The sequence below is a fragment of the Sminthopsis crassicaudata genome, chromosome 2 (genome assembly GCF_048593235.1).
Source record: "Sminthopsis crassicaudata isolate SCR6 chromosome 2, ASM4859323v1, whole genome shotgun sequence".
NCBI lineage: Eukaryota > Metazoa > Chordata > Mammalia > Dasyuromorphia > Dasyuridae > Sminthopsis > Sminthopsis crassicaudata.
Window position 1 is genome coordinate 72,716,366 of NC_133618.1, and position 72,089 is coordinate 72,788,454.

Genomic DNA, 72,089 nt, shown 5'->3' on the forward strand with positions numbered 1-72,089 from the left:
AACTATTCTCAGGAGGTAGCTGAGGCCACACCCCCTGGTGCTGAGATCTGTGCCTGAGTCACCCCCAGGGTCCGGGGAAAATCTAATCTGAGTTTTAAAATATTTTGGCTTTCTCTTCTGAACTGCTAAATAATTAGCAGATCAGAGCTAACAGCCTGTGCCAGATTCCTTTACCTCAGTGGCTTCTCTGATCCCAGAGCCCTTCCCAGCGCAATGGGCGCAGTGTGCCCCTACCCCACCGTCTGTGCTGGTCTTTCTTATTCCTCCCCTGAGAACTGACCTTTCCTGGTGAAACTCCAGATTCTCTTCAGCTGGTAAGTCGTGCTTCCAGTCCTTGTGGTATCTATCAGTCCTGAGCTAATTTTGAGACTTAATTTATCTAATTGGTTGTGAGGGAGTGAGGATGTACACTGAGTCGTGTGTTTCTTCTCCGCCATCTTGGCTCCGCCCCCCTAATAATAACATTTAATTAGTGTGAAGGTTTCTAAATAATTTGTTGCAGTTTTTTCTTCATTTTTTGTTTGTGTGATTTTTTTTAAATTTTGCTTTCCTTCTGAAATGTTTCATTTAAAATAATTTGATTATTTTCTTTTGATACAATAAAAGTTTACTAAATCCTTTCAGAAGAAATTGTTTTGGGTCTTCTTCTCTTTGATTAAATGAATCATAACTCTATGGTTTGAAATTCAATTTGGATGCAACTATTTAATAACAATATATTGAATGGCTGACACTGCTGTACTTAACATCTTCTAAGCAAAGTGATTACATATACTTGGCAATAACTAAATCTCAATCATTTGGCATAGGTAAAATACAGCTAGTTTAATAGAATATCATATAATAAATTCCTCACTCTTTAAAATTTCCAGTCTTTGCCTTATTGTTAATATTTGATTAATTATTTCCTTTCACCTTTGATATTTCTTTCCTCTTTTCTACTCAGATGGACATCTTGTGATATTTTATACTCTTTGTAACTTTAGACTTAATTGCTTAGTTTTAGACAAATTTCTACTTTCCTTCTTTTATGTTGCTTTTAAATTGTGTTGTTTTATTTTGTTTTAATGTCATATTTATTTCTGAATCTATCCCACTATTTCCACTTACCCCAAACATCTATGCATACATACACAAATATAGAACTTTCTCATGGAACAAAAATAAATTAAATAATCCAATTGATTCAGTGACACATATAACAGTGTATTCAATGTTTCACTCTCATAGTTTCCACCTGCTCTAAATAAGGAAGAAATTAAATGTATCTCTAATCTCTACATTTCTTCTCTGGGTCCATAGTCCATCATTATTGTTATGTATTAGAGATGTCTCCATGACAAATATTCATATAGACTATGAGTTCCACCTATGTTAGAGCCTTCCAATCTTATATTGATCTGATCAGCCACAGTCAGTCACACTGTACCTTAACTTCAATATAGTGATTTAATTTTGGTTCTTTGAGAAAGAAGGGCAACAATCAAGCAACCAAATGACAGATACTTTCATATCACACAATATAGTATTTTTGGAGAACACTTCCCTAATATATTTATTGTATTATATTTATGATCATTTGTATTTTTATCTTTTCCTTCTACAAGATAGTAACTTTTGTAAAGATAGACTTTTATAATTTAGCTTCTATATATTCCAGTATCTATCATAGTGTTCTACACATAGGAAATACTTGATAAAGTTTGTTGAATTTATTAAAAACATTGTATTATTTATTATACTTCTTTGCATACACAAATTTGGAAAACATACTTATCCCTAGTGTCATCACTATTAATACCCCTAAAAGAATTAAAAGCCATAAATCCTGTACCACCAGCTCATAAATTATTTTGACTTCTAATCTATCAAAATGCTGATCAAGGGAAAATATTTCACCCCAGAGACTCAAATTTTCTGTTTTGCTTTACAAAAAAACAGTAGTTTTCTTTTTATATTTCCCTACATATTTCTTGAACTGTGGGAAGGCAGAGACAGAGTGTGCTATAATACCTTTCCAGCTGTATATTCCAGTGTCATCACCTTTGAGAATCCAGGATCACCTGTATGGTATAAGATATGATTCTGATAGACTAGAGCATTAGTGATGACTTTGGTTACATTTTGTTTTTAACATAAAAAGAAAACAATAATAAAGAAACATACAAATTTCTCATTTAACTATACAGATAAAGTATATAACGGGAATGTTTTCTTCCACCAACAAACCCACTCTTCACACTATTCTAATTTCACCATTACTACCAATCTCTACCCTAACTGGTAAATGGAGGGACAGGATGGAGAGTGTCCTTTTATGCAATGAATCTCTTAAGGAGTCAGCAGAATATGCCCTTGTTCATTCCCTTATAGTTATAAGCGTCTTGATAAAAATTATCTGTGCCAAGTTTGCTTGATTTGTACATTGTCTGCCAGGTAACAATGCACAATGGGATGATCACCTCCCACCTTCTAGATATCACATTTTTTCTTAATGTATCTAATGACAGAATTAATCTTTTTAGCTGCTAGATCACACTGCTAACCCAATATTATGCTCTCTAGATCAATGATACAACATTAAAATAATTTCCCTTATTTCTCTCCTTTTACTTACTGAGAGACACAGACTCCTCAGTGAATCACTAATTTGCATGGCAAATACTAGGGACATCTAGGTAACACACTAGATAAGAGTATTGAGCTTGCCATCAAAGAGATTCATCTTCCTCAGCTCAAATCTGGCTTCAGACAAATTACTAGCTGACAAGACCCTGGACAAGTCATTTAATCCTGTTTACCTCAGTTTCCTCATCTGTAACATGAGGTAGAGAAGGAAATGGAAAATTATTCCAGTATCTTTGCCACGAAAACCCAAATGGGGTCACAAAAATTTGGACATGACTGAAAAATAACTGAACAACATTACTAGAAGTTTAGGTTATTCTTGTATTTGTTTGTTTGTTTTTTTTTTTTTTTTTTTTTTTTTCCTATGAGTCTTAGATGTTTTAATATGATGGGAATAGTGTGAGGGTAAAGTAGAAATACAAATTGATGGATGAATTGATCAGAACCACTAAGTTCAGTTCCCTTCAGCAAGAAGGCCTTACAAAAAACAATAGTGAGTGAGGAAGGAGTGAGCATGGAAGGTAAACAATATATTTTTCAGTACTCCATTTCCACTGTCCATTTCAGAGAAATAGCTAAGCAGTGCCATGCAGAATTTCATCTCTAGCTGCATTTATGTGGTCTTCCGGAAATTTCTCCTCTTAAGCATTCTTGAACAGGCACATTCTTGACATATTCTTGAATAGTCACAATGTAACTATTTCTAACAAATGTGTTTCTCTGGTTCAGATCATTTGAAGATATCTCTTTCCTCCTAAAACTTATTGCAAAATAGATCTTAATACAATATAATACAAATATTTTACTTTTAATTTGCCACTAACTAGGTCATGCTCTGAGAACTAGCTCAAATTTTATGATTTTATAGTTCTACTAAGATCATGAAATTAATAACAACTAAATTAGATACTTTACATTTTTCCATACTCATTGTTATTACTTATCTAAATCGCTTATCTGATTTTTATACTGCCAATAACAGTCTGAAAGTAGAATCTAAAAGGATCTATGAAGATATAAATATAATGAGGCCCTCTAGTTGCTTTTTAAAAATACTTATTCCAAATATTTCCTGTAGGTATACACTTTTGAATGCTCAGATATAAACATCTGTTATGATTCTTACAAGGCACTAAAACAGTGTAATTTATAGAGACAATAATTATCTATTATAGCATGGTTCAGTATGATTGATCTGATCTTTTTTTTTTTTTAATTTTTTATTATATGTATATATTTTATAATATTATCCCTTGTATTCATTTTTCCAAATTATCCCTCCCTCCCTCTATTCCCTCCCCCCGATGACAGGCAATCCCATACATTTTACATGTGTTACAATATAGTCTAGGTACAATACATGTGTGTAAATACCATTTTCTTGTTGCACAATAAACTTTAGATTCCGAAGGTACATGCAACCTGGGCAGACAGATATTAGTGCTAACAATTTACATTCACTTCCCAGTGTTTCTTCTCTGGGTGTAGCTACCTCTGTCCATCATTGATCAACTGGAAGTGAGTTGGTTTTTCTTTATGTTGAAGATTTCCACTTCCATCAGAATACATCCTCATACAGTATTGTTGTTGAAGTGTACAGTGATCTTCTGGTTCTGCTCATTTCACTCAGCATCAGTTGATTTAAGTCTCTCCAGGCCTCTCTGTATTCCTCCTGCTGGTCATTTCTTACAGAGCAATAATATTCCATAACCTTCATATACCACAATTTACCCAACCATTCTCCAACTGATGGGCATCCATTCATCTTCCAGTTTCTAGCTACAACAAAAAGAGCTGCCACAAACATTTTGGCACATATATGTCTCTTTCCACTCTTTAGTATTTCTTTGGGATATAATCCCAGTAGTAGCGCTGCTGGGTCAAAGGGTATGCACAGTTTGATAACTTTTTGGGCATAATTCCAGATTGCTCTCCAGAATGGCTAGATTCTTTCGCAACTCCACCAGCAATGTATCAGTGTCCCAGTTTTCCCACAGCCCCTCCAACATTCATCATTATTTGTTCCTGTCATCTTAGCCAATCTGACAGGTGTGTAGTGGTATCTCAGAGTGGTCTTAATTTGCATTTCTCTGATCAGTAGTGATTTGGAACACTCTTTCATGTGAGTGGATATAGTTTCAATTTCTTCCTCTGAGAATTGTCTGTTCATATCCTTTGACCATTTATCAATTGGAGAATGGTTCGGTTTCTTATAAATTAGGGTCAGTTCTCTATATATTTTGGAAATGAGACCTTTGTCAGAACCTTTGTTTTTAAAAATATTTTCCCAATTTGTTACTTCCCTTCTAATCTTGTTTACGTTAGTATTATTTGTACAGAAACTTTTTTAGTTTGATGTAATCAAAATCTTCTATTTTGTGATCAATAATGATCTCTAGTTCTCCTCTGGTCATAAATTCCTTCCTCCTCCACAAGTCTGAGAGGTAGATTATCCTCTGTTCCTCTAATTTATTTATTATCTCTCTCTTTATGCCTAAATCATGGACCCATTTTGATCTTATCTTGGTATATGGTGTTAAGTGTGGATCCATATCTAATTTCTGCCATACTAATTTCCAGTTGTCCCAACAGTTTTTTCCGAATAATGAATTTTTATCCCTAATGTTGGTATCTTTGGGTTTGTGAAAGATTACATTGCTATATATGTATCCTTTTTTGTTCTTTGTATCTAATCTGTTCCACTGATCTACCGGTCTATTTCTTAGCCAATAACAAATGGTTTTGGTGACTGCTGCTATATAATATAGCTTTAGATCAGGTACACTTAGACCACCTTCCTCTGAGTTTTTTTTCATTAGTTCCCTTGCAATTCTCGACCTTTTATTCTTCCATATGAATTTTGTTGTTATTTTTTCTAGGTCATTGAAATAGTTTCTTGGGAGTCTGATTGGTATAGCACTAAATAAATAGATTAGTTTGGGGAGTATTGTCATCTTTATTATATTCGCTCGGCCTATCCAAGAGCACTGAATGTCTTTCCAATTATTTAAATCTGATTTTATTTTTGTGGCAAGTGTTTTGTAATTTTTCTCATATAATTCCTGACTTTTCTTTGGTAGATGGATTCCCAAATACTTTATACTCTCAACATTTGTTTGGAATGGAATTTCTCTTTGTATCTCTTGCTGTTGCATTTTGTTAGTGATATATAAAAATGCCGAGGATTTATGTGGATTTATTTTGTATCCTGCCACTTTGCTGAAATTTTGAATTATTTCTAGTAGCTTTTTAGCAGAGTCTTTGGGGTTCTCTAAGTATACCATCATGTCATATGCAAAAAGTGATAGTTTAATTTCCTCATTTCCTACTCTAATTCCTTGAATCTCTTTCTCGGCTCTTATTGCTGAGGCTAGCGTTTCTAGTACTATATTGAATAGTAATGGTGATAGTGGGCAACCTTGTTTCACTCCTGATCTTACTGGGAAAGGTTGCGGTTTATTTCTATTGCATATTATGCTTACTGAAGGTCTTAAATATATGCTCCTGATTATTCTAAGGAATAGTCCATTTACTCCTATACTCTCAAGAGTTTTTAGTAGGAATGGATGTTGGATTTTGTCAAATGCTTTTTCTGCATCTATTGAGATGATCATATGTTTTTATTAATTTGATTATTAATATGGTCAATTATATTAATAGTTTTCCTAATATTAAACCAGCCCTGCATTCCTGGAATAAATCCTACTTGATCATAATGTATTATCCTGGAGATGATTTTCTGAAGTCTTTTTGCTAATATCTTATTTAAGATTTTAGCATCAATATTCATTAAGGAGATTGGTCTATAATTTTCTTTCTCAGTTTTTGATCTACCTGGTTTAGGTATCAGTACCATGTCTGTGTCATAAAAGGAGTTTGGTAGGACTCCTTCATCCCCTATTTTTTCAAATAATTTATATAACATTGGGGCTAATTGGTCTTTAAATGTTTGGTAGAATTCACATGTGAATCCATCTGGCCCTGGGGATTTTTTCCTGGGGAGTTGATTAATAGCTTGTTCTATTTCTTTTTCTGAAATGGGACTATTTAAGCAATTTATCTCCTCCTCTGTTAATCTAGGGAGACTATATTTTTGGAGAAAGTCATCCATTTCACTTAAGTTATCAAATTTATTGGCATAAAGTTGGGCAAAGTAACTCCTTATTATTTCTCTAATTTCCTCTTCATTGGTGGAAAGATCCCCCTTTTCATTTGTAAGACTATCAATTTGATTTTCCTCTTTCTTTTTTTTGATCAAATTTACCAAAGGTTTATCTATTTTATTGGCTTTTTCATAAAACCAACTCTTGGTTTTATTTATTAATTCAATAGTTTTTTTTACTTTCAATATTATTGATTTCTCCTTTTAATTTTTGTATTTCAAGTTTAATTTTTGGTTGGGGGTTTATAATTTGGTCTTTTTCTAGCCTTTTAAGTTGTAAGCCCAATTCGTTAATCTTCTCTTTCTCTATTTTCTTCAAATAAGCCTCTAAAGATATAAAATTTCCCCTTATTACTGCTTTAGCTGCATCCCACCAATTTTTGTATGATGTCTCATCATTGTCATTATCTTGGGTGAAATTGTTAATTGTTTCTATAATTTGCTCTTTCACCCAGTCATTCTTTAAGATGAGATTATTCAGTTTCCAATTACTTTTTGGTCTATTTACCCCTAACTTTTTACTGAATGTAGCTTTTATTGCATTGTGATTTGAGAAGAAGGCATTTATTATTTCTTCCTTCCTACATTTAATTTTGAGATCTTTATGTCCTATTATATGGTCTATTTTTGTATAGGATCCATGAACTGCTGAGAAGAAAGTATATTCCTTTTTTGCCAATCAGTTTTCTCCAAAGGTCTATCATACCTAGTTTTTCTAATGTTCTATTTACTTTTTTAATTTCTTTCTTGTTTGTTTTGTGGTTTGATTTGTCTAAATCTAAGAGTGCAAGGTTGAGATCTCCCACTATTATAGTTTTACTGTCTATTTCTTCTTGCAGTTCTCAACTTTTCCTTTAGAAAGTTAGATGCTATACCACTTGGTGCATATATGTTTAGTATTGATATGGCTTCATTATTTATGCTACCTTTCAGCAGGATATAGTTTCCTTCCTTATCTTTTTTAACGAGATCTACTTCTGCTTTTGCTTGATCTGAGATAAGGATAGCTACCCCTGCTTTTTTGGCTTTACCTGAAGCATAATAGGCTCTGCTCCAACCTTTTACCTTTACTCTGTATGTATCTCCCTGCTTTAAGTGTGTTTCCTGTAGACAACATATTGTAGGGTTCTGCTTTTTGATCCAATCTGCTATCCGTCTCCGTTTGATGGGATCGTTCATCCTATTTATATTTACAGTTAAAATTACTAATTCTGTATTTCCTGCCATCGTATTATCCCCAGATTATACTTTTTTCCCTTGACCCCCCTGATCCCCCTCCCTGATATTTAATTTACAGACCCCCCTTGTGACGTGCAACCCTCCCTCTTTTTTTTTTTTTTTTTTTTTTAGGATCCCTCTCCCCTCCCTCCAAGTCCCTTCACTTATTCTCCTTTTCCTTTTCCCTTTTCCTCTCCCCCCTTTTAATGAGGTGAGAGAAAATTCTCAGAAAAACAAATATGTTAATTATTTACTCTTTGAGCCTCTCCTGATGAGAGTAAGATTCACACAATGATTCTCCCCCTCACTAATTTCCCTCAGATATGGTGTATTTTCTATGCCTCTTCCTGGGATGTAGTTTCCCTCTTTTTATCATTCCTTCCCCTTTTTCTGAACCGACCTCATTCCCTTTACTACACCCCCCTTTTTTTCTTTTATATCAGTAAAATCAAATTATCCTTGAGTATTTTTTATATACCCACAACAGAGTTACAGTTCTCAAGGGTTCTGTGTACCTTTTTCTGTTTCTCTTCAGTCTTGTGGATGTAGATCAAATTTTTTGTTTAAGTCTGGTTTTTTTCTTAGAAACATATAGAATTCCTCTGTTTCATTGAATGACCATCTTCTTCCATGGAAAAACATGCTAAACTTAGCTGGGTAGTTCATTCTTGGTTGCAGTCCTTGATCTTTTGCCTTACGGAATGTCAGGTTCCAGGCCCTTCTATCTTTTAATGTGGAGGCAGCCAGATCTTGGGTGACCCTTATTGTGGCACCTTGGTATTTAAATTGTTTTTTTCTAGCTGCTTACAGGATTTTCTCCTTTGTGTGGTAATTCTGCAGCTTAGCCACAATATTCCGTGGTGTTCTTTTTTTAGGGTCTATTTCAGAAGGAGTTCGATGAATTCTTTCCACATCTACTTTCCCCTCTGTTTCTATTATCTCTGGACAGTTCTCTTTGATAATTTCCTGTAAAATAGAATCTAGGCTCTTTTTTTGGTCATAGTTTTCTGGAAATTCAATGATCCGCAGATTATCTCTCCTAGATCTATTTTCCAGGTCTATATATTTTCCCAGTAAGTATTTGACGTTGTTCTCCAGCTTCTCATTTTTTTTTGTTTTGTTTGACTGATTCTTGGGTTCTCTGTGAATCATTCATTTCTATTTGTTCCATCCTGACTTTTAAGGAGTTATTTTCTTCTTTCACAGTTTTTAGTTCTTTTTGTAAATGCCCAATTTCGTTTTTAAATGAATTATTTTGCTCTACTGAATTTTTTTTCCTTTTCCCTAATTTTTTTTTTGAGAATTATTTTCTTTTTCCAATTCAGAAATTCTATTTTCTTGAGACTTTTTTATCTTTTCCAATTCAGAAATCCTACTTTCCTGTGTTTTTTTAACCTTTTCTAATTCATAAATTTTGTTTCCCTGCATCTCCTGTGAATTCTTTATTTTTTCCAACTCCAATTTCAGGACGTTGTTATTCTCTATCATAGCTTCCCTTTCCTTTCCCCATTTTTCTTCAATCTCCCTTAATTTTTTAAGAGCTTCTTCTAGGAGAGAGTTATGTGATGGGGGGCAGGAATCGTTCCCCTTTAGGCTGTTATCTGCTGTCTCTCTGCTGTTAACTTCCTCGGGGTTGGATACCCGCTCTTTCTCTGTATAGAAGGAATCTATGGTTTTTCTGGCTTTTTTGCTCATACTTAAAAAATCTTTTGGGGTCTGTCCCTGGGGTAGGAAATTATTTATTTACTTCTTTACCAGCTTCCTCCCAGACCGGATGGATGCAGCGGCTCCTGAGCCTGAGCTAAGAGAGAGCTCTGGGAGAGAGTTCCCCACCCCCTCCCTGGAAGTGCCTCAGAGGTGATTAGCACTGCTGTGCTCGAGGGCGTAGAATAGTAAAGACAGCAGGAAGCCCAGCCTATGTGTCCGGGTGGGGCGTGGATGTCTGCAGCAGGTGACATGAAAAGCCCCTGTGCTCAAACTGGAAGTGTCTGCCAGAAACTGTGGTCCCTAGTTCAAAGGTTCCGCTTCTCTGGGACTTCCTGGAGCTGAGTTCCACTCCCTCCAGCTAAACTAGGCAGTGTGTGTTGCCTTGGGCCGTATCCACCCACTTGTCAGTCTCTTAACTATTCTCAGGAGGTAGCTGAGGCCACACCCCCTGGTGCCAAGAGTTCTGCTGAGTCACCTCCAGGATCGGGGAAAATCTAATCTGAGTTTTAAAATATTTTGGCTTTCTCTTCTGAACTGCTAAATAATTAGCAGAGAAGAGCTAACAGCCTGTTCCAGATTCCTTTATCTCCGTGGCTTCTCTGATCCCAGAGCCCTTCCCAGCGCAATGGGCGCAGTATGCGAGCACCCAGCTGTCTGTGCTGGCCTCTCTTCCTCCCCTGGAAACTGACCTTTCCTGTTGAAATTCCAGATTCTCTTCAGCTGGTAAGTCGTGCTTCCAGTCCTTATGGTATCTATCAGTCCTGAGCTAATTTTGAGACTTAATTTATCTAATTGGTTGTGAGGGAGTGAGGACGTTCACAGAGTCGTGTGTTTCTTCTCCGCCATCTTGGCTCCGCCCTCTGATTGATCTGATCTTACAAGGAGATGTTATGGGCCAGAACTTGAAACAAGGTACTAAGTGGAATTGAGGATACAATGGTTAAATCTAATTTAGCATTGATTTAATCCTACAAACAAATAATGGTTTCCTAGTGATGTAATGATTGGAGTATACTCAGTATACAGCATATAAGCAAGAAGCTCCCACAAGCCCACTAACCCACAAGCCCACTCTCAGAGGTAGAGTCAGATTCATTCCAACTTCCACCTTTGTGCTGGCTAGAGACATTGGGAGGAGGAGAGGCTGAAGCTGGCAGAGACAAAGGATTATCGGTAAGAGCTCTCACAACCAAGAAGAGAGATAGGCCTCTAAGAAAGCTAACTGGGCCAAAGGGGACTCTGAGAGATAGAGAAGCCAGGATTCAGTTGGGCAGAACTGAGGAAGACAGAGAAGTGGTGGCAGGCTGTCCTGTGGAGAACACTGAAATCAAGATCCAGAAGGCCTCCAGAAAAGCTAGCCGACCCCCAAGTGAAGGAATGAAACATCAAAGAAAAAATTGATGCATACAAATATACTAGCATATGGTAAGCAAATATTCATACATATGCTGCAAAGAATAATAATGAATAAAATTTTAATATGCTTTGGCCTGATCAGAAAAAAAAAAAAAAAAAGTTAAAGTGTTTGTGAAATGAAAAATAGATAGTAGCACCAGTATTTACCAAGTATTGAAAGCTTCAGTGGAAGAATTATGAAAAGACAGGAAAAGTAATTACACAAGATGAGAATTAACAGAACTAGTTGTCCTAAAGGAAAGTGAACTCACACATCAAATCTGGCCTCAGACACTTAACACTTACTAGCTGTGGGACCCTGAACAAGTCACTGAACTCCAAGTAGCTCAGCAAAAAAGAAAAAGAAAAAAAATATCCTTGTATGTGTTTTGAAAATAAAAAGCTTTTAAAAAGGGAAACAATGACCTTGTAGCCCCATCTCAAGAATATGCTCTAGAATTTGTCTCATAAAACCATATGCTTCTGTTGAATGAAATAACACTTAAATGTGGGAAAGAGGAAAAAAAAAACAAAGAAAACAAACAAACGAAGAAAAACAACTGGTCCCTTCAACTACATTATCTAATATGTACAACTAAACCTTTGAGAGTTGTAAATATTCCCAATAGATAATTTTTGCTACCATAGCTAGCTTTCTTCACAACATTATCTGACAGTCAGTTCATTCGCAGACTCTTATTTTCTATTATTTGCCCATATAAATAAATAAGTGGGCAAAGAAAATTCACAAATTAATTACATCCAGACAAAGAGCTTGTCTTTTTCCAATATTTAACTTCATTTTTATAGTCTATACAAATTGGTTAATCAAAAGTCTGACACCATTTAATGTTTAAAATAAGCCATTCAGCATTTTACAACTTTAATTTCTTTAATCACTTTGAGAGTGTCAATTTATCAGGAATCTGATATTAATCCCCTAGCTACATAAGCATATACAGAGATGTTATGTTTATTAACAAACCAATGAAACATATTATGTGATATATTGGAAATTGGATTCAGGGAACCCAGATTCAAGTCCTGCCCCTACTACTTACTACTTAGGTGACCCTTGGCAAATAGCTAAATATTTTTGTACACTAGTTTCCCTCTTTCCAGAAAGAAAGAAGAAGGAAGGAAGGAAGGAAGGAAGGAAGGAAGGAAGGAAGGAAGGAAGGAAGGAAGGAAGGAAGGAAGGAAGGAAGGGAGGGAGGGAGGGAGGAAGGAAGGAAGGAAGGAAGGAAGGGAGGGAGGGAGGGAGGGAGGGAGGGAGGGAGGGAGGGAGGGAGGGAGGGAGGGAGGGAGGAAGGAAGGAAGGAAGGAAGGAAGGAAGGAAGGAAGGAAGGAAGGAAGGAAGGAAGGAATAGGATTGATCAGGTACAGTATTTATTCTATTGACTTAATCTTAGGTCATTAGTGAAGCAGGAGAACTTAATAAAACATCAAACATCAAAATTTCATTATATATAATTTTACTGGCCAATCACTGGTTCTTAATTTAATTCACTTATTTTTTTAAAAACAAATTTTATTTCCTTAATTGCTTTTCTAGATGGGTCATCTCTATGCTATTCTTTTTAAAACTCTAGGAAGAACTACTTTCATAAAAGGAGGTTATGCTAATGGATGAATTGTATAGGGGCATGTTCTTTTCATTGCATATTTCTACCTGTTTTAATTACTCAATTAACAAAGAGAATCTCTGTCTTCATTGTGCCATTCTACAACAAACTGCTGATGAAAAAAGCCTGTGTGAGATGCATTGCTATGAATAGTCTGTATCAGTTAGCACATATATTTGTTTGTGATTTCAAGCAGGGTATACTTCACATTTAAGCATATTCAGATGAGCCTTCTTAGTTTTAAATGGTATGAGTGAAACATAAGCTTTATATTCATCAAATTGAGTCAATCTTCATGCTGGGCTTGAGTCATTTGGGAGAAAAGCTAAAGCTTATATTAGAAAATATTTTTGTACAGAAGGAATTATTAATCAGAAAAATGCCCTCAAATTACTAAGTAAGAATATCCTTCCTTAAAAAATATGTGTGAAGGATTTCTCTATTAATTATGCCCATTGAGATTTCCACAGTAACAACAAAAAAGGCCATGCATGCATGTACTACATAATTATCTTGTCCCCAAATATTAGAAATCACTGGTATTATCTTCCTTATGTTCTTGAAGTCAGTCAAGAGAACTGTTTGGGAAAAAAAAAATATAACTTTAGCTGTAAAATGCAGTTATTCCACTAAAATAAGTCCAAAAATATTAATTAGTCCACCTGAGTTTAATATCAGAAAGATTTTTTTGTTGTTGTTGCTGTTGCTGTTTTCTTTCTTTCTTTGTTTTATTAAACAATGCTTCCAAATTGATATTATTACATTAAAGTCCATGTAAAAGTTATATATAAAAGTTATATTAAAATATAAAAGTTATATAAAAATGTAAAATTAAATAAAAGAAGAAAGGAAAGAAGCAAGGAAGAAAGGAAGTTTTATGTCCAGGTTACCTTTCTGGTGGGTCCCTACATGGGCCTTGGTTTTTAAGTGAAGAAGTGATGAAGGCAGAAGAGCCACCACAAGGCTGATAAAAGATGGAGTCCAGAGTCTTTTCTTGAGTCTGTGTCTGAGACTCCCAGTTCCCAATCCTCTCAGACTTTAAATTCCTCAGTATGATTATGTCACTATAACAACTGAGCATATGCCAACTAGAGTTATTACATCATTACATCACATTAAGTATATGTTTAACTAGACAACCAATAACCCCTCAATCACACTGAGTAGTTACATAACTATAAGAACCCTTCTGTCCTTGATTCATTTACAGAGTTCTTGCTCTCTACATCTTAAACTTTCTTTGTTTTACAACACAGTTGGTCACACGTTACTTGACTTTTCAGAAAGGGAGGTGAGAACAGCAAAGGAAAATGGGGAGCCAAAACAGATATTGTTAGCAGGTTTCCTCGTGGCTGAAGGTTCTTACTTGAAACAGATATACATAAATCCATAAGCATGGGAAGTATTACACAAGCACATAGTAATATAACATAGACAAGTAGTGACATAGCAACATGAATTAACTTGAGGAATTATTCATGTCCATAAGTCCCAGAAGGAGGGTATATAAATAACAATCACAGACACACACAGACACACAGACACACACACACACACACATACACACACACACACACACACCTCCTTCAGAGCCAAAAGAGAGCCACAAACCAGTTTATTGTCCATTACTTCATTTGTCAGGGATTTCTCCTGCAAGTTCTAATGTCCTCCAATAGACTCATCATGTATCAGGGAATCCAGTGATTCCTGCAGATTTTGAAGTCCTACATCAGTCTGATCAATATATATATATATATATATATATATATATATATATATATATATATATATATATATATATATATATATATATATATATATATGTTCATGAGTCAATTGCCATACATATATATGTTCATGAGTCAATTGCCATACACATAGGGTTAACTGCCATGCTCTTTCAGTGGTGGGCACAATCAGCAATGGAACCACCAAATGTTTCTTGGGTCTTCTCCTTTGTTTAAAGGATCTTCTTTGTCTCTCTCCAATGGACAAGCTGAATACCGCTCGTTGACATCCATCTGATTCCTTCTCCATCTGTAGAGATACAAGCAACCCTCTCCCCCAAGCAGTTAACCTATCTGGTCCCTTCCATTTACTACTTTCTGGATCTCTCTACATCATCTGGCAATTATATAAGGATGGTGGAGCTGCTCACACTGGACACTGCCCTTCAGGTGGGTTATAAAACCTGTCTACCAGAGCAAGTGCATTTATATCAAAAATAAAAAAAATTAATGGTATAAAGAGCTAAATTTAGAAGTACCCCAGGGTTACCTTTTTGGAGTACACTGAGTAGTTACTACTCCTTTTTGGAGGAGTGTCTTGATGTCTCTGTTTCTCCTCTCTATTATTGCCTGTCCTTGAGGATTAAAAGGTAAAAAATCTGCAATGTGTGTAATTTTATACTGTGCACAAAAAGATGCCAAATGTTTAGAAGTATATGCAGTTCCATTATCTATTTTTATTGCTTATGGCACACCCATAATTGCAAAAGCTTGTATAAGGAATTTGGTGACCATTACAGCTGTCTCTTTTGCTGCTGGTATTGAAAAAATAAATGCTTAAAAGGGTTATACTACAAAATGGATAAAACACAGACAACTAAATATTTATAATGGGTCACATCCATTTTCCAAATTTCCTTGGATATCGAATCATGAGGGTTCTTCCCTGGAGGGAGCATAGGAGCAGGGAAAGGAAGGTACAAATACAGCACAAATGTTATGTTTGGATGCATCTGTAAAGATAGATGATCCTATAAGAGAAATCTTAGAAATATTTTCTTCAATAATCCACTGTCAATTATGTAATAGCCAGCTTATCTTTAATGAAGACCCATGTGTAAATCTGGAGAATATACTTCATATCCTAAATATTGAAAAAGACCGTTTTTATATTTTTTTTTTCTGGAGCTATATGCAATTTGTAGTTTCTTAGTGTTTCTATGGTCTTTTGTAGACATGCTCCTAACATTTCCTCCTCAGATGCACACTCCAAGATATCATCCATGTTATGTAACAACATGACTTTTAGAAATGGTTTTCTAACTGGAGTAGGAGCAACAGTCAGATACATTTGACACATAGTAGGGCTATTTTTCTTTCCTTGTAGCAAAACTGTCCATAGTTATCTTTTATAAGGCTCAGTTGAATTAATGCTGGATACTTAAAATGCAAAATTTTTCATATTCTCCTTATCCAAAGGGATAGAATAGAAACGATTCTTAATGTCTGTAACCCAAAGAGGCCATTCTATAGCAATTGAGTAAGTGAAGGAAGTCCAGCCTAAAGAGTTCCCAAAGTTTCTATCTATTCGTTTATTTGTCTTAAATCAGTCAACATCCTCCATTTTCCAGATTTCTTTTTTTTATAGCAAATACAGGGGAATTCCAAAGCCTTAGAGAAGTTTGTAAGTGTCCTTGATCATGTTACTCCTGTATTATATCTAATAAGACCTGAATTTTATCACTTTGTAAAGGCTACTGTTCTACATACACCTATATATAAGTTTTTCATTGATTGGAAACAGGTGAGAGTGTTGGCAGGCCTTCAACAGTAGTCTTGCCGAAAAAGCTGAAGTACTCAATTGTAATCATAACTGTTGTAAAGTGTCTCTTCCCCATAAAATTATTGGTATTTTTTTCAAATACAAAAGGAGTAAAAACCCCTGTTTCACCTTCAAATATACTTTTCAAAGGGCTAGAACCAGTTGCTATTCATCCTCCTATGCCAAACATATAGGTGTCTGCCTCAATCTTTGGCCAGTGGGACCTCTAATGACTGTATGATCTGTACCTGTGTCTACCAACTCTTACAATGGTATGCTATTTACATAGATAGTGAGCAAAGGATGGTTAGCTGTAACAGCTGGAATCCATAATATTCCTAGATTCTGTTTCTGGGAGTCAAAATCTAGATACATTTCACCAAATTGCCTATTATGAATCAGTAAACCTGATGCTACTACTTCTCTTGGGTGACAAGTCACATATTGTCTACCTGTATTAGTGACTAGGATATTAGCTACACATTTCCCAGTTTCTGAAATCAATGTATGGATAGACAATGTTTTTTTAAGTGCTCTCAGGAGGTGAAATGGTCAAGCCTACTGCACCTGGAGGCAAATGATCTATAGGCTGGGAAGGAACTGATTTCACCTCTCCAGCTGCATACAACTCTATTATCCCCAAATGTAATTTCTTTCTCTTTAGATTGCTTCTCAGCTGATTGATCATTATAGAGTCCTGAACTTCTAAAGACTCTCTGAGTGTAACATCAGATCCCATCACACTCAAAGTGTTTTTTGCCTGGGGTCCTGGAGCCAAAGCTGCTTCCTGTTTCCCTGAGTCAATCTACATTTTGATGCCCAATGGAAACCTTTATTCGTTTTTAGACATGGGGTTTTGGGTTTTACTCTCCCATCCTGTTTTTTCACTCTATCTTTATGCCAGCATTGAGCTTTCAATGTCCTGCTTTACTACATTGAAACCATTGACATGTTTCTCTGGAAGTCCCTTGCCAATCCTGGGTACTAAAAAGGCAATTTTTTTTTTCATATCCTCCTGTCCTCCCATGTACAGATCTTGAAAAGTCTGCATCTCTATAATATTCTGGTTAAAAAAGGCATTTGTGTCCCCTGTGGTACAGCATCTTATGATCTCCCTAAAGGAGCATCCTTGTGTAGCCCTAGTATAATTCTTCTAAAAACCTCATTAGCATTTTCCTTAACAAGTTGTCTTATAATAATTTCTGTTGCTACATTTTCACCAATAGTTTGTATGACACCTGTCTACAGATGTCCCACAAAATCAGCAAAGAGTTCATTTGGATCTTAGGCTATTTTTGGGAAGGCTTCCCCTTTATCTTGTCTTTCTGGGAGAGTGCCCCATGCTTTGATAGCAGCAGAAACAATTTGCTTATATGCTTTTAAAGAGTAATTAATGTGGGCTAAAGGGTCTGCATAAGGACATAAACTTGCTAGTTGATCAAAAGTGACTTATATTAACTCTAGGTTGCCTATTTCATTGGCCTTGTATTCTATAGAGCTCATAATACTCAGAAAGCCACAGGATCTAAACATGTCTTTGCTATAGATTTCCAATCATTAGGGATTAAATTTTCAAAATTTTGAAATTTTAATAGCCAAATTTTCTAATAAAATCTTAAAATAAAATGATGTAAACCCACAAAGAGTACAAGCCTTTTTCAGATCTTTGATAATTTCCAGTTTAACAAGAGTGTATCTTCTTTTTTGACCTGAAGAGTCAAACTCTTAAATCACAGAGTATGCTTCTATTCTCAAATCAGATGTATCCTGTCCTTTCTCTTTAGCTTTAACTAGTGCCTTTTGTTATCATGTCATAGGGATGGAGAAAGCTGCTTCATTGGTGGTGCTGATGATGTCAATGTCTTTCCCACTCCTCCTCCTTCTTCTACCCATGAAGGTGAAATATAAGGGAGGATGGTCAAGAGATGAAGACTGTCTTAAGGGCACCTGTTTGGGTGTAACTGAGCTATGAAAGTGAGAAGTACCACACCCCTTAAATTCATCAGCATTGTACTTAACTCATTTCTTGTCCAACTATTCATGCCTTTCAGCTGCTTTGTCAGTATCACACTTCCTTGTCTGGCTGTACTCCTTAAAACTTTTCCTTTTTTTTTAAAACGTGTGGAATTCTTTAAGGCCAATTGTATTATAGTGTACATAAGGAAAGTTTCCTCAGGAATTGACCCAGAGCTTCATAATATTTAATTAGTTCCTCTCCTACTATTTCCCACATCTCTGGATCTAATTTTTCTTCATTAGATAGACGAGGAGATGTGCACTCTAATCTATTTAAGAACCTAGTCATCTGCCTCTGAGTTACCAGCAAACCTTGCTTCTCTATTAGCCTAACTATGCATGCTGCATACTTTCCTTGAGGTTGGGGAGGCTCTTTTCTTAGCATTTGCCCCATTTCAACTGAAAAATGAACATTTAGCCCTTACCAAAGTTTCCTGCTTGTCTATTTTTGTACTTACCCTATTTCCGGGTCCCTGGGACTTCTCCTCTGAGCTTATGATTACAAGAGTCAGACTGCTAATGTGTAGCTCCTTATGACCAGATCCTCAAAATGTAGTGTGCTTCTTTAAGTGTCCCATGTTTATAGAGCCAAAATGGAAAGTCAGAGCCAGCTTTCTGGAAGATCTTAGGACAGAGAAGTGATGAAGGGAGGGGAGCCACAAAGCTGGTCAAAGATGGAATCCAGAGTCTGGAGTAGAGTCGGAAGTTTTCTCTTGTGTCTGTGTCTGAGACTGCCAGTTCCCAGTCCTCTCAGCCCTTAATTACCTCAATATGATTACATCACTATAACAACTGACCATATGCCAACTAGAGTAAACATCACATTAAGTAGATGTTTAGCTAGAGAAGCATTATCCCATCAATCACACTGAATAAGTGTTTAAGTTTAAGCACCCTTCTTGTCCTTGATCCAAGCATACCTTTTCACAGTTCAGGCCCTCTACAAGGAAAGAAAAGGAGAAAGGAAAAGGAATTCGGGAAGAAAAAAAAAAGTGAGAGAGAAACAAAACCTATTTTTAAGATTATGCTAAAATATGCAATTATCAAATTTATACATTAACGTGTTTTTATTGCAACAAATGACAACATTTTAGAATGTTAGTTGTAAAGGAACATAGAGCCTATGTGATCCAAGTTGTAGCTGATTAATTCTGTCCTCTATATCATCTTTATTCATTTGAAGATCTCAATGTGGGATATATTACCTTTAGTAAGGAGGCAATTATTTTTTAAAATGTTACTTTTTTTGGGCCCAATCTATTTTTTAACAGTACAGGAAAAAAAATGTTTTCTGAGAAAGGAGAGACTGTCATTGCCAATTTTTGGTAGATGTCTAAATTACATCAGATTCCCAGATTAGGAAGGTGTAGATGGGGAACTAATACATCCAAGTTAGAGGAGGGATAATGCTAGGACATGAATAAACTTAATGATGTATATGATAGTGACTACTCTTGTCTCTCAAGACTATGAATCACTTCTCATAGACTTAACTAAATGACACTGGAAAGAATCAAGGTTTCTGCTATTAAACAATTTCGATTATTGTGAACATTTTAGTGCATTGGGAAAAGTATAAAAGATGGTAATGATGATATTTTAAGATGTAAATAAGGTATGAACTTCAAAGAAAATATAACATCCCCCCATTTTTCATTAGATCTTCCAAAGCTTCACATAAGTAATATTCTTGGAAGTGTAAGTAGGCTGGAAATATGAGATTTTTCAGAAGGTCAAGTGGTAAGCTTAAATTTACATTGAATGTAATTTTTTCTTGCATAATATTTAAGTGTACTTTCATAGTACCTCATTAGTCATTTCACTTTTTAACCCATCTTTGCTCACTGGTGGACCAGGTTCCCGAAGAAAAGCTGACTACTTTTACTTTTGGCTTAGAAAGTAGTAAAAGGAACTCCATTCCTCCCCAATAAGAAGCTTTTCAAGATGGCTAAAAAAATCACAATATTTGAAGGAGAAATTTAAGAAAAAATTCACAGGGAGAGGTTTTTGTTTATGCATGTATGTATTATGTGTATATATATGTATATACACACATACAAACATAAACATCAGGTTAACATAGGGAAACAGACAGTGAAGTTAGAAGATAATGGGATGAGTTTGATGAGGGTTGATCCAGATTTGTCACAGGCTATGCATTAATTCACGAGAACAATTTAAATTCCTACTGAATAACTATATGTAAATAGGTGCCTTCTGACAGTTTAATTGCTCAATACTGCTTCTGTATTACAAATGCAGAAAACTGTTCAAATCTCTTTGAAACAGAGGGGAAAGTATAAATATAATCTGGTCACTTTCTGGAAGAAATCTGGAATGAAAAGTTCGAGGAATTTTATAGTTCAAATCCAGAGATTCTATGTTAAAGGGGAAAATTACTGTAAACATAAAAATCAGTTATTAATTATTAAGATTATCAAGTAAATGTAGCCAAATCATATTTAACTAAGCAGCTTCTTCCATTAAACGACACAAAGCTTAAAACTGGATATTCTGGAAGATAAAAGATAGAGGCTTAAAAAAGAGATAGATTTACAGACAAGAATAACTCACTCAGCAAAACTGAGTATAATACTACAGAGGGGAAAATATTATTTAATGACAAAGAGGACTTCCAAGCATTCCTGATAAAAAGACCAAAGTTGTTTAGAAACTTTGAAGTTCTAACCCAGTAGTTGGAAGACACAAAATTAAAAATGAATAAAGTGACTAAACAAGAATAAACTTATACTTAATATTTACTCTGAAAATAATCCTCATCAGGACTCACAGAAGGAGACTAATTAGACATCAGGTGGCGGGGTTAGTTATATCTGCATCTTAAGATAAGAAGGGAATGAGAAAAAGAGAATAACTAGGGTGAGGAGAGGGAAAGGAAAGTCAGAAAAAAATATTTCACATAATCATGTCAGTAAAAAGAGGGAGAGGGATTTGTTCAAGAAGTACTTGAACCTTACTTTCATCGGAACTGATCAAAGGAGGTCAGAATACATGCAAGGAAAACCATATACATATGAACTTGCAATTGCAAACACAGGCAACACTGAGTATATTTTTAATTGAAAATGAAATTAGAGGTAATGGGAAAAGACAGAAGGGGTAATTAAAGGAAAGGTAGATAGAGGGAGACATTCACACTGAATAAAATAAACTAATCAATTATCAAATTGTAACACAGAGCTTTTAAAAAAGAGGAATATTATGTAGATAGGTATGGTCACAAATATTTTAAGTTGCTCCATCACATAGGAGGCATAATACTTCTTCCCATTTATACCATCTTAGTCTTTGATAAAGGTAAGAGTATTACATTCATAATATAGTTCAATTCTCATAGATCAAAGTCTCACTTTCCAAAGTTCCTTGAGCTTCATACCAGGCTTTTCTGGGGCTTCTGTGCCTGGCTAACTACTATACCTGCACCTCTTGCAATCCTTACTCCAAATGTGTTGTGGCTTGCACTCTCCATATTCTAATGACTATTTGGGGCACCTAAAATTGAGAACAAATAATGCAGGACAGAAACAAACATACTTTGGAGCACTTTTTTAGGAACCTGGTTCAAAAATGGAGACTATGGGAAGGCAAATCCTTCCTCTCTCCAGTGTTCAGCTTATTATTCTCTGAGGTCACAGCACACAAGAGTTGCCAAAAAACATCTCAGAGTGTGTTTCCATAGAGAGAACTGATTCAGGTATCACATACATATTTTTGTTTGTTTTTGAATTTTAGGCAGGACATGACACTTCTCATTTAAATATATTTAGATGAGCCTTCTATTGGTAGGAATGAAAACGTAAACTTTATATTCATTATAATCAAGTCAAATTTTATTCTGGATTTGAGTCATCTGATAGAAAAAATTAAAAACTTATAGTAGAAAACATGATGGAAAGCAAGTGAACAACATTATTGTCAATTTGATATATGTATAGTTTAAATGGGGAAACTATTCTCAACCGTGTAATAGGAGGCAAAAAAGAAAAAAAAAAAAAAAAGGGAATCTGATACATTGCCCATAAACTGAGGAATGCAAACATATTAATTAACAAAATATTAATGTATTAATGTGATGAAATCTTACTGAGCTATAAGAAATAATGGAGCAAATAGTTTCAAAAGAATGTGGAAGACTCATATGAATTAAGTAATGGTAAAATTAACTGAACTGAAACAGAAATACACACATACAAGCACACACACACACACACACACACACACACACACACACACTGATTCCAATATGGTAAAGATATTCATCTTTGAAAACAATTAGAAACTCTACATAATGACCAGCCATGATTCTGATGTGGTTCTAGTTGTAGAGAATTGAGGGGTAGGAATGATCTTTTCTGGTCGGTGCACAGACCCAATGTAAAAGAATTCACAAACCTGACAAGTCTGAATGGCAAAAGGGATTTTTATTGGCATTGAGAAGCCAGCTTTGCTAGGAAAACAGACTCCTTAGGGCCAAGAAGTCCTGTTAGAGATATAAAGGTTATCGCTGAGAAGAGGGTATCTTCACAGCAGGCAACAGTCCTGGCAAGCAGCTGTGCCAAGAAGATAGGTTAGTTGGCAAGGCATAATGCTGCTTCAGACTTCTGTAGAAATTTGGAGTTCATAATTATCCTTTATAGGGGTCTGATGCTAGAGCTTCCATTCAAAATTGAATGAGAATTCCTCTATGTTAGCAATGCCACCAGGCCTGGATTTCCAGTTAAAAAGAGAATACTTATCTTGGAGTTTCAAGCCACCTAATAGGAATATCAAGCCCAGCTCTCCAACTGAATGAGACCACTTAAGTTCAAGCTACCAGGAGTGGTTCTGGGCTAATCTTCAACTCAATAGAGGATGCAGCTAGTGCCCAACAAGTTTTCCAACAGAATTAAACCACTTAACTTCCCTGAAGGTGGGTCTCTGTCAGAGGAGAGTTTCAGAGTTCACCCCCATTTCTTCCCTCCAAAAGTCAAGGGCAATAGTTTCAGGCTTCACCCTATCAATTCCATAGAATTCTAAGGATGAAACATGAGCATGCTACTTACTTGCTGAGATGAAGGACTCAGAATGCAAAATGTCAGAGGTACATTTATTTAGGACTTGGCTTACTCAGAAATGTAGTCTGTTTAATTACTCATGCTTGTAAAAGGAGTTTTGTCTTTTCTTTCCTTTCCAGTGTACATGTTGAGGCTGGGGAAGCTTTGGGGAGGGTATGGAAAGGAGAGAAGGAAAATTTTTGCTGGTAGAAAAAAAATAAAACTGAGCTTTAAAAAAATTATAACATATTTAGAGATTGTTTGTGTCAATATGGTAAATCCTGGTTTCCAGAAGATAGAGATTTCAAGAGATTCTCATTAGGTATAGATAGTTGTTTCTCTCCAAAAATTGGTGATGCCTTTGAAGAATCCATATCTGATGGAAATTTGAATCTGTTCAGTTCAAAGTCTTACAATGTGTTTGTCCTCAATGACTCTCCAATCAGCCAGATAAGAGTGTATTAAGCTGAGTGGATTAAGTGCCCAGAATTCATGGATATCCAGAATTGCATAATCCTGTGCAAACTGATTTTCTTTTCTGAGCTTCTTTCTTTATCTAATAGAATAGGCATTTCCAGGAGGGTTGCTGTGGGGAAAAATTTTTGTCAGTGTTAAATTATTATAGATATATTAATTAAAATGGAATAGTAGAGGAAACACAGATATAATAATACTAATACTACTACTACTAATAATAATAATAATAGCATTTTACTTATAAGTTGTCAGAATAGGTACATATAACAGTTGTTCTCACTAATCCTCAATTTACTAGAATTTATGTAATGCTTTAAGATTTTTAAAGCATTTTACATATTCTATTTCATTTAATCTGTACAACTCTTCCATGTAGGTAATATTATCAACCCTATTTTCTTGATGAAAACATTTCAGATGAAAAAAAGGTTAAATGTTTTGCCCAGAATTGTACAGTTCTTAAATGCTTTGAACTGATTTGAAGCCACATTCATCTCACTTTAACTACAACACTATCACATATTTTATCTAGCTGTTCCATCTAAAATTTCAAGTTCTAGTTCAAGTTCTAGTTATGAATATTAACCCTTAACAGGTTATACTGCCTTTTCCTGTTGGACTTTGGTTAAGTTGTTTGCATTATGTAGCATTAAATGATAGCTCAATTAAGCTTTCAGTGTGTATAGCTCTAGAAAAACTCTAAGTGCATAGAATTATCCTACCAACTTTTATTATACAAATTCCTTTGAACCCCAATTTCTTATTATCACAAGTAGAATCTAGAAATAGCCCACAAGACTGATAACTATCCTATAGATGCCACTTTGAAACAGGGCAAGAAATTGTTTTAGAGATCCCTTCTTACTCACTCCTTTCTGTGGATCCTTAATCTTCTGATTTCTGTTTTATTTTTGCTCCATTTTACCCCATTATTACTATCAATGGATACCTGAATACTTGATCTCTTATTTGAGATTTTGTTTAAAAAACTTGTATGTATTCATCTGCTTGGTAGTATGCTATCTCATCCAATACCTACTATTTCAGTCTTCTGACTTCTTGGTCCCCATTCATACATTTATTGAGGTAACTATCCATTCCAAATTATAGTTTCTACAATTTTTATTATTTTACTGATTTATATAGATTGTTACTGGTCTAGGAGATTTGCTAGGCATGACCAGTTGATTGAGAAGTGAATTAAGTATCTTAAGTACCATGGGGAATTGGGCAGAAAAAAACTTGCTTACATAACTTGCTTATGAGAAGGGGTATGGTGCTTTTCATTTTCAATTCTACCTACATCTGAGCATGTGTCCTTAGGGTATTCCCCATCTCCCTGACCCTCCTCCCTCAACTCCACATTCATGGACAGAAGGAGGAGGAGTGGGAGTGGCAATGACAATATTGGCATTGCACATTCAGCAGTTTTGCCCATCCCCTATGTCCTCATTACAATGAGAGGGGGGTGGGATCAGCTCTAGGGCCCCAAGCAAAAAACAGTTGGGACTTGATGGCAACTGCTATTACACTCAGAAAGTCTTTAAGTAAGCTGATGGGGAAGGGGATTGCAATTAGGGAGAATAGAGCTATATGCCACTGTGATTACTATGATATCCCCTGGAAAGATGAAATCTGTCCCTGTCCTGCCTATAGACCCTTTGTCTCCACTTACAGTCAGCTTGACCATTTCACCCCTTGACATTGCCCATCCATACACTGATTTGGGAAACTGGGCAATGTGTATATAATATCCCAGTTACTAATACAGGTAGAAGATGTGTGACTTATCATGTAACATAATAGTACCATCAAGCCTCTTGATACACACTCCTGAAATGTAATTTGGTAATATTTGTCTAGATTTTGACTCTCAACAACAGAATCTAGGAATATTCTGGACTGCAGATGTTATAGCTGACCATCCTATGCTAACTATCTTATGTAAATGGCATACTATTGAAAGGGTTGGTAGACATGGATGCAGTCATTAGAGGTGCCAGCTGGCCCAGTCACTAGCCAAAAATTACGTCAAATACCTATATGTCTGGCATAGGAGGATTAATAGTATCTGAAATTAGTGCTGCCCTTCTGAGATGGAAATTTGAAGACAAAACTGAAGTTTTTATTCCTTTTGTAGTTAAAAAAATCTCCAGCAATTTGTGGGGAAAAGACATCTTACCATAGTTAGGATTACAACTGAGTACCTTGGCTTTTTAGGCAGGGCTGCTGTGGAAGGCCTGCCTGCACTCTCACCTGTTCCAATTCAATGGAAAACTGATACATTAATGTGAGTAGAACAGTGGTTTTTCAACAGTGAAAAAAAATCAGGCCTTATTAGATATAGTACAAGGGCAAACTGACCAAGAACACTTATAACCTTCTCTAGGTCCTTGGAATTCCCCTGTATTTGCTATTAAAAAGAAATTTGGAAAATGGAGGATGATGACTGATTTGAGAAAAGTGAATGCACAGATGGAAACTATGAGAACTCTTGAGACTGGGCTTCCATCTCCAAGTAGAAAAATTTAGAAAGAATTATTATTTTTATTATATGGCTTAGCTTATTTATGAGCAATTGAAATTCCTAATTGATATTGATGATATTAATATTGATACTGATGGTATTGATAATCTTTAAAAAAAGTAACGTAATAATTTGGCATTTACTTCTCTAACTCATTTTCGAGAAACTGAGGCAAATAGGCTTAAAGTGACTTGCCCAGGTCACATAGCTAATGAGTTTCTGATGCTAGATTCATTAAGAGAAGTCTTTTATATTCCAAGCTTAGTACTCTATTCACCATACCACCTATCTTTATCGAAACCACTGATAAAAACACTACATAGAGAAGAACAAAGGACTTCATAAGTCCTGGGATATATAAGGAATATAAAGAGAATGAAAATCATATGAATGCTGGAATTTTTGTTCTGATGGCATGGATTTATTTTAGTAGAAATACAACTCACTAGAATTCCCAAGACAACTTGGTTAACACAATTCTTGAATATAATATTTCTTCAAATACTTAAATTTACTTCCTGACAGTTTTGTCTTCAAAAAATGGTAGGCTTTTTAGAAAAAAAAAAAAATTGGAGGCTTTCAAGTATATGTGAGCCTACTAATACTTTGGATCGTCAACCAGTCCCCTTAACTGCTTTGATTTACCCACTATTCTTCTATAATAAGAAGAATGACAAGGAAAATCTTCAAATTATTTGCTCCTCGTTCCTGATTAAAATTAGGTATCAGACTTTCAAATATGCTTACACATTAATCCCTCCATGGACACTGTTCTTTAAGTTGACTCACTTGTTTGCCATGCATATTTCTCTATCATTCCATTTGTTGCATTTATATTAGCTGTTTTACATGTCAGTACTATTCTCTTTTCTTATCTCTAATCCCTAACTTCCCTGATTTCCTCCAAAATAGTTCAAATTTCATTTTATCTAAGGATACAATTCCTAATCTCCTTCCCTGTTCTGACACCTGTCCTTTAGTATGTTTCCTCTAGAATTATCTTCCATTTACATTAACTGCATCTAGTCTTCATATCATGGTTGTCATGGTGTGTCCCCTACTTTAATGTGAGCCTCTTGAAAGCAGATCCCTTTATTTTTAATCCTCTTCTTATTTCTAATGTTCTATATAGTGACTGAAACATTGTAAGCACATAAAAATGTCTCAATAGACCAACAAAGACATTGGTAATAGAGAATATCAATTTTAACAAAAATCAGATAAACATTGAAATTACCATAATGCTGAAATGGTGGCTTTGTCTCAAGGTTACTATATTCTAAGTGTACTATTCATCTAAGTGTAGGTTTGAACTCATTTTTTTGAATATGGGACAGAAACAACATTTAGAAATTAAATAGACCTGGTTGTTAAGGTTAGAGAAATGAGATGAAGTAGGGAAAAGGACAGAATCATTAAAAATACTCATTACAATGTATACAAAAGTATAAAACCAAATAAATGCAAGATTTTTGGTGGTCTTCTTTTTCAAGAATGAATATGATTTTTTGTAGAAATAGAGCTGGCTCATTTTTTCCAAGGTGCAGTTCTGCTATTAAAATTTCTGAAAATACCAATTCATCAGTGAGGGATATGATTCCTTTTCTAATAAAATATTAATGTTCATTCTTTGTAATTCAAAGGATTGTCTTTAAGCAACTTTTTTCCTGCCATTAATTAAAATAATGAGCAATGTAATATTAAATGTATAATTCTCAAACAAGTACTCAAGTGTTTGCCTAGAAGTCCCTTTCTACCTAAAAACATCTGGAAAATAATTTGTTAAATTAAAAAGCTCATGCTTTAATATACTACAGGGTAATTCCAGAATCTAGGTAGGCAAAGAGCCAAACTAGCAATACTACTGTTCCTGGCACCATGCCATCCCTTTCATCATTTTTCCTGATGTACCATAAGATGCTTCTCCCCTTTGCTATTTTCACTATTTTACTTATCAAATAAGGAAATAGCAACCAACCTGTTTCACATCTGGCTAGGTTTTCTACATAAGATAGGCTATGTCTCTGGAGGGTATATCTGCCATAAACATTTTAATTATGCACTTGTCCTAACATACTTTAGAAGGCAGAGTAGTTAGTAAAAAAAAAAAAAAAAAAAATGTTGTTTGACTACTGCTGTAGTAATAAATGTAAATTACTCACCCTCACTGCATTTTACATTCTTTGGTAGATTCATTTTAATGTTACTGAATTGCATGTCACCTCCCCTGTGTCTGTTTGGTTTTGCATACCAGCTTACCAGCTTCCTTTGTTTTTTTCAACTTTTGCCTATTTTCTTTTGGAAGTTGAGCAATATATTATGAGCATGGGAATTTTAAAATGAATAATCAAAACCTGCTTGAAGTTGATTCACCAAGTTGTCCTCACTTTTGATAATTAGTCTAGGGAAAATATAATGTGAAATACTCTGTACCTTGAGACTGTTGCGAAATGGTAGTGGTGGTTATATGTATCTGTGCATAACATGGTGACAAAGATTTTTTTAAAAATTGACAAAACTTCCTAAAAATAAATCACTGTATTAGGGGATGGGAATTCAAAACCAGAAATGTTCCTAAGTAGCATATTATTCTTGGGGTAAGAATGGAGAGTAAAAAAGTGTTGTTTTAAATGACTGTATTTGAATTCAAGTCTCCTGATCCCAGTTTTGGTTCGAGACCCACTGAATCATCTATCTAATTGTGTTGAAATTTCAAAGGGATATATTTGGACTTTATGTATTAAAATAAATATAAAGCTATTTCCCAATGGTTATCATCAACAAATGATGGGATAAGGAGGGAGAGAGAGAGAGAGAGAGAGAGAGAGAGAGAGAGAGAGAGAGAGAGAGAGAGAGAGAGAGAGAGGAAAAGAAAGAAGAAGAAATCAAGAGAGGGAGAGATCAAGAGACAGAGAGGCAGAGACAGTTATAGTTAGAGCCAGGAAAAGAGATAGAGATAAACACAGAGAGACAGATACCGATAGAAAAAACAGCAACTAAATTATACATTGAAGAAAGCTGACTCCATAAATTCATTTTTGCATTTGTGAAAACTTACTATGACATGTATTTCAGGAAAACGCCCATAACCTTTTATGTTTAAATGAAAGGCAAGAAATAAGATATGCTGTATAGTAATTAGTCCATGTTTCCTTTTTTTCTACCCAGTACCCCTATTCTGGAATACTACTTTTTAAAGCATTGTGAAAACAGAGACATTTAAAACACTTTGATTAATTACGACAATAACAGTGTCAACAAATTTCCAGTCATCTCCAGATATTTTTCTCCTGGTTGTAGGGGTGACTTCATATTGATATAAATTGTGCATATGGAGCCCATATTCTGATAGATCCCATATAACTGGAAAATATTCATTAATAAGCCTGATAGCTACCTGTGTCTCAGTTATCCGATATGTAGGTTAGATAATCTTGAGAAAGATTTCCAGCCAAACTCCCACCATTACCCTAAATATCTTATTATATATTTAGATACAAAATAAATTAGTAAGAATAGCATAATATGTAATAATGCATGATGTGAACCAAAGTTGAAACATGCTTTCTTCTCTTTTTCTGTAGAGAAAATCACTATCACTTGTTATAGGGGTTTGATGTTAAAAGCATAGCATAGCATAATGGCTAGGTAAAAATCAATATCTTGTAAATTTTTCCCTAGCATTTGCCAGTGGAATGTTGCTGGACTGACCATCTGCTTAAGATCCATCAATAAAGGTTTTCAATGAGGAACTGTTGACAAAAATGTCTTGGGTTTAGATCAAAAGTTTGGTCTATCTATAAATAGGAAATTGTGAATAATGACAGTTACTGGAAAAAAAACAAACAAACATTCTTTGAAAAATTAATGAATGACCTATAAGCACATATTTTAAATGAATTGCCTCTCTCCTTTTCTCTATCCTCCTCTTTCTGCTCAATTTGGCCAATAAGTCCAGGGCTCAGTCTATAGAAATACATGAATTTCCCCACTGCCAGTAGAGAGAAGACCAAGAAATGAATAGATCTTGAGGAAAATCTATTGGTAGGCAATATGCTAGAAATGAATGCTAAGCAAAAATTACTGACCACTTCAGCCTACACCTCTAAAAAACTACATCTAAAAAAAACTGTTGGCATGATTTCTTTATTATCAGGACACATAGACATAGAATAATCTATGAACTTAGAATAACTGTGTGAGAAAATTGCATCTTAGGAGTATTAACTTCTTATTTCCCCATCAAAAGTAGCTTTTCAGTCTTGATTAAAAAACAAAAATCTACAGCAAAATTAAACATTACTTTTCAGAGTAGCATATTCAATTTGAGAAGTCTCAGGAAGGTGTGTGAGTGTGTGTGTGTGTGTGTGTGTGTGTGTGTGTGTGTGTGTGTGTTTACATCCTTCCTTGGGAGTGACATGCTAGGTCTCATTAATGCTTAGTTAGTTAGTACTTTTAATACTAATACTTTAATACTTAGTTAGTACTTTTAACTTAGAATACTTTTATGACAGTCATATGTTTCAAGCAATTGCCACATTAATTATTATCTAACATCCCCTATTTTGAAGATGCTAACTGAAGATATGAAATAGAGTGTAGTGTTTGCAATTAAGAATAGTAAATTCTAATCTGCCTTCTCATAATCTCTAGCTGTGTGACTTTAGTGGCAATATTTGGTTGCTTCTATTTTCTCAACTATAAAGTGGGAATAATCAATAGTATCTATTTCTTAGGGTTGTTGTAAAGATCAAATAAGATAATTTTAAGTATTTATACATACTAAACTTCATAATTATGCTAGCCATTATGATTACATTTTATGTTTACTATTTATGGCCCCTTATCTCTCTCTTTTTTAGATATATACTACTATTTCTCTATATTTCGTATAGGCAATTTATCCTTATTTGTCATTGATTATTTATTTACCCTTTAATACTTGTTTCATATGCTTTTATGCCCGAACTTCAAAGTTCTTCTGCAACTATTATTATTTTTAAAACTTATTTTTAATACACATTGTTTTATGAATCATGTTGGGAGAGAAAAATCAGAGCAAAAGGGAAAAACCATGGAAGACTTTGAAAAAAAAAAAAACAGAAAAAAGACAGAAAAAAGCATGTGTTGATTTATATTTAGTCTCCACAGTTGTTTTTCTACATATATATGGCATTTGTTTCCTAAGTCTATTGGGAGTGCTTCGTATCACTGAACAATTGAGAACAACAAAGTCTTCATAGTTGATCATTGGCACATTCTTGCTGTTATTGTGCACAATGCATTAATGATTCTTTTTGTTTCACTCAACTTCAGTTCTTGTAAATCTTTTTAGGCCTTTTTAAAATCATCTAGTTCACCATTTTTATAGAACAATATTCTACTATCTCCATATACCACAATTTTTTCAGTCATTCCTCAATGTATTGTCATTTACTCATTTTCCAATTCTTTGCTGCTACAAAAAGAGCTGCTATAGATATCATTACACATTTTTTCCTTCTTTATGATTTCCTTGGGATACAGACCCAGTACAGTTTGATAGAAATTTGGGCATGGTTCCTATTTGCTCTCCAGAATGGTTGGACCATTTCACAACTCCATAACAATGTATTAGTGTCCCAGTTTTCCTACATCCCCTCCAACATTTACTGTTATCTTTTTGGTCATTTTAGTCAATCTGAGAGATTTGATGTGGTAACTCAAAATTGTTTTAACTTGCATTTCTCTAAGCTATAGTGATTTAAAGCATTTTTTCATAACTATAGATGGCTTTGATTTCATCATTTGAAAATTATGTGTTCTTATCCTTTGATTTATAATATATTTATTTATAATATAGCCGTATAATATTTCCTCCAGTGGAATAAACTATTGCAAAAACAATAATATTAATATTATGTATAAATTATTATAACATCATCATCATCATCATCATCATCATCATCATCATCATCATCATCATCATCGTCATCATTATATCTTCTAATTTCTTGGCCCAGATTTCTATCCAATCCCAAGCAACCTCTACTGAGCTGCTAAAATTATTTTTCAAAAGGTTAGATCTTAATTTTGAGATATTTCAATGATTGTCTGCCTGACTAAATTTGACTCAACTTTAAATATATGAAAGCTTGTCACTTGGAAAAAAACACCAAAAAAAAAAAAAAAAAACTTTGGGTTGTTTTACACTTCCCTAGAGGATAAAACTAGTAAAAACCAGTAAAAAAAAGAAAAAGAAAAAGAAAACATGTATATATCACTTTAAGTTGTTTTTTTTTTTCAAAATATTAGGCAGATATTATCTCACAGATATTCACACAACTGAGGAGGGGTTTCCTATTGATATCTTCAGTTCACAGAAAAGAAAACTGAAGTAGCCACATATTAAGTTAGTTGCCCAAAGTCATACAGCTAGTAAATTCCAAATACTGGTTTTAGTTTTATACCTTCCTGACATGACATCATTGTACAGTGTTTAATAAATTGTGTTATTTAGCTATATCAAAGTTTCAGAGAGGTAGATTGAGGCTTGAATTATTGAAAAAAAATGCTTATTATCAGAGCTATCCAAAAGCAGAATATGAATCTTTAGATTTCTTTTCCCTCAAATGATGTTCTTAAGAAAAGTGTAGATGAAAACTTTTGGTGTTATTGCAAAGTACTTTTGTTCAGGTATAGGATGAACTAGCTGGCTTTTGGTGGAATTTGTTGATTCTGTGATGATTGCATCTTTTTTGCAGAGGATGAAGAGATAAAGACATTTTATGAAAAACACTGATATTGTCAAAACAATCAGAATTTATAATATTATTTGATGACTTCAATTTTCAAGTCATTATAGGGGATTATAAAAAAACAGATTTGAACACATTTTAAAAGATCAATAAAAGCATGTCATTAAAAGAGTGTAAACTTGTCAAAAGATATATATATATGTATATCTAAATATATATATAACAATTGAATTGCTAAAAAAACTCAGGAATAAGCTGTGAGGCATAGAAAACTGAAAATTTTCACAATTAAAAATTAAGAAAGAATTATAGTTTATGTCTTTTATGCCATTTTTGTTAAGTGTATGAAACACAAAAATTACTGAGCAAGCATATTTGTTCACTTACTATATTTAAGCAATAGTATCTTTAATTTATGCATTTTTTGTTCTCATGAATGTCACAGAGACAAGACTTTAGCTATATGGATCAACACTTGTTGATGAATTACAAATGCCTTTGGTGTAGCTTGGCTAAGAGGATGTAGGGTGGGGGGCAGAGCCAAGATGGCGGAGAAGATACAAGCGATTTTGTGAGCTCCCTTCTTCCCTCAGTACCAATTAGTTAAATCAGCCTCAAAAATAACGCTGGACTGATAGAAACCACAAGGACTGGAAGCAAGACTTACCAGCTAAAGAGAATCTGGAGTTTCAACAGAAAAGGTTGGTTCCCAGGGGAGGGAAAAAAAAAAAAAAAAAAAGACGCCAGCACAGACGGTTGGGTGGCGGCACACTGCACCGATCGCTCTGGGGAGGGCTCTGAGATCAGAGAAGCCACTAAGATAGAAGAATCTGGCACAGGCTGTTAGTTCTTCTCTGCTTATAAAACATCAGATCAGAAGAGAAATCAAGCCACTTTAAAATATAAAGCCAGATACTAGAACCACCCCAATCTGGAAGTGACTCAACAGATCTCAGCACTGTGGGTATGCCTAACTTAGGCTGTCCAGGGCTTCACCTGGGCGTAGTTAAGAGATTGAAAAGTAGGGACACAGCCCAAGGCAATATCTAATTAACATAGTCCCAGCCTTGGCTGGAGGCTGTGGAACTCAGCACCAGAAGTCCCAGAGAAGTGGAACCTTTGAAATAGGTAGCGCGGTTTCTGGGCAGACACTTCCAGTTTGAGTGAAGGGGCTTTTCACATTAGCTGCTGACATCCATGCCCCACGGGATGCATTGGCTGGGCTTTGTGTCACCTTTACTGTTCAGTCTTACACCTTGGGGAAGGTGCTAGGACATACAGCACCCTCACAGCACAGCCATGATAATCAACTCTGAGGCACTTCCAGGGAGGGGGTGGGAACTCTCTCTCAGAGCTCTCTCTTACTCAGGCACAGGGGCCGCTGCATCCATCCGGTCTGGGAGGAAGCTGGTAAAGAAAAAAAATAAATAATTTCCTACACCAGGGACAGACCCCAAAAGATTTTTTAAGTTTGAGCAAGAAGCCCAAAAAACCATAGATTCCTTCTACACAGAGAAAGATCAGGTATCCAACCCAGAAGGAAGTTAACAGCAGAGAGTCAGCAGATAACAACCTAAAGGGGAGCGATTCCTGCTACCCCATCACATAACTCTCTCCCAGAAGAGACTATTAAAAAATTGAGAGAGTTTGAAGAAAAATGGGGAAAGGAAAGAGAAGCTATGATAGAGAATAACAATGTTCTGAAATTGGAGTTGGAAAAAATAAAGAATTCACAGGAGATGCAGGGAAACAAAATTTGTGAATTAGAAAAAGTTAAAAAATCACAGGAAAGTACGATTTCTGAATTGGAAAAGATAGAAAAGTCTCAAGAAAACAGGATTTCTGAATTGGAAAAAGAAAAAATTCTCTAAAAAAATTAGGGAAATGGAAAAAAATTCAATAGAGTAAAATAATTAATTTAAAAATGAAATTGGGCATTTTCAAAAAGAACTAAAAACTGTGAATGAAGAAAATAATTCCTTAAAATACAGGATGGTACAAATAGAAATGAATGATTCATTGAGAACCCAAGAATCAGTCAAACAAAAAAAAATGAAAAGCTGGAGAATAACATCAAATATTTACTGGTAAAATCTATAGACCTGGAAAATAGATCTAGGAGAGATAATCTGCAGATCATTGGAATTCCCAAAAACTATGACCAAAAAAAGAGCCTCGATTCTATTTTATAGGAAATTATCAAAGAGAACTGTCCAGAGACAATAGAAATAGAAGGGAAAGTAGATGTCAAAGAATTCATCGAATTCCTTCTGAAATAGACCCTAAAAAAAGAACACCACAGAATATTGTGACTAAGCTGCAGAATTACCACACAAAGGAGAAAATCTTGCAAGCAGGTAGAAAAAAAAAAAAAAACAATTTAAATACCAAGGTGCCACAATAAGGGTCACTCAAGATCTTGCTGCCTCCACATTAAAAGATTGAAGGTCCTGGAACCTGATATTCCAAAAGGCAAAAGATCAAGGATTGCAACCAAGAATAAACTCCCCAGCTAAGATTAGCATTTTTTTCCCATGGAAGAAGATAGTCATCCAATGAAATAGATGAATTCCATATGTCTCTAAGAAAAAAACCAGACTTAAACAAAAAATTTGATCTACATCCACAAGACTGAAGAGAAACAGAAAAAGGTACACAGAACCCTTGAGAACTGTATCTCTGTTGTGGATATATAGAAAGTATGCATGGGTAATTTGATTTTAATGATATAAATAAAAAGGGGGTGTAGTAAAGGGAAGGGGGTAGTAACAGAAAAAGGGGAAGGAGTGATAAAAAGAGGGAAACTACATCCCAGGAAGAGGCATAGAAAATATACCGTATCTGAGGGAATTTTAGAGAGGGGAAGAAACATTGTGTGAATCTTATTCTCATCAGGAGAGGCTCAAAGAGTAAATAATTGACATATTTGTTTTTCAGAGAAATCTCTCTCACCTCATTAAAAGGGGGGAGAGGAAAAGGGAAAAGGAAAAGGAGAATAAGGGAAGGGACTTGGAGGGAGGGGGGAAGGATACTAAAAAAAGGGAGGGCTGCACATCACACGTGGGGTCTATAAATTAAATATCGGGGAAGGGGTTCAGGGGGGTCAAGGGAAAATGCATAATCTGGGGATAATATGATGGCAGGAAATACAGAATTAGTAATTTTCACTGTAAATATGAATGGGATGAACGCTCCCATTAAACGGAGATGGATAGCAGATTGGATCACAAGTCAGAACCCTACAATATTTTGTTTACAGGAAACACACTTAAAGCAGGGAGATACATAGAGATTAAAGGTAAAAGGTTGGAGCAGAATCTATTATGCTTCAGGTAAAGCCAAAAAAGCAGGGGTAGCTATCCTTATCTCAGATCAAGCAAAAGCAGAAGCTGATCTAATTAAAAGAGATAAGGTAGAAAACTACATCCTGCTAAAAGGTAGCATAAATAATGAAGCCATATCAATACTAAACATATGTGCACCAAGTGGTATAGCATCTAACTTTCTAAAGGAAAAGTTAAGAGAAATGCAAGAAGAAATAGACAGTAAAACTATGATAGTGGGAGATCTCAACCTTGCACTCTCAGATTTAGACAAATCAAACCACAAAACAAATAAGAAAGAAATTTAAAAAGTAAATAGAACATTAGAAAAACTAGGTATGATAGACCTTTGAAGAAAACTTAATGGTGATAGAAAGGAATATACTTTCTTCTCAGCAGCATATTAGGAAATAAAGATCTCAAAATTAAATGTAGGAAGGCAGAAATAATAAATGTCTTCTTCTCAGATCACAATGCAATAAAAGCTACATTCAGTAAGAAGTTAGGGGTAAATAGACCAAAAAGTAACTGGAAACTGAATAATCTCATTTTAAAGAATGACTGGGTGAAACAGCAAATTATAGAAACAATTAATAATTTCACCCAAGATAATGACAATGATGGGGCATCATACCAAAATCTTTGGGATGCAGCTATAGCAGTAATAAGGGGAAATTTTATATCTTTAGAGGCTTATTTGAAGAAAATAGAGAAAGAGAAAATTAATGAATTGGTCCTGCAACTTAAAAAGCTAGAAAAAGACCAAATTAAAACCCGCCAACTAAAAATTAAACTTGAAATACAAAAATTAAAAGGAGAAATCAATAATATTGAAAGTAAAAAAAACTATTGAATTAATAAATAAAACCAAGAGTTGGTTTTATGAAAAAGCCAATAAAATAGATAAATCTTTGATAAATCTGATCAGAAAAAAGAAAGAGGAAAATCAAATTGTTAGTCTTACAAATGAAAAGGGGGATCTTTCCACCAATGAAAAGGAAATTAGAGAAATAATAAGGAGTTACTTTGCCCAACTTTATGCCAATAAATTTGATAACTTAAGTGAAATGGATGACTTCCTCCAAAAATATAGGCTTCCTAGCTTAACAGAGGAGGAGATAAATTACTTAAATAGCCTCATTTCAGATAAAGAAATAGAACAAACTAGTAATAAACTCCCCAGGAAAAAATCCCCAGCACCAGATCGATTTACATGTGAATTCTACCAAACATTTAAAGAACAATTAGCCCCAATGGTATATAAACTATTTGAAAAAATAAGGGATGAAGGAGTCCTACCAAACTCCTTTTATGACACAGACATGGTACTGATACCTAAACCAGGTCGATTGAAAACTGAGAAAGAACATTATAGACCAATTTCCTTAATGAATATTGATGCTAAAATTTTAAATAAGATATTAGCAAAAAGACTTCAGAAAATCATCCCCAGGAGAATACACTTTGATCAAGTAGGATTTCTTCCAGGAATGAAGGGCTGGTTTAATATTAGGAAAACTATTAGTATAATTGACCATATTAATAATTAAATTAATAAAAACCATATGATCATCTCAATAGATGCAGAAAAAGCATTTGACAAAATCCAACATCCATTCCTACTAAAAACTCTTGAGAGTATAGGAATAAATGGACTATTCCTTAGAATAATCAGGAGCATATATTTACCACTATCAGTAAGCATAATATGCAATAGAAATAAACTGCAACCTTTCCAAGTAAGATCAGGAGTGAATCAAGTTTGCCCACTATCACCATTACTATTGAATATAGTACTAGAAACGCTAGCCTCGGCAATAAGAGCTGAGAAAGAGATTCAAGGAATTAGAGTAGGAAATGAGGAAATCAAACTATCACTCTTTGCAGATGACATGATGGTATACTTAGAGAACCCCAAAGACTCTGCTAAAAAGCTATTAGAAATAATTCAGAATTTTAGCAAAGTGGCAGGATACAAAATAAATCCACATAAATCCTCAGCATTTTTATATATCACCAACAAAATGCAACAGCAAGAGATACAAAGAGAAATTCCATTCCAAACAAATGTTGAGAGTATAAAGTATTTGGGAATCCACCTACCAAAGAATAGTCTGAAATTATATGAGAAAAATTACAAAACACTTGCCACAAAAATAAAGTAAGATTTAAGTAATTGAAAAGACATTCAGTGCTCTTGGACAGGACAAGCAACTATAATAAAGATGACAATACTCCTAAACTAATCTATTTATTTAGTGCTATACCAATCAGACTCCCAAGAAACTATTTCAATGACCTAGAAAAAATAAGAACAAAATTCATATGGAAGAATAAAAGGTTGAGAATTGCAAGGGAACTAATGAAAAAAAAGTCAGAGGAAAGTGTACCTGATCTAAAGCTATATTATATAGCAGCAGTCACCAAAACCTTTTGGTATTGGCTAAGAAATAGACCGGTAGATCAGTGGAACAGATTAGATACAAAGGACAAAAAAGGGTACATATATAGCAATGTAATCTTTCACAAACCCAAAGATACCAGCATTAGGGATAAAAATTCATTATTTGGAAAAAAACTGTTGGGAAAACTGGAAATTACTATGGCAGAAATTAGATATGGACCCAGACTTAACACCATATACCAAGATAAAATCAAAATGGGTCCATGATTTAGGCATAAAGAATGAGATAATAAATAAATTAGAGAAACAGAAAATAGTCTACCTCTCAGACCTGTGGAGGAGGAAGTAATTTATGACCAGAGAAGAACTAGAGATCATTATTGATCACAAAATAGAAGATTTGATTACATCAAACTAAAAAGTTTCTGTACAAACAATACTAATGCAAACAAGATTAGAATGGAAGTGACAAATTGGGAAAATATTTTTAAAAGTAAAGGTTCTGCCAAAGATCTCATTTCCAAAATATATAGAGAACTACCCTAATTTATAAGAAATCAAACCATTCTCCAATTGATAAATGGTCAAAGGATATGAACAGACAATTCTCAGATGATGAAATTGAAACTATATCCACTCACATGAAAGAGTGTTCCAAATCACTACTGATCAGAGAAATGCAAATTAAGACCACTCTGAGATACCACTACACACCTGTCAGATTGGCTAAGATGACAGGAACAAAAATGATGAATGTTGGAGGGGATGTGGGAAAACTTGGACACTGATACGTTGTGGTTGGAGTTGTGAAAAAACCCAGCCATTCTGGAGAGCAATTTGGAACTATGCCCAAAAAGTTATCAAACTGTGCATACCCTTTGACCCAGCATTGCTGTTATTTTCCTTATGTACCAAAGAAATACTAAAGAGCAGAAAGGGACCTTTATGTGCCAAAATGTTTGTGGCAGCTCTTTTTGTAGTAGCTAGAAACTGGAAGATGAATGGATGTCCATCAATTGGAAAATGGTTGGGTAAATTGTGGTATATGAAGGTTATGGAATATTATTGCTCTGTAAGAAATGACCAGCAGGAGGAATATAGAGAGGCTTGGAGAGATTTACATCAACTGATGCTGAGTGAAATGAATAGAACCAGAAGATCTCTGTACACTTCTATGTTGTATGAAGATGTATTCTGATTGAAGTGGATATCTTCCAGTTGATCATTGATGGACAGAAATAACTACACCCAGAGAAGGAACACTGGGAAGTGAATGTAAATTGTTAGCACTACTGTCTACCCATGTTACTTATACCTTCGGAATCTAATACTTAATTTGCAACAAGAAAATGGTATTTACACACATTTATTGTATCTGGGTTATATTGTAACATATGTAAAATGTATGGGATTGCCTGTCATCAAGGGGAGGGAGTAGAGGGAGGTGGGGATAATTTGAAAAAATGAATACAAGGGATAATATTATGAAAAAAATTACTCATGCATATATACTGTGGAAATAAAAATTCTAAAAAAAATAAAATAAAAAATAAAAAAAGAGTATGTAGGGTAATTTTCATCACCAAAAACATTTTATATTTGAAATATCTTGAAATTTGATATTGATCAAGCAAGATTCTAGAAGACCAATAATAGTGCTATGTGATATCTGTCTCCTGATAGAAATAGATTGGATTTAACATGCAAGAAAACACATATATTTGTATAAGATCAATGTGAATTTACTTGTTTTCACTCGAGATGTTGTTTATAGGAATTTTCTTTTTTCTTTTCATTTGGAAGATAGAGGGAAGTAGTAAAGAGGAGAAAAGAAGTGCTGGTTTATTGAAAAAATAAAGGAAGGTAACTTTTTTGTTTTGTTTTAAAGAAAATCAATACCTGAATGCTACTCATAGCCCTTATATCCATTATTCTTTACCCGTAAGCATAAAACACTCAGGATGATTTTAACAGATTTTCCACTTATCTAATTGATTCTCCCCAAACAAAGTATTTAGAAACTTCTTATTTTAGACCACTATCCTTATTTTTGCTAATCTCCCTTGCAAGCACCAACTTAAATATTTTCATTAATGAGAATAGTATTTATAAGTAAATTACAGAAACATACAAATAAAATTAATATTATAAACTAAAAGATCATAACATTCAGCAACGAACACTCTGTTCCCCAGAGGCCATCACATTAATAAATATGAATCTATGAAAATGGCGACGATGTTACTTACAAGACCTGGTTCACTGCGTTGCCATGGGGAGAGAGATTTGCTATATAAATGCAAATTAATTTTATTATCATAGGCAGATTTAATGAAATAGGTCAAATAAATAACAAAGGATAAGGCCAGAGTCAAAGTCAACAACAGTTCTTAGATCATTAACAAGTAGCTATGATATAAAGATACCATCCCAAGTCAAGAAAACGGGGCCTAGATTTTACATTCCATAGTACAAAATGGGCCTCAGAACTTCTCACTTCCATGGTATTTACACACTTAACTAGGAATCTCAAGAAGTGCGAGTAATTATGCATTTTGTGGCCTATACAATCTTTAAATAGAATTCTACTTTAATCTCTCCCTTTTCTGTTCTCCTATGAAATTATCCTTAATTCTTGATGTAAAATTTAATTCTTTAGATTATAAAGATACTTATTGTTCAAAAATGTTTTGTTCAATTTTAATTTATCATATACTCTGGGAAATTGTTATGTAGCTCGTTCAGGGACTTGGATGTTTACTTTCAGAACTAGATGTGTTGGCTTTCTACTTCCCTTTGGAGAAATCTAAATTATGGAAACAAGTTTAGAAAACACTATTTGTGGTTCAGAAGGAATTTAGTTCCAATAACTTGGAATGCTTTCACACTTTCCTATTCCCTTCTAACCTTCACCTTGCAGCATGATATTTTTGCCTCAGAATAGAATGTGTTGGTATTAAAATTAGTAGACTGAATTTCCAATCATAGTGCCATTAAGATTGACCTATAGAAATAATTTCTTCACATTTGATCTCAGTTTCCTCACATATAAAATGAAGATGTGAGACTACATGATCTTTAAAGTCCCTTCAGCTCTAAATTCTATGGAACTATAAGAGTCATGTAGATGACTCTAATTCATCAATGCATCTTGAATGCATTTCTTTCTTTCTATTAATATCTATGAAGTCACTTTCTCTAGGAATTTTAAAGAAAATACTTAAATAAATAGGTATAGAGAAGTCAATTTGGCAAGCCTTGGGCACTTATTGGATGTAAGGATTGGGGGAGAGGAAAGAGTTGAATACCTCCATTAGTGATTACAATGCATTGAATTGAATCTGAATATCTTGATTTAAGTATTATATCTAAGGAAATCTGAGTCCTAAAACTCATTACCTATGAGAGAAAGCCACCTTCCTTCTTATCACAGTAATCTCATCTACAAAATGAAAGTATTAAGTTAAATGATAATCCTAGGATCCTAGGTTTCTTCTAGATATTATATTCTATGACATAAATATGAAATTGACAGTTTTTCTTTCATTGATCAGTAGTCTGGGACATTTTGAATTTAAGATGCCTATAATTACTTGGCCAATAATCAATTGTTGATGTGGGAGAGAAACACCAAAGGTATGTATACAGAATTAAAAATCACTTAATTGCTAAACTCTTAGATACTGATTTGCTCAATAAGAAGATATTATATAAAGAGAATATTTCCTAGGAAAGAGGTCATCCTGAGATAGAGTTAAATGCAGTCTTACACTTGGCTATACAAAATTAATAATAGAAAAAAATGGAGCAGATCTGTTTTATAATACCTATCTTAAAGGATCAAGTGAGGAGGGGAGAATATGTGAAGGGCTGAAACTCTTGAGTCATTTCACTGGGGTCAGACAATCAAGCACTTGAGGCTAATTACCGATTGGACAATAATCTATAAGAATATGCTTGGGAAATGGCCTGTCCTACTATCCTGTGCTGGCCCTATCATTTGGTGCATACAGAGAATTGTGGGAGGGACTAGGAGGTGCAGTGAGACTAGCAGGGTCACTTCTGCAAGAGAGGAGGAGGTGAGGTCACAGAGATCCTACTTGTCCTCTGTCTTCATTTCTATCACTAAAGACCAAGAAAAAAATATTTTTGTTTATCCTGACTCCGGCTGATTCCAAGGTACCCAGGGTGCTAGTGTGGTCAATACAATAATATCCCGAGGAGAGCAACCATAACAATGAATGGTCTCGAGTTCCTGATATTGGGATTAGTTGAAATAACAGAGAATATTTAATCTCTAGAAAAGGATATATGTTAAAGGTATATATTAGTTATGTTTAAGTATCTTAATGGACTGTCTAATGACAGGGGAATTAGACTTATTTGATGTGGTCTCAGAGGACACAAATAGCAATTTGGGCAACATTTAAAGACATCCATTTAAGCTTATTATGGAAAAATTTAATACATTTGTCCAGAAATAGAATGGCCAACCCCAAGAGGGGCAATATTCGTTTTCCCAAGGTATTCAAACAAATACTGGAAGATAATATATTGGATATATCTTAGGGGGAATTTCTTTGTATTTGCTAAAGTATCTTCCAAGGCTCAAGTATTATGATTTTATTATTCTACAATTTATAAGTTACACTCTATACACTAGTCATAGGGAATTCAATGGAAAAAAATAAATTAGTCGCCAATGGACTCTGAGGACAACGAATAAAGCAAAGTTGCCATAAAAAACTGGTCACATACAGCCAGACTTAAATTTCAAATTCTAAATGATTCTGCTTTGCACTTATTTAATTTATTATTTTCATTTTTGTTTTTTGTCTAACAAGGTGAACCTCCCTGTGATTAAAGTAAAAAAACAAGTGACAATGGGATAAAGCTATTTTGAGTTGGGGTTGAAATAAACTAAACATAACAAAGAAACTGTTAAAATGAAAATGTTTCAGAGATTGGCTTTATGCCACAAATACAATATACAAAATTAATAAATCATAAATAAATAAAGGAAGGAAATAATAGAGAATGAAGAACAAATATTTGGAGCTACTATACAACTGTGAGATACATAGGTACTATATCATCTGCTATAAATCACTGGATAGCCACAGAATTTATTATATTAGATAGGATGTCTTCAGTAAGAGAAATTGGAGTGATAATCACAATTCACCTTTGGATGGTGTTTTATTAGTACTATAAATCTGTTGCACAATCTCTCAGCTAGGTACATAATGCAGCATCATGATGCCTATTATTCCCATTTTACAGATTAAAAATTTGAAGCTTCAAGTGTTGAATTGACTTGTATGTGGCAGCTTCAATAATTTATAATATCATAAGTGGGGAGGGATTCCACTGATATAGAATGAAAATCTTTCTACAGTGCCTTAATAGTTAGACACTGTTTCATTTTTTTTTTGTCTTTGTCACTTTGCAAATAATAGGTGATTTTAAAAATCACTACCTACACTAAAGGATAAGCCCAAAGTTCCATAGGCAGTAAGTGTGCAGCAAGAAATCAGTTTATTCTCCCTAGAATTTACCTAGAAAATGTTGGCCCATGAGTAAGGAATATATAACAGATTTGTTGCTCCATCGACCTATATTAAATAATTATGTAGACTGAGTTCAATCTGAAAACCTTGGCATTTTTTTCCTCGGTTGCCGGTTGCATTGAGCAAGAGACCATTCATAATTTTCCATAATTTGCAAAATAAAAAAAATAGAAATATAGACCTTTCAAAGTAACATTTTAAATACATCTTAGCCAGCATAAATTTCAAGGTCTTAAAAATTATAGACTGTGAAATCCAAAGATACTTAATAATGAGAATTGGTGATAAAATAGATAAATGCATTTGACATTTTTCAACTGAAGAATGGCTTTCAACTTCCTTTTGATTTTCATGCTTATTTTATTTTTTATTATTTTGGTTCATTGTTTTGAACAATATAATGTAGCATTTGGAATGAAAATAGAAATAAGGATAATAGCAATAATATTTATAATAATAATTTTCATTTTTAATGGCTTCTTAAGGTTTATAATGTCTTTTCCCTGTAGCAAACCTATGAAGTGAGATGTACAATGTTTCAGTATCTCCATTAGTTGGTGAGCAAACCACTTCTCCAAGAATATAAGTGACTTGCCTCTGGTAACAGAGTCAGTCAGGTAGGTAGGTCAGAAGAAATGTGAGATGCACAACGTTAGATAACTCACCCCAAATGTTCATAGGAATTACTTATATTCAAACTGTGGCAAAGCACTCCAGACTCATATTGCTTTATTCTGACAGAGTCAGATACTCGGTAACTTGACTCTAACATAGTTATGCCATGTTGGTCCTTTTTTGAGAATGAAGGAAAAGAACCAGTCAACCAACAGAAGTAGGAAAGGACTGACCCAAAATCTTCTGACTCCAAGTGCAATGCTTTCCATCATAATTTTCCTCAATATGTAATTGTACCAGATGCTTCTGCTGTACATTCTTCCCATTCCCAGTAAAAATAGACCTAAAACAATGCGTTTATTTCATATTACTTCTTCAAATGAGAACATATATATCTTTCCAATCAATAGTTTGACAGTAGAAGATAAAAAAGATGACAAAATTCCCATGCTAGGCAGAACCTATTTTACTTGCTTAACTGAATAATATATGAAATGTGCTCTAGAGACAGTTAGATTTGGTATGTTAGGTGAATTTTCATGCACCTAAGTTTTATAGCCAGATCAAGCTCAATAAGTCCCTATCAAAATTAAGTAATAATGATGATGATGGGTCAAAGAATTAAATTAGAGATTTAGTTTTGTAAGGTACATCAAATTTTACCTAGTTCAATCCTAAATTACAGGTAATGAGGATAAAATTGTGGAGGTAATTTTTTTTTGTTTGTTTGTTTGGGTTTTTTGTGCCAAAGTTTTAATTAGTATATTGTAGAAGAACCAAAATTTGAACACAGGTCTTATTCTGATTTCAGGACTCTTTCCAATGTGCCATGCTATACTTGGGTTTGGATTAAAAAAAAAAAAATGAGTTGTTGGGATAGAGCCAAGATGGAGGATTAGAAACAGCAACCCGATTAACTCTCTCAACACCCCAATTAAAATAAAACTAAAATGAAGTGCCAACAAAGTCATGGTGAGACATACTTCCAGCTTAATAAAACTTAAGAGGTTGGCAGGAGAAATATATGATATTGGTTGGGGGGCCATCTGAGTGCTCACTCTGGAAGTCTCAACTGAGAAATGATAAGGCACAACTATAACTAATGAAAAAGAGATTACAGAGTGTCCTTTGCTGGAACTGGGATCATTTAGCATTGATTAGAAACTCTGTTTCCCATATACAGTTCTGGGATTTAGGTTTGGGGCACGGAACAGCTTTTCTGATTGGTCACAAAGAAGCAGAGGTCCTGGTTTAGTTCCAAGGATTAGAGAAGCACTAGCAATTGTGGCTACAGGAAAAAGTAGAACATAAGTAAGAAAAGAAGTGACACCTCTCTAGTTCACACCAACTTTTTGGAAGGATCAAAAATCTTTCAGACCTCCAGAACCAGATATAAAAACAGTAGCATAAAAAAGCTTGAAGTTTTGATAATGACTTCTTATTGCCATGTAAACAATGTTAAATTTCTAACCCAAGAAATAGGTTAAACCATTCTTAAAAATCAACAACAAAGAATGAGGCCATAAAAAGCTATAATGGTGGCAGAGAAGACCAAGACAAAAACTCAGAAGGATGAACAAGTGGAAAAACAGCTATAAAGTTTCTAAGGAAAAAGAATGCTAATTTGACACAAGCCCAACAAGAATTCCCAGAAGAGGTTAAAAAAATACATAGGAAGGGAAAATTTAGGAAAATAAATGAGAGCAATTTAAATTAAGAAAAGAGAATCAATGTCTTGGCAAAAGAGGCACAAAAATTTATTGAAGAACTTAAAAAAGTAGAATTGACCAAATGAAAGAAGAGGTAAAGAAGTTCAAACAAAAATAATTTGTTAAAAAATTAAAAAAAAATGGGCAACTGGAAGCTAATGACTTTAAGAGACATCAAGAAATTACAAAATACAATCAAAATAATGAAAATAAAAGGAAAATATAAACTATACCCTTGGGGGGAAAATGACCTAGAAAACAGACTGAGGAAAGCTAATTAAAAAAAAAAATTAAATTGTACTCCCTGAATGCATCTTCAAAAAAAAAAATCTAGTCATTTTATAAGAAAAGTGCTCTGATATTTTAGATACAGAGGATAAATTATAAATTAAAAGCATCTACTGATCACTTCCTTAAAGAGATTATCAAATGAAAATCCCATTAAATAATATAGCCAAATTCCAGAGCTTCCAAGTTAAGAAGAAAATACTCTAAACAAACAGAAAAATAAATAAATAAATAAATGCTTTCTAAACATGGATTTCAACTATTACATTACTGAAGTTTATTTCAATAAATATTTAAGTGCATTGTATTGTACAATTCCATTTGAACTTTGACAATGGTGTTAGGGAAATATCTACTAGAAAATTTATTTAGCTTTTTAATGGACATATTTAGAATTCTAAGTCTATATACAGACAGACACACACACCTATACACACAATCAGGGGGAAGGGAGAGGGAGACGATATCATACAGAATCTTTTAGCAATAACTGGTTATTTTCAATCAGTAGATTTGTTTGTTTGTTTTACCCTGATGAAGCTGTAGTTCCTTTTAACTTTGGTGAATACATAGCATTTCCCCAATTTAATTGTTATTGCCTAGAGCGTCAATCTAAACTGAGTGCAATGACAGTTTTGAAAAAATAACAATGAACTAAGGAGAGGGGGGAAAAAAAGGAAGGGGAGAAGAGGAAAAGTGGTGTTGGAATAGATGGAAAAGGAAAAAGAGGAAGAATCAAAAGACAAAGAAGTAGAGGTTTTGATCATAAAGTCATTCAGTTAGCAGTGAAAGTGACCTAAATGAATATTTAGTGCAGCATATTAATTTTAGAGATGAGAAAAAATAAGGCACAGAAAGGTTAAAAAGCATCCTTAATGTCATAAGACAATAAGGTGACATTGATCATTAAATTCTAAGAAATTTTACTACTCTTTATGATGAATGGGAATAAGGAAGAAAAAATAATGGGGGGGGGGTGAGAAATGGAAGAGGAACAGGCAATGGCCTTAGGATTTGAGAGAGAAAAATTAGAAAAAGAGTAGAGGGGTTTGATCACAAATATGATGTTAATTGTTTAGCCAAAAATAAACAACCTTATGGATGCTCATTTCAATCCATTTTCCATAAATGTAACTTTCCACCAACAGAATGAGACAGGAATATTATCATAGTTAATTAGTAGTTATATAAGAGGAAAAGACTGAAATGGAAGAACAGTTTTCTGGTATACAGATTAGAATGTTCTCTCTTTTTTTTAATACTCATAATTTTAAAGGTTTAAAGTCTAGAATTTTTCCCCTAATTGAAATCTAGAAATGATTTCATGTGACCATAGAGAAGAATATGTATTCAACTTACATATTTTTATATTAATATAAAGAAATACTTCTTAGTAGTGCTGCCCTAATTAGAGTAAATTAGGATGATTCAATAGGGAGTAAGGTCAATAACCCTAAAAGTTTTCAGGCTAAGAATGGATGACTATTTGTTACAATTTAGAATGCTTACTTCTGGATAGGAGATAGATAAGTTGATCTTTGCAGACTTTTACAAATCTTAAAGATTTTGATTCTATTGTTTAATGTTCTCATCCATTCAGAATTATTTTCATTTTAAAAGAATTGTGAAAAAAGATTGATCTTACTTCAAATAGATAAGTATAAGAAGTTCAGGCTTAAATTGGGGATATATTTTGGGATATAGGAAAGACTCAATTTTTTTTTAACATAATAATAAATATCGTGTTTCAATCTTCCCCTAATTCTAGTGTGTAAAATTGTCCATCTATGCCATTAGCCTGCTTGTTAAGCACCTTATATGACAGGTTGGTGACTTTTACAACCAAATTTAGGGGGAAATCTTGTTTATTATTGAATGACAGTTAAGTATTTGTTGGCTATCCCATATAAACTTGGTTTTATAACAATGATATATAAATAAATTGTTTTCTATTCAGATATAAGAATATACCAGTAGGGAAAGTGAGTTCCCTATGACTAGAGGATTTTAGATGGAAAACTTCTTCTCGGATGAAGATTTCTTTCTAGGTATAGTATAAAAGTAGCTCATCTTAGTTATTGGACAAAGCTAATACAGATTCCTGAGACAAATTATTCTCTTTTATTATTCAAAGGATTTGCTTAAGATTTTCTTAAATAACAGCAACAATTGTAGCACTGCTTTACTGTATATATAGGTTTTACTGTATATATATATATATATATATATATATATATATATATTTGTATGTATCTGTGATTCATTCCCTCCTCCAAATAAAGGTTATATCTGGCAAAAGCATACATAAAAAGAACATGTCTTGTCAGAGAATATACATGGAAACCAACTCACATTTTTTGATGTTGTAGGAGTTATAAATGATTTCTTTTGAAGTCAACACACTTCACTGCTCCCATTGGGCCTGCTGCCTTTATGTCTTGCATATTATAGAGACTATGACAGTCTTAACTGAGGATATGGACAAGAGTGAGTGGGGAAAAGCAAACCTTACCCAAATTAAATCAGAGACTCTCAAGGTAAAAAAGCAAAAAAAAAAAAAAAAGCAAAAAAAAAAAAAAAATACAGTCTCGATAGAAAGGGCACCTCCCAACAGACAAGGTGCACCCTTGGTAGAGGTGTACAAAGCACAAGTTCCAACACAGGATTATATGGAACTTAACACAGAAGCCCCCTTTCCCTCCTCTGACCTTTTCGCCCACTGGCAAGCAAATTCTAATTTACCCAGAGACTAAATATGGACCACTTTACCTATTAGATACTTAAATGCTAATGAAAAGGTGTATGCTGGGAAACAGTGAAACAGGAGGGATATATTTGTTTATATAAGATAATCAAATACCTGCAGCTTTTAGCTGTAGCTCAACTTGTTGTTGCAAATTCTTAAGTCACATTTAAGGCATAGGTCAAGGCCATATTTTTATGAGAGATCTTCACTCAGTTTATCTCATACAACCAGTTCTTTATATTTCACATTACTACTTGCTTCATTCAAGAAGCCTCTATTGTTCTCTGCTAGGATGTGTGTGTGTGTGTGTATGTGTGTGTACATATACTCACATTATATTCTATATAGACATCCATTACCTTTTGGTATTGGATCAAAAATCCTTTGCAAACTCTTAGGTCATCATTGTATCCTGGCATATTAAAATAAATAAAGTCTTATAATAAAGAACTTAGGGGCAAGAACATATCAATTTTTGAATAATGTGCAGTCAAAATTTTAAATTAAAAAATTGTGGAAACACATTTATGTGAACAAATAATTACTACTTACTTGGATTGTAGCTAAATTTACTGTAACTCCTTATGTGCGCTCCACTAAATATTATTGCACATGGGAATATCCTAAGTCCAAGGAGAAAAACAAATCAGCTTTGCCCTGTGACTATTTAAATAAGTACTAGTAAGGAAAAGAAACAATGAAACAGAGGAAAACTTGAAGTTGGCAGTCAATAATTCTACCTGTTTTGCATGACTGCTTAATAATAAAGGCTTTAGGTCACAGGTGGAAAAAGTTTAGGGTCATTATACAATATAAATGTTAACAATATATCATAATCAAAAGAATACCTGTGGTAAATAATTTTGAGGTGTTCCACTACAAAGATCTTAAAAATGCTCAAGACAGGAAGAAAAATAAACATTTAATCTTTTACCAAGAGTTGGCTAGTATCTATTATATTTGTTATATTCAGAGACAAGCTTTAAACAAGTTTGAATTAATAAGGTTAGTTTTCCTTCTTTGGGCAAAATTTTCAGTAAAATTTGGAATTTCATCTGAGGATTCAAAAGAATCTATGGAGGTCAGTAGGTTGTGAGGATGAGGGAGTTTTCTCTACCTGAAGGACCATGAAACAAAATGCTCAGAACTGAGACATGAAACATCTTGTTTATGGAATAGGATACCAGTCACTGGATCTTTGAATAAAAAATAAGGAAAAAAGTATAAGAAGACTGAAAAGGTAAGAGGGATTATAATATGATGGACTTCTAATATCAAACAGAACATTTTGTATTTGATCAATTAATTGTACTTTATTGATTAGTAGGGTAGTATGATTGGACATGTGCTTTAGGATAATCACTTTAATCATTGAATAGAAGATGGAAGAGAGTGGAAAAGACTTAAGGCAGGCAGATGCAATCAGAAGGCCAACACAATAATACATAAATTAGATGATGAAAGCTTGTGTTTCTATATCTACTGGATTTCACTTCATCATGTTTGGAAATCTGTTGGAGAGTTAAAATTAGTGCAGAAAGTTTGGGCAGATTTGAGAAAACACAAATGTGATAATAATTAGCATAGAAATGATAATGAAATACATAACTGCTGGTGAGATTACCGAGTAAAATAATATAGAAAGAGATGAGAAGAGGGCCTAGGATTGAACCTTAATTGACATCTAGAATTAGAGGACATGATCTGCAAAAGAATCTATCAAAACAGAGAATTTAGATAATTAGAATAAAAACCTAAAGAGACTGATAACCCTAAAGTACTAAAGAAAATAAATAAATTAAAAAAACAAAAACAAACAAACAACAAAAACTATCTGCCCAGTGTTCATTGCTTTAGGTCTTTGTGATTGACTTGATAGAAATCTAATTCCACATTTCAATATTAAGAAGTGAAACCCTTTAAATTTATATGAGGTATTTTTAATGATTTAATTGAGAACTACATGAATTTCAAGCCGATTAGGGATATTGTTTTGCTAAGAGTTCTTTTTTATTCTCCATAATCACCTAGAATTATGATTCACTTCTATTTGAGGGTAATGCAAAGCTTTTCTCTTCAAAATTCTGAATCTCTCACTTTAATGCTTTTGTAGGACTCACAAGAAAGAATGGATTATAGTTATATTTTGAATTCACTCACTAGGATCATGAATCACTATAACTTTCTTTTCCCAAATGGGAATGATTTTTACTCCTTTCCTATCAGTAACTTCTGATTCTTTACTCTTTAGAAATGATCTCTATCAGCCTCCTATGGGTATGGATATTATTTCTCTTTTCAAATGGTCACTTCATCAGCCAAGTCCAGTTTCTTAAATTATTTTTTGTATTAAATGGCATAAGAATTACAAAATATAATTTAACCATAGGTATATTTAAATATGGCTTGAAAAAATATGGAGTAATGAATAGCTGACATTTATATAATACTTTATTGTTTTCAAGAACAGCACTACTAGTAGGAATAAGAATAATAGAGTAATAATAAATATAATTATAATCATACTAGTAGTAGTAATAATAGCCACAGCAGTAGTAGTATTACTGTTATTATTGTCATTGTTTATTATCTTAATCATTATTATATCTGTTTTATAATTATTTTAATAGTTAGTTAAAAAGAACATATTTATACTTCACTTCATGCTAAGATATATATATATATATATATATATATATATATATATATATAATATATATATATATATATATATATATACATATATATATATATATTATATACACACACACAATGCTGTGGACATTACTGTATAATTTCTATTTCCTGTTGAGAAAATTATTAAAATTTATAACATGTAGATACTATACTGCCATGAGTAATTGTAAAATACAATATATTTTATGATCCAAAGAATCTAAATTTAATTAATATTTTCAAATAAATTAATCTATATATTAGTCATAGCAATATTGAATATACTGAGTAAGGAATCTGAAAAATAATTGGGTAAATAATGAATCTTTGACTATGTTCACCAGTAAAACATAAAATTGGGAATTATTTAAAGATTTTTTTGATTCTTTTCTGCATCCATAGTGATATTGTTAATGTAGCCAAAAATAAGCAAACAACTTGCTACACACACATAGGGAATATACCTGGCAAAAGTACTTAGGTACTTAAATACTTTTGTCAGGGCCCATAAATCATTAAAATATCCAGAAATTGCCTCAATTTGGAAAATGGATCAAGTGTTTATTATTGCCCAGAAGCAGGTTCAACAGATTCCAACAAGGCAAGCATAGTTCCCATGTTCTAAGCACAGAATATTCTTTAGCCACTTTCTCCCATTATAATTACCTAGTCATCACATATATGTCACACAGATAAACTCATATCATTTTAATTATTGCTACACTAGCCTTCTTTTGGAGGTTTGAAAAAAATTATAAGATCTGCAGAAAAAAATGTAAATTATATACTTATTGGGATTTCTCAGAAAAGGATAGTTGGGATATGTTATGACAACCATTTTTGAAGTACTTTAATTTTCCCTCTCTTACTGGTTTTTCATTTCAGATTTAATTTAAACTCAGTTTTGGTGTTCTAGGGAAGTAGATGGCAAATCCTTAAAGGCCCAGTGAATTTTGAAACTGATGTGGTTTTAAAAAAAACAATTCAAAATTGTTACCCCATGAGCCTACTGAGGAAGAAACAGTCTGAAACCATATCAACAGGGAAATTAATGAGGCAGAGAATATAAAGTCTAATAGAGGGCTAAACCTACTAATGTTGTGAAGACTCATCAGTTACCCTAAGCTGATTAGTCTAGGAATAGAAGAAAACATGGGAGAAGGGGAAACTGAAGCAAAGAGTGGAAATTAATAGTTAATTGTATAATTAGTGCATATGAATTTAAAGGCCACAAGAAAGTGTAAATTATATCCTAGAATTGGGGAGGAATAGGAATTCAAGAAATTTCACTCATTTTAGGATAAGAAAAAATCACACAAAAAAATAGCAATATTCCCCCAAGTAAATTTTAGTAAATAAATATAAATACACATACGTGTACACATATATACATGTATGTATATGTATATATTTGTGTATATCCACATATATGCTCCCAACGATATGAAATTATCTCACCAAAATAGCATCAAAATTTGTGATTTCATTGCTTTGAGTATTCTCTCACTTTTTCCATAGCTATATATATATATATATATATATATATATCAGCTTTTCTAATTATAGATGACTTTAAAAAATTGATGCAGATAAAAGGGGGGAAAAACCAATCACACAATGATCAGTTATTTGGAAACAAACTTCCTCTTATTAACAGTTTTTTTTTTTTTTTTTTTTTTTTTTTGCATATGGACAGATAATCTGTTACTTGCCCTTTAACCTGAGTTCTTTCCACCTAGCTACGATTTCTTTCTTTTTTTTTGTGCTCTTACTAATAATATCCTTGAGAAGTTAGAACTATTATGTTGCCATGAAGAAGTATAGGAAGAAGACAATATAAGACTTGAAATCAATTAAAAATTGTCAAAAAATGAAATCTGTTAATGAAATATCAAAGTCAAATAAAGGCATGTTTATTTAATGCTTAATATCAGCAAAACATCATTAAGATCTGAGAACATTAGAAAGATAAATCAGACATAGACTTTGTCATCAAGAAAATCTCCATCTACTGAAGATGAAATACTGATAAAGAATAATACTTAAAAGAAAAAATGTCACACTATATTTGAGCTCTTATAAAAAAGAAAGGTCAAAAAATAAGGATGGTGTAGGATATTTCCTTTGTTTATATTTATCTTTATGGGACATTTTTATGGGAGACTATTTTTTCATGTTCTCTATATCAATGATGATGAAATTCACACTTTCCTGGTCATGTCAATATTGAAAAATTGTTCTGTTAAGTTTCATATTAATTGGAATTTAGTGCAGTCTAACAAACTTATGACAAATTATTACATTACAAATATAAACAAATATAAATGGTCATAAATCAAACTAGAGATATAAAATTATCCAGACATAAAATTAAACCACAAAAATTTGTTAACAATCTTCTTAATACATATATACAAAGTAATGACAGAGATTCAAATTACATTGAAAGTTACCAATTACCAATGGACTGAAATAAGGCTGACTACTTGCTCCCATGCTTTTTAGCATGTTTTCAACCATATTGTCAAATGCCTTCAATGAGAAATCAAGATCAACTTAGCTGAACTGATAGTTATTTTTTCACTTGAAAAGATTACAAGCCCAAAACTTAAACTTAACGAGTGGAGTTTTGATGCATGTTTTTTTTTTTTTTTTTTGCACATCATTGTGAACTCAATGGAGACTGTCAAGCTTTGATGCAACAAAATATAACTTAATTCTCTGCTGCTTGTGCTAATTTTGGCCTAACAATAAATACCAAATAAAACATAAATACTCCATCAGCTAGCCCTATATTCTCCATATGTGGAACCATTGTTTACAACAAATGGAGAAGTTTTGAATGCTGTGTATAAGTTCATTTACTTTGGCAGTATACTTTTTAGGAACGTCTGCATTGATAATGAGGTTGATACACTTTTTGCCATAGATAAATCACTGTTAGGGAGGTTCCAAAAGAAAGTGTATGGGAGGGAAAGTATTAAAAACTGACTACCAAACTGACTATGAAGCCATTGTACAAACTTCATTGTTATACAACTATGAAACCTGGTCAGTATATTATCACCATGCTAGGAAACTGAAGTGCTTCCTTTTGAATTATCTTAGGAAGATTCTAAAAATCACCTAGCAAGATAAGATATCAATCACTATGGTCCTTTCTCTAACTAAAATGTCAAGCACTTTAACTCTACTACAGAGAGTGCAGCTCTTTTGGACCATATTGTTTGAATGTCAAATGTATGTTTACCACAGCTACAAGACAAGTGATGGTCAGAAAAAAAGTAATATAAGGATACATTCAAGGTCTTTCTTAAGAACTTGAGAATTGATTGCCCTATGTGTTAGAAACTGGCACAATACCCCAGTATGGTGTGACCTCATTAGAAAAAATGATATGTTAATAGAACAAAGCAGAACTCAAATAGATCAAAAGAAACAAAAGCTGGGCAAAGTTAGAAATTATACCCCAACTATCCATTTAGATTAGGCCTGATCAATGGCAAAGTATTCTAAGCTTTTATTGGTACAATCAGTCACAATTAAACACATTGTTACTTGATTCTAACATAGTTATATCATTTTAGTTCTCTTCAAGAATGAAGAACAACGATGTCTCTTTCTAGATATCTGTATATACATATAATATAAATATATAAAGAGACAGTATACAGTTGATATAAGCACCTCATTCTACTTGCTCTTCATTTCTCAGCATATTATGATAAAGTAGAATTCTGTTTCCTTTATCAGTCTCTTATATGAATCAGACTCACAGAATTTGATTATCTTTGTATTAAATGACAAACTTTGATCCCTGAATACCAAAAGCTAAGAACTAAAACTAAATTGTAGACATCTAGAATTGCGTGGAGCTACTTTGACATAAGTTTTAGAGACAGCAATTACAAGCAGGGTGATCGTAACTGCTGAACAGGCAGAGAAGAGATATGACAAAAGTTTTAGATTCTATTATAAAATCATACAAAATTGATGAAACAGGATGGGAATCCTCATTTTTGCCACATGGGTTCAGACAAAACTGCAATGCAAAACAAAATTATAATAATATGTAACTGTAAACTGAAATAGCCAAATTTTATACAGCTACATCTTTGTGGTGGCAAGAATATGGGAAGTACATTATTATCAAGTTACCAAAAAAAAAAAAAAAAATCTCCCAAAAAATCACACACACACATACACACACACACACACACACACACACACACACACACACAAACATACAAATACAAATGCACATTTCTGAAATCTATTCAAAGGTAATAGAGTTTAAGGGGGAAAAGAGTTCCTGTCTTAAGGTCTATATGGGAGTCATACTTATCAAGACTGAGTCAGTGGTATTTAATTCTTGATATCATGAGCAGATATCTTTCTTTGGTAGAAGTCAATGATAAGTTTTTATAAGATTTGTTTAATCATGGATAGCACACCCAAGTTTTTAAGTCAACTCTTTGCTTTCAGCCTTTGTGGATAAGGGTCAATCAGATGACAAAGGTCCTTTCTTCTAATCTGATCTCATTAGAAATTTAAATTCAACAAGGTTTCTTTATAGAATTCTACAATGAATAAAAGATTAAAAAATCATTTCCAATTTTTTTTCTCATTTCTTCCTCCTATCTACTTTTAAACTTTCTCTTGAATTAAAGTATAGAATGCTCAACTTATACAAACATAACAATAAAACCTATCATTCTTCTATTTACTGGTCTGCTGTTGAGACAAATTAATCTTTGTTATATTATGTTATTTTAATCAAAGCCATATATCTTCTGATTTATTTTCTATTTTTATTATATTGAAAAGTGACGTTCCAAAGGAAAAAGACAAAAGAAATGTGTTGAATCCAATAAAATAGTCTTGCCACAGTGCCAAGAGAATTTCTTTCTCCTTCCCTTTTGTTGTTTCAGTGATTTATCCCTTAGTTTATCTCAGGAGGATTAACACTGCCTTACAGGCAAGTGAAGATATTGTACTAGATTCTGTTTCAAAGAAGTCAATACAGTTAATAGAATTATAAAATAGAAGGGGACAGAGAGAGCATGTACAAAAATGGCTAACAGGTATTTTTTTTTTTTATTGTTGTTGTTTGTGGTTTATTTGTTTTGCTGCAATTAAGTCATTCATTTTAAACAAACTTAGGCAGAGCTATAACAGGAAACATTTTAAAATTCACTAAAGTGACTCAATAGAGTTGGTGAATCATACCAAAAACAAAAACAAAAACAAAAACAAAAACAAAATATTCTCTGTGGTAGAAACAATGCTAAAATACAAGGAGAAAAAAAAACAATTACTAAAAGTAATAAATAGCATGTGATACACTCATATGCAAATGCATACATATATATGGATTTGTATGTATATATGTATGTTTTCATGTGAACACACACACACATTTGAATAAACATATTTACAGTGGTCAAATGAATGAGTTTTCTTCCCCTTTGGTTTTACTTTCAGTAATCCTCATGATTTATGGTGATTGACCTAGGTTTTTTGTTTGTTTTGTTTGTTTGTTTGTTTGTATATACAGCCAAGTATAGCCATATTTGAGTTTACAAATAACAGCAATGACAAAAACCAAAATAAAAGAGAAAACAGATAAACATTTATTTAGTGCCTGCTATGTTTCAGAACCTGTATTAAGTACTTTACAAATATTATATTGTTTGATTATCACAGCCATTCTCTGAAGTCAGTGCTGTTATTATTTTCATTTTATAGTTAAGGAAACAGAGGTAAGTAGTGGTTATCTATAGTCACAATAACTAATAAGTGTTTGAGGATGAATTGGAAATTATTTCTGGTTTCCAGTCTCAGTTTTCCTTCTATTGTGACACCTAGCTGCATTAAAATATAGAGAATGGATCATCAGAACTAAGAAGGTGGAGTGAACCCAGGAAACTGCTTGAGCTTTCCCAGTTTCCCTCAAAACCCACAAGAAACCAAACCTCAGAAAAAAGTCTAACACAATGAAAACACTTTCTAGGTCAAGATAGATTTAGAAGGATTTCAAGAAAGGTCAGTCTCACTAAAATCAAAAAGTTGTTTAGCCCATCTTAAACAGTGCCCAGAAAGGCCAGAGACAAGGTCTTTATAATAGCAAATAAGCAAGTGAGAACCTCCATCCTGTCTCAGTAGCAGAGAAGACCAACAGGGCAGCCTTCAGTCCCATCAAAGAAAACAAATTGCTAGGTGGGAAACCAGACTATTACCAGAAGAGAAAAGGTAGGGCAACCCTTTGCTATGAGCAACACCAAACCCAAGGGACCCTTGTGCTCAAAGCCAAGGCTCAGAGATGCACAAGAAGCTTAGGACAGTGCTCCCATTCACTCCAAGAGCAGAGCACAACTTTAAAAACCACGAAATAGAAAAAAAAAGAAAAAGAAAGAAAGAAAATGAACAAGAAACATAAAATAACCTTTACTATGGAAAGGTACTATGGTAACAGAGAAGACCCAAACACCAACTCAGAAGAAAACAAAATGGCCATATGGAAAAATCTCAAAATGTGATAATGAATTGGTGTCAATCACAAAGAGCTTCTTAGAAGTGCTCATAAAAGGTTTAAAAGGATTTTTTTTTTAATGGGAAAAGAACTGAGAGGTATGTATGAGAGATTCAGATTCTTGGAAAAAGAAAAATATTTATTAAAAAGAAAATTCTGATCAAATGAAAAAAAAAAATCCAATGAAGAAATCAATTCCTTAAAAAAATGCAATTGGACAAATGCCAAAACAAACAAAAATCTCCTGAATAAAATGATAACATTCTTCAAGAGATCATCAAGGAAAAATGCCCTGATAGACTAGAAATAGGGTAAACTAGTCATTGAAAGAATTCATAGATCACCATCACAAAGAAACTGCACAAGGAAAACCCCAAGAAACACTATTTCAAAACTCTAGAACTATGACCTCAAGGAAGCAAAAAACACTTCAAATTGCCAGGAAAAGAAATATAAACAAAAACAAACAAACAAAGACAAAACAATTCATGTATTGAGGAGCAATTAGAGGATTACTCAGAATCTGGCAACTTCTACAATAAAGAATTGGAGAGCCTTGAATACCATATTCTGGAAGACAATGCACCTGGGATTAGAACCAAGAATCAAATACCCAATGAGACAGAGCACCATCTTTCTTTTTTTTTTTTATTTTTATAATTTTTATTTACCAAATATGTGCATGGGTAATTTTACAGCTTTGACAATTGCCAAACCTTTTGTTCTAATTTTTCCCCTCCTTCCCCCCCACCCAGGTGGCAGGTTAACCATTACATGTTAAATATCTTAGAGTATAAATTAAATACAATATATGTATACATGTCCAAAAAGTTGTTTTGCTGTACAAAAAGAATCAGACTTTGAAATAGTGTACAATTAGCCTGTGAAGGAAATCAAAAATGCAGGCCGACATAAATAGAAGGATTGAGAATTCTATGTAGTGGTTCTTAGTCATCTCCCAGAGTTCTTTCCCTGAATGTAGCTGATTCAGTTCATTACTGCTCTATTGAAATTGATTTGGTTCACCTCATTGTTGAAGATGGCCATGTCCATCAGAACTGATCATCATATAGTATTCTTGTTGAAGTATATAATGACCTCTTGGTCCTGCAGAGCACCATCTTTCAAGGGAACAGATGATGTTCAGTGAAGTAAGGGACTTTCAATCATTTCTATTAAAAAACAAACAAACAAAAAAACAGAACTCAACAAAATTTGATCTACAAATATAGAACTCAAGAGAAGCAAACAAAGGTAAAATTATATAAAATATCAATTCTCTGGATATTCTTTAATGTATCTCTTATCTGCAGTTAAATGAGAGAGGAAAGCAATCATGTTTGAAACAACTCATTTTCTGTGTGTGTGTGTGTGTGTGTGTGTGTGTGTGTGTGTGTGTGTGTGTGTGTGATGGCAAAGAATTGGAAATTAAGAGGATGCCAAACAAGATAAGTGCAACTGCAAAAGAAGTCTCTGCTTATAATTTTAAAATATATACTCCTTAGTAAAATATAGGGAAAAAGCTTTCTACTTCTTTTTTTTTTTCCTTCTTTACAGCCTGAGAACAGTTAAAAAACCCAAAATATCCAACAAAGAAAAAAACAGTGCTTAAAAAAAACAAGGGGATGGAACAATTGTGAAGAGAAAATGCAATCCATATCCACAGAAACAACTATGGAGACAAAATACAGATCAGAATTTGCTATATTCATTTTTACTTTTTTGTTTTTACTGTTTTATGGTGTTTCCCTTTTTTTTCCTTATTCTTTCACAACATGGCTAATATGGTAATATACTTTACATGTTTGGGTATGTGTATATGTATATATGATCTACATCACATAGTCTTGGAAAGAGAGGAGAGGAAGGGAGGGAGGGAAGAAAAAATGGGAACTTAATATCTTACACATATAAATATTGAAAACTATCTTTCCATTTAATTGGGAAAAATAGAATAATATTAAGTAAAAAAATATAGAGACAGTCAGAGCCAGAAGTTGAGAGACAGAGACAAAAAGAAAGATTCAGATACTTTCTAATCCCAGTGGAACAACTGGGGAGCAAAGAAAAATGTGGGAAATCAAATAAGTGATATAAGTAAGATCTAATTAAATTGTATCTTCATTGTCTGCCAAACATGCATTGTCAAAAGTATAAGGCCTTAATTGGTGGTTAAGTCTTAGCTTAATCAGTCATTTAAAGAAAATGACTCCTCTATCAAAGTTTGTAGTACCTTTATTATTTGCTGAATAACTTGAATTCATTATGTGTGTGTATGTGTCTGTGTGTGTGTGTGGAGAGAGAGACAGAGAAACAAACAGAGATAGAGACAGGGACAGAGAGAGAGAGAGAGAGAGAGAGAGAGAGAGAGAGAGAGAGAGAGAGAGAGAGAGAGAGAGAGGAGAGAGAGAGGAGAGAGAGAGAGAGAGAGATACAGAGAGGAGAGAGAAGCTGAGGACTGATGACTGTGGCCAGATTTTGAAATTTTCATGTTTAAACTAAGTTCTATTATATCCTCATAATATTAACAAACCCTATCATTTTCACGTCAAAATGAAGCATCAGTTAAGAGCTTTATTGGAAGGCTCAGGTAAATTATAATGCAGGCATAACTGAAGAAAGCTTGATTTTGTATTCCCTTCATTGTTTAATTTCTTCACATTTAAAAAAAATACTTCTTTTAAAAGATAAATAATTTTATGGAGATTTTATTTTTCAATTTAACTTTGTTTTGAGTCAGATGTCTGATTTCTTCAGCTGAGAGTGCAAATGAAACATATCTATAAGTTAGTATAGAAATTTTAAAGAGTCAGTTACTTGTCTATGGCCATATAACTATTAAAAAACACAAGCAATATTAGAACCAAGTATTTCTACTTAAGTGTAGAATGCTTTCTGTTCTGTTATGTTGCATCTTGAGTTCATAAAATGAAAAACATTATTTGACAGTTTAAATTTATAAACCTCTGAATGGAATATGCTACCTACACTTAATAACTGATTGTTGACTCTATGTATGTGTGTGTATGTGTGTGTGTGTGTGTGTGTGTGTGTATGTGTGTGTATATAAAAAACTTTTCCTAGAATTCTGAATGGAATCTTTGCCTTCCAGAGTTAAAATATAATTTTAAAAACTCATTTAGGCTTGATTTTTTGGAATCAGATTTCAGAGAGGTGGATTGGATTTAATAGGGCAAAAATACAATTTCAATTTAATTTAATTGTTAATTCCACTAGACCTTTAAATTATAGAATCAGAACTAAGGAGACAAGGCAAACACTAGTCATTTGGTTAGGGATAAAATGCTGAAAAGTAGCAATTCTCATACTAGAATTATATTCTAATTTTCTATATTTCCCTCAAAATACTTCCAATATTGAATGATAGTTACATGTCCAGATCATATATCATCTTTATTATCCTTTTATTTTCCCCTAAGAATCCTTGGATATTGGTTATCCCAGAAATACTTTAAAAGTATTTCTTTCTAGGATTTAAGAAAAAATTTACAACTCAATTATATTTATTTATGAAATCTCAAGTTTTACCAATTTATGCCATCAAGATATTTTTCTCTCATTCTACTCAATCGATTAGACTGAAAAATCAGAGATACAAAAAGTGCTGATTTTTTAGAATAGAAAGAGAAACATTCTCTACTGCCCCAAAATGCCAACCTAGAAGCAAAATTAATATCAAAGGATAGATAGATAGATAAACAGATAGATAAACAGATAAACAGATAGATAGAATTGATAGATAGAAAGATGAAGTATATATATATAATTATTTTTAATTCAGTAAAAATTAAATTAATAACCAGAATGCTTCTGACCATTTCATACTCTTGCTTAGTCAATTCCAATGGATTCCTATTAGGTTTAGGATCAAAAAAAATCCTTATTTATATTGTAAGATCATATTGATCTATCTCTAAATTATCTTTCTAGGTATAAAATATATTGTCCCATGTAAGAAATTGTTTTCCTTTCTCAATTCAGTTGCTTAGAATCCCTGATTTATTTTAATGATCAGCCAAACACCAACACATTCCTTAAGGTTTTCTGGATTTCTCACAGTTCAAGATTCGCATACTTAAAAAAAACAAAAACAACAACAACAACAACAACCAAAAAAACCACTTCTATATTTATGTTGTATTTATTTTGCATGTGTGTAGTTTGTATAGGAGTCAGGTAGGGAGAGAAACATATTTATTAAGAGCCTTTTTGGCTCCAGGCATTATCTTAAGCATCTTATAAATATTATCTCATTTTTATCTCCACAATTACTATGAGAGCTAGGGGCTACTATCATCTCCACTTTTCAATTAAGCAAACTGAGGCAGACAGAAATTAAGAGATTTGTCCATATGTCTAGAAATATTAATCTGAATTCAAGTCTTTCTTACTTGCAGTGTTTAACAGTGTTGTCTTTCCCCTAAAGCAGTGTAAATTCCATGAGTGCAAGGATTCTTTTTTTTTCTTTGTATTTTCAGTACTTAGCATACTGCTTGTCATGTAGCAATCATGTAATAATGCATGTTGCTTAGTCAATTGAAAATTAACTACAATTAATAATTGGTATTATATTTAGGTGTAATCCTTGGTAAACCATGATCAGAGCAAAAAACTAATTTTAGTGAGTAAGATATTTCTAAAGAATTATTGCCTTTGCAAGTAGAGTAAGATGAGTAGATTTGAACACAGTTTTATAAGCTGACATCTTGCTGGGTTTGGTAGTACCATTTTGAGCACCAAGAATTCATGATACAAGATGCCCAATATGAAGCTGTAAGAGGCAACATCGAGTGTGTGCTGATTGCATCTGGGGGGAGGTATCACAAAGTTTTATTTTTTCTTATAATTTTGCTTTATATCTAATTAAATCCCTGGCATCAATTTTCCTTTGGTCACTTCCCTTATTCTTTCATAAGTAGAGAATATGAAAAAACAAAAAACAAAACAAAACAAAAAGGTTGATAAATATGAACTGGTAGACACTCACTTTTTCCCTCTTAAAGTCAACGTTAGGGGCCACTCATTCCATTGTAGATAGGGATTGGACCTGGAATCAAGAAGAACTGAGTGCAAATCCAGCATCACTAGTTATATGTAATTTCCCTTTCCTTGCCCTTCTATTTCTCAGGATTTATGTGAGGAAAGTGCTTTGTAAACTTTAAGGTAATAGAAATAGTATTTGTTTATATTATTTAATTACTTGCAAAGAACTCACAGAATAGAAAATTCTTTCATTGTGAGAGATCAACAGTTTCTTTATACTTCATAGTTTTAAGAGTGTTTCCTGGAATTTCAGGATGTGTAGGTGAGGTGGATGAACCTATGTCTCATTATGTAGTTAGACTGTCTGAGATACTTTGAAAACTCAAGTCTTCTTAATTTCAAAGTGAGATCTCTAGGAATTATGATTGTTTAACCATGTTTCACAGTTTATGTTTCCATCTTGGGTTTTCTTGGAAAAAATATTGAGTGGTTTGCCATTTGCTTCTTGAGGTCATTTTACAAATGAGGAAACTGAAGAAGAGTTAATTGAGTCTCCTAGGGTCACATAGAAAGTAAATATTCACATAGATAGTAAATATCTGAGACCAGATTTGAACTTAGCAAGATGAATCTTCCTGATTCCACACCCTAGCTAGTTATGTTGTTTTTATATTTATTTTAAAAATTTAGACCATATATATAATTTCATTGGTACAGGGAAATTCTGATGAGAAAAATTAATTTATAAATGATGATTATCACCTGCTCTACAGTTTATGACTCTAGAGAAACCCTGAGGAATTGAGAATTTAAATGACTTGTACAAAGCAACATAGCCAATAAGCATCAGATATCTTATGACCCAGGTCTTCAGGATTCCTAGTTAGGATATTGGTAGGTTCTTACTAAGTGCTAATGAGATAATGAGATATTAGGTTCTTACTAAATGCTAAGTTGGTACTAAACAATTCTCTAGTTCCGGCCTTTATTGGGAGTTTTACTTCTATGAACTTCTGGGGAGGAGCTTACATGCTTAGGAGGAGCAAGTTCATTGGTTGAAGTAATTTTTCCCAGAAGCCCTTGCGTTATGCCACACCCATTCTCTGGGAGGATAAAAGAGGGTGGCACTCCAGAGATGGAGAGTCTTGTCTGGGCTATTCCTGAGGTGGCTCTCTGGAGGGAGAGAAAGAGTCTCTACACAAGGTCAGAATTGGCGGCAGTTAATGATAGCAGATCTCCTCCCAGAGAGCACTTGGCAGTCTCTGGAGACAACAGAACTTTACGTATCTCATCCTCTACTGACTGAGCTAGCTGGGCCATTGCAACTTGGCGCCAGAACAGGGACAGCCACAACCCTGATTCCAGTGGAAAAACCTCTGATTCAGATTCCAGTGGAAAAGACTTTCTGACAGAAATAACCATGAGTAATAAGGAAACTTTGTTAAAGATTAAGTGAGTGTTCTACTAGACAAATAAGGAACTTAACTTGTTAAGGGCTAAACCAGCAATCTCTTATAGCTGAAATGGGGCAGATGTTAGCTAAAGACAATCCCTCGACCTCAGCCGACTCAGCCGACTCAGCCCCAGCCCCAGCAGCAGCCTCAGCTCCACCCCCATTCAGGAGTGGTACTATGGAGAGTATAATTAAGATAATTGAGGAGCTGAGTTTATTTGTAACCTGGGTACAGATTGCTAAACTCTTGGCTTCATTAAGACCCATGTCCCCTTGGTTCTTAGAGGAAGAAAAGATAGATGTAGATAACTGGAAGCTAGTGGGATTTGAAATGAAAAAATTTCATGCAAAAAATGGGCCTCATTCAATTTCTGCAGAGGTATTTTATATCTACAACATAGTTCAATTAGCCTTAAACTATCAAGCAAGTTGTAGGAGAAGGAAAAGTTTTAAAAATGAACAGAGGAGGAAGTGTGAGGAAAAAAGGAAAGATCAAGATCTTGCCCAAGAGCAAAGGGATTTAAATGAGGAATTAGAGTGTGATGACTCTGATTCTCCTCAACTAAAGAGCAGATTATTTACAGGCCCACATCAACTCCACCTTCAGAGGTGGAGGAAGAAGGAGGAGGGGAAGAGGCAGAAACACAAACAGAATCGCCTGTGAAGCATCCTAAGCCTATGACAAGATTAGAAAAAACATTGGTTAAAGCTAAGAGAGAAGGACAGGATATAAGTGATTTTATACATGCATATCCTGTGATTGAAAAGATTGACTCTGTAGGTCAAAAAAAGGAGAAGATATGCACCTTTAGATTTGAATAAAATTAAAGATTTGAAAAAAGGTTGTACCCTTTATGGGGCTACAACAGCTTATGTTAAAATGTTACTAGATGGTTTGTCTTATGAAGTACTAACGCCAAATGATTGGAAATCCATAGCAAGGACATGTCTAGAACCTGGACAAAATTTGTTATGGCTTGCAAAGTTTCATGAATTATTTAAAATCCAAGTCAGATGCAATTTGGAAATAGGAGTTAACACAAAATTCACTTTTGAGCACTTAGCGGGTGAAGGTCGGTATGGAGAGAATTCAGAACAGATTAATTATACCATGACAATATATGAGCAAATTGCCAAGGCTGCAATAAAAGCTTGGGGTGTCCTCCCTGGATAGAAAGATAGGGGAGAAGCTTTCACTAAAATAGAGCAAGGTCCCAATGAACCTTTTGCAGATTTTGTGGGACGTTTGCAAACTGCTGTCAAAAGAACTATTGGAGAAAATGCAGCCACAGAAATAATGACCAGACATTTGGCTAAGGAAAATGCCAATGAGATTTGTAAAAGAATTATATGGGGATTAGACAAAGATGCTCCTTTAGAGGAGATCATAAGACAATGTGCCACAGTGGGAACAAATGCTTTTTACACCAGGACTATGCTGAATGTGGAAAGAGAGGGTCCCTCCTGGCAAGGGACTTCTGGAGAAATTCGGCGATGTTTTCAATGTGGAAAAATTGGACATCCAACAGCTCAATGTAGATATGGAGATAGAGTGAGAAGACAGGATAAGAGAAGACTTGAAACCCCATGTCCAAAATGCAACAGAGGACTCTGTTGGGCATCAGAGTGTAGAATAATTCAGGGAAACGGGATGAGGGGCCCAGGTCTAGGGTCCCAGGCAAAAAAGACTTGGGGCATGATGGCAGCTGATGTTACACCCAAAGAGCCTTTAAAAGGTCAGGAATCTGATTTGATCAACCAGCAGAAAAGCAATGACATGGCAGAAAGGGATTACCTGATAAGTAAGCAGAAAGTCAATCAGATTGCAAAAATGGATTACACTTGGGGAGAATACAGGCCTTTTAAATCAACAGGGCTGTGTCCAGTGCAAACAACTCCAATGTAATTGCCAGATGATGAGAAGAGATTTCGAAAGTGGTAAATATAAGGAAATTAGATAGGTTAATTGCCTGTGAGAGAGTTTGCTTGTATTTTAACAGACAGAAGGAAACAGAAGAAGAAGGAAACAGATAGGTGGCAACAAGCGCCTGGAGAGAGACAGAAAAAGAGAAAGACCTCAAAACAAAGGAGAAAATCTAAGAAACATCTGACACTACAAGAGCATGGCTAATAAGAAGACTGTTAAAGAACTTTAAAACCAGCAGGAATCATTGGATTTCCTAACACAAGATGAGACTAATGGACAATGGACTTATAGACATTTATAAATTCTCAATTTATGATTATTTGATCATGTTATTTGTTTGTTATGTTACTATGTGTTTATGTAATCTATATAATTATGTGTAATGCCTCCCATATTGATGGATTTATGTTTCAAGGTCATGACCACCCTATGTTCTAAATCAAAAGAAAGGAGGAGATGTTCGATTCTTACTAAGTGCTAATGAGATAATGAGATATTAGGTTCTTACTAAGTGCTAAGTTGGTACTTAACAATTCTCTAGTTCCAGCTTTTACTGGGAGTTTTACTTCTGTGAACTCCTGGGGAGGAGCTTACATGCTTAGGAGGAGCAAGTTCATTGATTGAAGTAATTTTTCTTACTAGATGTATGATCCTGGACAAATCATTTAACCCTAACAGTTTAGTGTGTGTGTGTGTATATATATATATATATATATATATATATATATATATATAGAGAGAGAGAGAGAGAGAGAGAGAGAGAGAGAGAGAGAGAGAGAGAGAGCGAGCCTAAGTTCTTAACACTTCCTTTCCTTGGCAAGTAGTCCCAAGATTATGAACAAACCCTCTAGATGCTATTGCTCTAGAAATAATTTAAAAACTGATAAAAAGATGGGAAATTGCAAGTCTTTCTGATGCTTTGAAGAATGAGAGTTCCTACTCTGGTGTGTGTGTGTGTGTGTGTGTGTGTGTGTGTGTGTGTGTGTGTGTGTATGTGTGTGTGAGCATTTTTTGAAAGACAGTAGTAGAGGAGATAGGGAAAGAAACAGAAAAAGATACAGAGAGAACACATTCAAAGAGAGGGAGAGGGAAAGAGGGAGAGAGAAATTTAGAGATCTAGGGTACTGAAAATTGTACAAAGTCACTTAGCTGAAGTATTCATGGCAAGGATCAAGTCCTCATTTTCATCTACTCTGCCAAGGTGCCTCTCTCACATTCACATAGGGTTAATATACATACATATATACAGAAACCCTCCCAGAGGAATGTATCTACTCTTTGGACAATGAAAAATGAGAAAACTGAATCGAAGCATAGTGAAGTAGTTTTCTCAAGGTCAAATAATTAGTTTAATGGTGGGACGATGGAAGTATCCTGAACCTCTGAATACAAGGCTAATTTCTCTCCCCTTTGCTGTTCTGCATCCTCAGTGCATAGCCCATTATTCAAGCTATTAGGAAGCTCTAGCTTCTGTCTATTCTTTACATCACTTGGTCAACCTACTTCCAGGAAGATAAATTAATGCAAGACTATAATTTCCATACAATTTTTCTTTTCATTGAAGAATTTCTTTGGGGATTCACAAAGATTAGGCATTAATTTTTTTCAACCCAAGGAAACAATGGAGTGTTTAAAGCACTCCATGATGATTATTTTATGGAGTTCTTACTGTATTAGACATGACATTTATCTTACATGTGATTACAACAAATAGCTAACTAATTTCAATGTTGTTTCTTTTGCTCATGAAGTCAATATGGAAGACTCCCATATCTAAGTAGCTATTCTCTTTTGAAGACTTTTCTTTTATATAAGCATTTAGAAAAAAACAAAACTCAGTTGTCTAATATCTCATGGTATATAAAATGTTAAGAGACAACACTGGCAAGTGTTAGGGGAGTTGGATTGGGAAAAGATATCTACTAGAAGAGTTTTGAGTTAATACTCAAGCTTTCCAAATCAATTTCCAAAATATTCCAAATCAATTAAAATACCCGAGCATAAATGTTATTTTTTACCGTAATGCCGTAAACAGGTGCTGGATCTTTTAAGCAAGTTAAGTTATAATAAGATAAAGATAAATATCAGCTATGTATATTCAAATGTGAGAAATGCATTATATATTATATGAGGTAAAAGGTGATTATTTTTGTAAAAAAAGGTCAAAATGGGTTTTTATTCTATCGCAAAAATCAAGATTAAAAAAAAGAAATAAAGAACTAGAAAACAAAAATAATTTTCACCTGTATATTTCCTTTGTTACCCTTAAGTAAGGGCATGCCTTCATCTATTTTTCAATGTGACATAAAATAGATTAGCAACCAAATTATCCTTTTCAACTCCAATATTTAAATAGATCCAAAATTACTATTTTTTAAATCATTTTATCCAATGACCTTTGCTTGAACCTCATCTTTATTGACCTCTCCATATCTTTTGATGCTCTCAATTACCATTTTCTCTTTGATATTCTCTTCTACCTTTTGTTTTGTGACTGCTGTCTCCCAGTTTTCCTTCTACTTATTTGTTTTAACTAAGTCATGTTTTTTAAACATGGTTGTTACTCACTTTCTGTCCTGGGTTCTTTTCTGTACTTTCTATAAATGATTTTACTTGATAAACTATCAACATGCATAAATTCATTTATCTCTATGCAGATGATTCTGATTTACTTGCCCAACCCTAACCTCTCTCCTGAATTCTAGTCTCCCTTCTCCAACTGCTTATCTTGTACATTTCAAATTAAATGGTCTATAATTATTTTAACATGTTGAAAACTAAACTCATTTTTCCTCCTTCCTTACCCTACTAAACCCATGGACACACAAACATAGCCATTCAAATATCCTTCCAAATTTCCTTAATTTTGTCAACCACCAATTTCTCAGTATAGCTAATCATCTACAACCTAGATGTTATCGTCAACCTCCACACTCTCATATGATGTTTTGCTAAGTCATGTTAATTTTTGTAACATCATTTATGGATGCCCCATTCTCTCCTCTGACATAGCTATCACCTCAGTTCTGGCACTAATCACTCCATGCCTGGATGTGAGAAAAAATGAAAAGATGCATTTCCAAAGAGCCTTGTAAGCTTCGAGGCAGTGTAGGATGTTGGGTACCACTGATCAATTAGTTTTGAGAGTGTAAAAAGGAAGGTTGAGAACAATTAAGTGCCAATCTCTCAGAAACATTGAGCAAGCAATAAATTGGGAAGCTCAGAAGTCACAGGTGGATTCAGTGAATCAGAAAGTCTTGTTGTTCTGAGAAAAACTTAGATAATAGTTGATCCAGCCCAACCTAATTGAGGCCAATTACCTGGCCTAACCAAATCACTATTGCACTTGCTTAATAGGCTAATTGAATATTAAACAATGCCCCCATAGGAGGAGTTTTCTGCCATTTTTGAAAATGGGGTATATGAAGTGAATGGGGGGACATGCTTCTATATATTTAGGGGCAAACATATAGTAGGTCTTTCAAAAAATGTTAATTCCAAAGGTAATAGACCAATCCATTCTCCAAGGGAGGGGCAATGCCAAATTAACAAATATAAATCTCCTCTTGCTTCTGTGCTAAGGGATCCCTCTTCCCGAAGAAAAGCAAAACCCACATCTGGCCAGAAATGTTAAGACAATTTCTTAAGATTCTTCTTTAATAAATTTTCCTCAATATCTTATTTTTAGTGTCCAAAAGTGTGGTTCTAACAACTAGCATGATCTTTTTATGAACTGACTCTTGTTGTTCTAGTCCCCACTGACATACTGACAGTCCCCACTCCATACTCTATGATCCAGTTATATCATTCTTTATACTAGATATTTCATCTCCTAACTTGGCTCTATTTTTTTCTTTTTTTCCTTTGCTCTCTCCCATGCCCAAAACTTTTCCTCTCCTCACCTTAAGTTCCTATTTCCCCTTATTCCTTTCAAGATTAATTTAAAGTATCACTTTTTGGAGGAAGCCTACCCTAACCCCTCTAAGTACTATTATATTCCCTGTTTATAATCTTTAATTTTATCTTATATATCTTGTTTATGCATAATTGCTTGCATCTTGTCTCACTGATTAGAATCTAAATTCCTTCACACCAAGGACTGACTTTTGATTTTTTTTTTTTTATTCTTAGAAATTAGGATAATGTCAGAAAATAGTTGGTACTTAGTCCATACTAATTGACCAGCTGACTGATTCATGAGATTATGGATTTCAATACAAAAGCAGAAATAAATAGCAACTAACGGAAACTGAGAAATCTAGACAGATTTGAGATAATGTGTTGGATGATTTCTCAGTGAAGACAAGAATCCTCCGTATTATTCATGGAAGTACTATGTAGCAAGTTCACCAATTTGTATTGCCTAGAAGAAGAAGATTCCTGTCATCTGTTAACTATGTTAGGGTTTTCTGGAATATGGAATTCTGTAGTATTAACAGACCTATACCTTCCATTTTTGAGAAAAACTCCAATGGCACAAAATACCTACTTTATTCTACTCTGTAATTTTCTTCCATTTTCTAACCAGTTACTAATGATTTTGATTTTTTTAAAGAAGCCTTTATTTTTGTAGCTAGTGGAAGAAATCAGAGTTAAATGACCTGCCTAGGGTCACACAGCTAGCAAGAATTCTTTCTTTCATTCTTTGTAATAATTAAGAAAATAGAAAGCCATCATTTTCTCTGATTCTTCCCTCTCCCTGTTACTTTCTCTCTCACTCTCATGTGTGTATCTGTGTGTGTGTGTG